The following is a 67,084-nucleotide window of genomic DNA, read 5'->3' as shown; positions in this document are numbered from 1 at the left end:
CAAAATGGAACCCAGGCCGCTGAGTAAGGGCCTCAGCCTGTATGGTACGGCCCCTCTCTGCCTCATTAACCCCCCCCCTCCCATCTCCTGCCTGCACCCCAATCTTTAACCCCATCCACTGCCTCTAGCCCCTCTCTAACTTCCCATCTGACACCCCCCAAATTTCACTAGTACTATAATAGTCATTGATATCACACCTTTTAGAAACAATACACAAATGAACCATAATACAGTTAGCGATTAACATCTTATCTAATTGAAATGTTACCAAACTGGTCATACACTATGCATTACTTTGTATTTTAAAATGTAAATATTCCTTTTATTAACAGTTAAATATTAATTTGTTTCAGCTTAATTCACTCTTACATGCCGTGAGTATAGTTTTCCAGCGCCGAGGGCCTGTGGTAGAAGGGTTGATATCACTGTTGCCTCTGCAAGGCGACCTCGGCCCTCTCTGGTTGCCGCCAGGGGTCAGAGGTCAGAACAGAATAGCCCTGAGCGCTGGCGGTGCGTGTGAAATTGGACACAACCAGCCACCATTTGTGTGTAATTACGTCAATTTCCTAGGGCAACTCTTGTCATTGCCTTTTTCTCACAAGCTTATATAAAAAATGGGAAATAGAGAATAAAGGATCAATATTAATTCTACAGTTTGGAAGTTTTGGGTTGTAAAAACATTAGACAAGTTTTCAGTGGATTCAGTGGGCAGACAAATATATATTTAGATTTGATCATAAAACTATACATAACTGGCTTTAGAGAACAACTGAGTTGATGCATGATGAGTTCTGCTCATTGATGCAAATGAGATAAATGAGATAAAAAAAAGTTGCCTGGGTCCTGTTCAAACCTAATATCTTTGATTAACTTAATATTGGTAGAAGTCAAATTACTGAAAAGACCACACATTTAGTATTGTATGTAGCTTTTTACCTCCTTCATAGTGAATCAGTCAGATGGCTAAGCGGTTAGGGAATCGGGCTATTAATCAGAAGGTTGCCAGTTCGATTCCTGGACGTTTAAAATGACGTTGTGTTCTTGGGCAAGGCACTTCACCCTACTTGCCTTGGGGGGAATGTCCCTGTAAGTCGCTCTGGATAAGAGCGTCTGCTAAATGACTAAATGTAAATATAAATCAGAATCAACGTATAAAGAGAACACACGCTAGCAATAAAAACCAAACCCATGACAATCCCATAATAATTGTATCTTTTGCAGCAATTCTGTACTGAGTGCTCCCTAATGGATGGCACCATTTTTGTTACTTTATTATTCAGTCTATTTTCTCCCTCCCTGGCAGCATATGGTTCTTTTAGTAGTTTCTTCTAGAACGTACTGAAGTAAAATGCAATTCAATTAGGTAGCAGCTTCCCCTCAGGCCCAGAGTGTTCCTGACCGCATTCAGCTACGGCCGTGGCTGCATCCCCGACTCCTGTCCTCGCTACCTTACGTAAGGAATGGGAGAACTCGTAGACCGTTATTTATATTGCACGCACGGTTACCGTATGCACACTTGAGTGGTCTCTGGGGGAAGTAGCCTAGCTGTGGCTGTTGGCATGTGCCTTGTATTCAGAGGCTTTGAAATGTGGTGCCAAACAACTATAAAGTATTGAGTGTAGCATACAACATTCAAATGTATCATAAATTCAGTTTTACTTGTGAGATTCTGGATAATCGGAGGCAAGTAGGGTGAAGTGCCTTGCCCAAGGACACAACGTCATTTGGCATGGCCAGGAATCAAACTGGCAGCCTGCAGACTACAAGCCCGATTACCTAACCGCTTAGCCATCTGACTTATTCTCAAATTGACTAACATATTTTGTCCTTGGGGTAAATTTGACCCCAGGTATTTTAAGTGTGTGTGGTCTTTTTTTAATTACCCTTATGAGTTCCAACAGTCTCCACAAGGATAGGTAACTACAAAAATATTTTCCTTGTGGAGACATTTTCTTAGATGCCACAACTTCCAAGTGCTATTTCTAGAAAGTTTTAGGGGTGTTAGGGGCATAAAATAACATTTAAGGGTTAAGGTTAGGGGTTAGAGATTGTAACATTTTGATCGGTCCTCAGTAGGATAGTAAAACAAACCTGTGTGTGTGTCAGGGCACCACACAGATGTCCGTTGCGGTGAGCCCTCTAATTGTCCTGGGACAGTCCTGTCCTGGTTACTCACAGTCAGACGTTTGTCAGCATGGTTGACAATCAAGGACTTCAGATCCCAGGTACCCACAGAGGTTGTAGATGAAGCTGGGATTGGCTGTAGGGAGACGAGGGTGAGAGATGTCCGCTTGGCTTATATCTTACTTTGGATAGGATGGAGGCATGCAGGAGTGCTCTTACCAAGGATCTGAACCATGCCTACAGCTTTCCCCCACTGTTAGTCTGTCTCATCCCAGCCCAGGCTCTCCCTTAGAACGAGGAGTGAGTCATTAGGCAATAGCAAAACACAACACATTACAGCGGATGCCAAGATACATGGCCATGTCCATCGTTTTTACAGCTTTTTTTTCTCTGCCTGGAGAAAAAGAAAGGAAGAAAGAAATGGGGAGAGAGTGTGTGTGAGAGAAACACTTTACAAGTGAACACTGAAGAGTGGAAGAGCAAACCCACCCTGAGGACTAAGGCTAGGGAACATCAGTGCGTTAGCTAACACAGCAACTTCACTTGTCATGTGCGCATATGTGAACGCACCGTTGCACACGACACACTAGAGTCAGCGATGAGGATGATGGTGCAATGGCTCTAAGTTGTTTCTTTAATCGCCCTGGAGTCACCACAGTGAGAGAATCAAATGGAATCCAGCTTTATGTTAGATCACATGATCTCATGATGGCAGCTTTAAAGCTAATGTTTACCAATGCTCAGCTGAGCTGGCAGGAGGCTTGTGTTATTTTTGTGTGTGATGTCTTAATGTAGTGCTACATAATGTTCTACTCTGTTAGTCACTTTGAAGTCCCATAAAAAAGGAAATTAGTTAGTTCTAGTATTAGATTTTTTTCTCCCAAAATAGACTTATAGGGTTGTCATCACAAATACGGAGCAAATCTATCAAGTGGAAAATCAGATTGTGGGTCTTAAAAATGTGCTAACAAAACCAAACTACATTGAACTCTCAAGATATTTTTTCACTTGAACTACACTAGCCCAGTCTAGAGAGGCACTTTAACTCTTTTGAACAAGCCCAGAATAGAGATGCAGTTGACCTCGACCCCGCACAATCTGTTGTGTCGAGCTGACGATTCGGGAGGGAGTCAGTTGCTGACGGGGTAGTCGAGTGGAGTCAACTCTCTGGAGATGTTCAGTTTGTCGCATCTAATTTGATTCTTGAGAGCTTCTAGGAGACGGCCGCTGCATATTGCTCAGTGGCGTCAAAGCGCTTTGTGCCCTTCAGTATGTATACAAAGAGATAGGTAGAGACAGATGGAGAAGATGAAACCAAGCATCTAAATCCAACTCATGGAGACCATAGCCGATGTTCATTTCCCTTCTGTCTGTCTGTCTATTATCCCTCTCTCGTAGCATGAATCTTTTCCTGCTGTCCCTCTTTCTCTTTGTCTGTATCTCTATCAAATGAGTACATTTTTGCTCAAGCATAATATCTCAGACAAAACCATAGACTGCATCAAACGTGTGTGTGTGGAGGATATGCTCATTGTCAGAGCGTATCACACTGCAGTAGAACGCTTAACCTGATGTGACATGACACAGTGCAGCTCAGCAAGTGGTGTCATGATTATAATTGATACCAAAAGCACCCAAACGCCCTGAGCGGTGAGAGGAATATCTATCAGTGCTGAGAGGAAGGAAAGGGTGAGAGGATGGAGAGAGTCAGATTGATGAAGTGAATGAGCCAGAGAGAGAATGAGAGAGGCTGAGGACAAGAGGCAGAGGAATTGCTAGAGAGATATGCTACAGACAGTGGAGGTTTAACAATTTGTGGAGGCTGTGGTAAGGTGGAGGGTCAATTGCTTACCCTTTGATAATGATATTAAACTCACGTGGGTTTCCCACCACCCTATGTTCCAATACACACATCTAAAGGATCAACCCATTGGATCTTGCTCTTGCAACATAACCCCCTAAGTGTTTAAACCCAAATCCCCTGCATATGACCCATAAGCTTGTATTAGGCAGAGGCTATAGTGATTTGCTGCTAGCTCAGTGCATTGAGCTAATTAGGTGATAAAGTTCCTCTCGCAAAGTTAAGTCAATCAGAAAGATGCTCCCTGGAGATAGGCTATGCAAGCTAATAGTTAGTGGAGTATTAGCCTAGCCTGGCTAGCTATGGGAAAAGTGCACTTTGTGGCTAATGATGATGCTAACACTAGCGGTATCAGGACAGGGGGCTTAGTCAAACTACAGACCTGTCACGGTGCATCACGACACGCTTCCCAGGGTCCCTTTGGTGTCGTAATCCAGGGTCTCCATGATTGGTGACCTCATGGTCCGGACTGGCGCTAGTTTTTCTTGTCCCAAGTGTTTTTCTTTTTCTTTCATTCCCCCTCTTTCTCCACTCCTATTTCCCCTCCCCCTACCTTTGATGGGTAAAAACACTTATGAACGTGTAAGGGCTCAGCTAAATAGGGGCATTATTAAAGAACACCAGAGGACTTTGAGACTGCATCAGAGATTTGCAAACGGCACAATGTGGGTTTGGCATTGTGAATGCCAAACTAACCCATTTTGTATTTTTTTTCCCCTTAGCAAGCAATTGGCAAAACAATTCTTATACTATAAGAATTGAGAAAGGTATACTTTGACGAAGAAACCATTTTGCTACTGCATTTACCACTTAACAACACCAAAGGATTTGCATATGTTTGCATTGCATACATCAGACAGCCTGTTGCCTAAACAGCATGTTTCATTTGCTTTAAACTTCCTTGATAGTGAACAGATACTCAGGCTGGAAAGGTTACCATTGTCTGTATGATCTCATGGGCAAAACAAATGTAAGAAAGGCGTGAGGAAATGTTGTCTACAGACATATAGGGTTAGGGTTATTTCTCTCTTCCGCACACATACACATCCTTTACCCACTTCATCAATTCTTCATAGGACCACCTTCCTTATCCATAGCTACCACCAAAACACGGGCAAGTCAACAACAACCTGGATACTGTACAGACCACCCTGTTGAACCGCTCCAAAGCAGTAGGACCTCAGGGTTACGATAACTCAACCCCTCCAGCCTTCTCACGTAGAGGGCTTTGGGGTTTTAGTGGGCTTTCACACACTGGGGGCTCTGGGTGCAGTTTGCCCGGCTGTCAGACACGGCCATCATCACATCTCCAGCCAGCCATGGACACCCGGGCCCATGAAGACCCAGGACTCACCGGCACCACCGAGGCCCAGTGAAGGCTCACTCTGCCTGGGGGAGGGGAGGACATAGGCTAGGGAGGGGGAGAGGAGGAATGGTAGAATAGGAAGAATGAGAATCTACGGATTTGTTGACATCCACATAGTATAACTGTTGTAGCAGGGAAAGCACTAATGTTTCTATATCCGTGTGTTGGATATCAGGTACTATGGTGGGTTTATGCCAGTATTTTCCTTAGTGTTAACAAAATGCAGAGCTCTGGACTCAGGTGTCCTTATTCAAGGGATGTCCTACATTAACTAATGTTGTTTATGTGACCTGTTGTGTGTGTGTGTGTGTGTGAGAGAGAGAGTGAGTGAGTGAGTTATGTGTGTGTGTGTGTGACAGAGAGTGAGTGAGTGAGTTATGTGTGTGTTTACTCTTGTGTTCTATGAATGCAGAGTGTGTGCGTGCATCTTTGCTTTCCTGCATGTGCATGTCTCCATGTGTGTGTCTGAGAACCAACCCTGCGGCCTTCCATCTGAGTTCACAGAGCCAATGTAGCGCTAGTCTAGCTTTACCTCCATCCCCAAAACAACAAAGCCTAATCCAGGAATGGGCTGTAATCAGCCATGAAATCGCTGAATGTGACCAGATAGAATAGAATAGGTACTGGGAGGACAAACCTGCAGTGACTGGCCCTTACTGACCCCGGCTTTGGTTTCCGGTTCCTAGAAGGCATCTTGGTCGGCTCTCCAACGGTACAGTCTCCTCTGAAATAAGGATGGGTTGAAGAGAAAGAAAGAGGAAGAATTGTGATTTAGGTTTTTCTGAGAGAGGTGTGCTGCATCTTTAGCACAGCAGTGAGGTGCTCGGCTTTTAATGACCTGTGGCTCTTCTGTCTAACCTTCACTAATGGAAAACACAGGAAGAGATGGATTGAGATGGAAAGATAAGAGAGAAGATGGAGTGTGCAAACAGATATATAAATGATATGTTCATGTCTGCTAAATGACTAAAATGTAAATGTTCTGAGTTGAGGTTCTTTTGCTCTTCCTCCCTCTCTCTCTCTCTCTCTCTCTCTCTCTCTCTCTCTCTCTCTCTCTCTCTCTCTCTCTCTCTCTCTCTCTCTCTCTCTCTCTCTCTCTCTCTCTCATTCCCTCTCTTTCTCTCATTCCCTCTCTCATTCCCTCTCTCTTTCTTTCTCTCATTCTCTCATACTATCGCCCTCAATCCCATCCTCACTTTCTTCCTCTCTTTCTCTGTCTCTCTCTCTCTCTCTCTCTCTCTCTCTCTGTTTCTCTCTCTCTCTCCCTCCCTCCCTCTCTCTCTCTCTCTCCCTCTTTCTCTCCCACCCCTCATGCCTCATTGCCTCCTCCCCAGCAGTAGAAAAGTTTAACCTAGCATTAAATATATAAAATTAGCATGAACTAGAACACATTTCTTTCTCCCTGCCTCCCCGGTTCTGTTCAGAGCGCCCGACAGCACAGATTCATGCATGCATATGATATGCATTTGGTCATCCCCATGGTAACGTGTGGGAGGGAGTTGGATGGAAAGGTGTAGCCGGTGAATGTGGATCAGGCTGTATATATTTTTTATTTAGTGAGTTGATTCAGGAAGTAAGCCATACCAATGCTTAGCTAATGTGACGAGGGGGATCTCTGTACCCTGTAGCAGACAACGCAGGCAGAGCAGTGCATTTTCAGACACCAGTTTGCTCTCTGGAAAGATGCCAGTGGGTGTTGTTTACATATCCATCTGTGTCATTTTGTGGACGATTGCGTAGGTTTTGTGGTAAAGTCATTTCAAGTCACCATTTTAAACTTTGGTGTACAACTCTGTTTCGTCAGTAAAAGGTATTGAGGCATCTATCTAAGTGAGTTGAAACTCACCATGTCGGTGACCCGCAATTCTAAGTACAAACACACAAACACACACACACAAACATACAGACACGACTTTTCAATGTTCCAATATTACACGTCCTCACAATTCCATGTCAGAAGGCCTTGGAAGTGAAATGGCAAATACAGCGCATTCAGACAGCTGCCCCTTGCTCCCCGACACCTAGCCCTGCTCTTCATACCCCAGCCTCCAACCCCCCCCCCCCCTGACACCTGGCCTTACCGTGCTGTAGAGGCTTTCACAGTCGTAGAGGGACAGTAACATGGTCCCACCTGGTTCCATTAGTGTGTCCCGGCACTCTTGGGCCCCCCAGCTGCTATTCTTTATCCTCGTGTTTTTCCCCCCTCCTTTCCCCCCCCCCCACATAGACTTCTTTGTTGTCATAGATGAGCAGGGCCATGTTGGATGTGTCATGGTGAGATATTCCTTAAGTCACCCGCAGCAAGCCGGCGAAAAGGTTCCCGGGAAAGAGAGGCATAGTGGAGGGTGTTCACCTTTTCAGGGAAGTGCATTGTCAACACACACACACACTCATTCAGAGAGATATACATGCACACCCAGGAGCACGCACACACACATTAGGATGTTTTGACATTTCAAATGAAGAGGGATTCTTTCCTGTGTTTCTTAATCAATACTGGGTTCAGAATTGGTGTTTTGCTGCTGTAGAACAGACATCAACCATCATAGCTATTGTTGAGGACACAGGTGTGTGTGTGTGTGTGTGTGCGCATTTGGAATAACCTGAAAGGTGCCACTTATGTTCAGGATCTGGTTGTAAAAAGTGTGTTTGCACATGATTGTGTTTGTGCTGCTAAAAGCTCCATGTTTTTATTTTCTCCACTGGCAAGTGAGAAAAAAACAACCCCCCCCCCGTCACTAGGCCTCGGCCCTCAGCCACCAAACTCTGGGAACCAGGCTGGGGTTATTACTGGCCTATTCATTAGGGTAATCATTTAGCATAGGATCTGCCCTGTGTCTACCCCCTTCCATGCCGCTACACTTCCCCTACTTTGAAGACGAGATTGAGAAAACGCCATCTGGTTCTGTGAGAGTTTCACATTGTAGTCGACTTGTACACTGTCAGCTCCTTCCTCCCCCCTGCTTCCTATTCTTTTCCCTTCTCATCTTAAACATTCCCTTTCTTCTAAAAACTTTCTCTGTCCCTCGTTTACTTATGTTCTCCTTACATGTGCACTCCTGGTTTCTATATTTGTTTTTCCCCTGTACAATCTGTCTCGTCCTTTCTTTTTTTGTCACTTTCTTCCTCCCTTCATTTCTCCTTCCCTGCGAAGACAAATGAAGGATAGCACTTCAGCCCTGGCTCGTCTCCGTTCTGATTCCAGGGTTGCCCTTTCCCTCCCCGGGCCCAAAGCTTAATCAATCATAACCACACAACACAAATTCATCCGTCCCCATCCACCTTGGATCCATTTGGGGGTGTCGGTTCAAGATCAAAAGGAGGCCGTGTCCAATAGGAAGTCCAGCTATGAGGGGTCGGCTAATTTATCTAACATGGGAGAAATTTGCCCCCTCTGCGGTGGGCAACGTGGTTTTTCTCTGTCAAGTCTGGTATCCGCAACAACGAGCTGGCTGGAGGGCAAGTCTGGCTCCGCTCCCTCCTCAGTCCTGTGGGCTCCCCCCCATCGCCCGCCAGTCCATTGATCAGTTTCTCGATGTTGACCTGTGTGCTTTACTGGCGTTAGTGTGAGAATGGAGCGTTGCACAATGGAGCAGTTTGTGTTACATCTCTTAACTAAAAACGCACAACACACTGTTTACATGTAATGTTAGATGACTGTCCTTTTTAATCATTGTGATTTAAAAAAATATACTAGCGGCTGTTTTTGAATAAAGCCCTCGAACCACTGTGGAATGTTCTTATCTCCTTTAAGAATGCAGTTGGTCCAATCATGCTTTTTCTCTATAGAAGGATCTGCTTAATAGGTCCTTGGTATGGTTAGATGGCTCATGACACTTTTAAAGAGAGCCAAGCCATCCTCACCCTGGGGTCAGGAAGGCCCTCTAATACCTCCTTCAACGTGTTTTTTCCAGTCTCCATCCACTCCTCCCCTCTATAGCTTTTTGTTGTCTCTAATTTAGTTGTGTTCAAGTCGATGTCCATCTCACTCTCTCTCACACACTCTCTCACTCTCTTTCCCTTTCTCTCAACAATTATGAATATTTGTGAGTCTGGATTGTCTCTGCTCTCCTGAGAGCTGGGGAGTTTGGGAGTTTGGGAGGTGGGCAGTCACCTCTGTGGCAGTCAGCACAAATACCCACACACATCTCGCATATCACACACGTACACACCTCAGACCTGGGGCTGGGGGGAGCTCCATCCGGAAGTGGCGGTTCTTTGAAGATGGCAATTCCGAGTGCGAACCACTTATTCTAGGTCTGACGGAGGGTCCATTGGGGCTCTTGTATTCGTTATGGGGGGAGGGAGAGAGGGGAGGTGAGAAAGGAAAGGAGAGGGAACAACTCTACCCTCCAGTCACCTAACCTTTGACCCTAGGATGTTATTCTGTTGGTTTTGGGTATTTAAGTGTTGGTCCCCCAAATAGTGTCAGATGATTATACACGCCTTGTGCATGTTGCGATTTCTGCAATCTAACCTAATTGAATTTCCTAATTTCAAAGCTTTTTTGAAGTTCCAAGTTCCTTTTACACCCAGCTAAAGGCAAAGGTCTTGGAATTGACCCTGCGAGACTATGCACCTTGAAAGAAAATGATCTTGCATTTATGGTTATTCAGAAGAAGAAAAAAGATTATTCACTGGCGCCTCCAGGGGAAGGAATTTACATTTTTCACATTTATGTTGGCTTAGCTTACTTTTGGCGCACTGGGGTACCTAGTTGTCATCGTACGAATAGCTTTAACACGCACATCCTGTTCATTCTCAGTTTACACCTGGGCAGTGCATGGGAGCACGCAACACTCTGTCTCACCACTGTCACGACTGCTTAGAAACACAACACACCAGATCAAACGCACTCACACACACATGCGCACACACACACATGCGCATACACACGCATGCCAAATCCCCCCAAGGACGATACTCAATAGCGTGAGGGGCAATGCGAATCATCCCAGCAAACAGCACCCTCGTCCAAACTCTTGTCATGCCCCAGTTTGCTGTTTAGTCTTAGCGTCCGAGCTGGTGGTGTGTGTTTCAGCCGACGGTGTGAGTTTCCGCCAGCAGGGGCCCCTAAACACACTCTGAGGTGAATGGAGGTGTCAGTTTAGACTAAGGTGATCGGCCCCCTTCGACCCGCCGGCCCCCGTTGTGGATCGGCGGTTGTTGGATGCCGTATCCCATAGCGTCTGTCTCCCGGCAACAGACGGGTAAATCAGTCACAGATTGGCACGAGGAGGAGTAGGGCGGGTCTGGCTGGCACCAGGAGAGAGAGAGAGCACAGGTAATCAAGGCCATGTATGTATAGGTTACACATGCAAACACACTTTCAAATACTGAAACCCACACACACACACACGTATGGATATAACCACATGAATAGCTACTAGTAGTATGGCTACGCTCATACCTCTTGGCTTGAATACCAAGTTAAGTCTCTTAGCTTTGATCAGTTTGTAAAATCGTAATATTATTGTACTATCGGTGAACACCATCTCTCTCCCCCTTTCCTTTATCCTTCTCTTTCTCTCTCTCTTTCTCACCCTCTCTTTGTCTTTGCTAGTGCCCTAAAGCCAGGGTCAGACTGGCCATCAGGAGAGTTGGGAGATTTCCCGAACAGCCGGTCAAACGGCCGCAGCATAATGCAAAAATATATATATATATATATATATATTTACACGATCGTGGGCCAGTCTGCGTTTCAAAAGCCCAACATTTTTCAGTCCCAGTCCAGACCTGCCTAAAGCCCTCAGGTTATGGACTCACTTTCAAAGTTTTGATCCTCAGCTGAAATCTATTTCAATCAGAAAGGAAGTGGGCACTGAGTCTGTGATATGAAACAGTTTGTCTGTGTGAGCCAGGTATCACATGGCATCCAGTTTCAGTCTGGGGGGAATTCATTTCTGCTTGTTTTTTTTCATTTCTGCTTTTTTTTTTTTATATAGCCTGCATATTTGTGATGAACATTCTTCAAATATCCATTTGGCCACAAAATCCACCATCATGGTTCTAAAATCCACCACCTAAAAGATAAATTGGTAGTTTACAAATGTTTTGAATCAACAGACATGTCCTTTGTCTAAATACAACCATAACCTTTTTTTTCAGAGCGTTGAAAGATGAAGAAGCAAGTATCTGTTGTTTAGCATTTACCTCCAAACAGACAGGCCCTGAACATTAGAGAAACAGACCTGCCCTTTGTCGGGCTAAGTCTCTCAGGGGCTATTTCAACTGTCATCCCCTTCTGCTGTCCTTGTTAGCTCATTAGCTAGATTATGGCCATTTAGTTTGTGTGTGTGTGTGTCTGTGTATGGTGTGTGTGTGTGTTATTCCAATCCCTGCTGGGTTTTAAGTATCCGCCCTGATCAGAGAGAACTGATAACATGAATATTGTTGTCGTCCCTCATCACCTTCTATGAGACATTCCTTGGTAATAGTGAAGGGGCCACAGTGGCTCCTATCCAGGGTTAGACTCAGACTAGGATTATCTGTCAATGATGATCCTGTTTAATAAGAAAAACAGACAAGTAAACTTGTGTTTGTAGAAAGGAAAAATTGGCCACGGTGCGACGAGCAGAATTCTCCTGGTGATTTTTTGAGGGTTTACGTTTACGTTTGAGGTGAGACACGGTGAGACTTTTTGGATGTATAACGTGAACTTTTGAAAAGATTGTTTCTTTGTTGAATGTGTGAGTGGTTTGTAGGTTACCCATGTGCTTCTCGTGGCTTGGTGATTGGGGTCTTTGTACTCCACTATGTGTGTGTGTTGGGGGAAGGAGGGGGGGTGCAGGCTACACATTTCCACAGTTGTTAACAACATTTAATCAAAGCCCAATCAAAATGGCCACTTTTATTCTGTCTGTCCCGGAGGTAGAGTATGTCTGTCGTTGCTGTCCGAGGTGAAATCTGTTGACAGACAAGCAAAGAGAAGTTTCTGGACCCTCTTATCTGAGATCTAACCTCAGATCTCCATGTTTGAAGAGTAGGAGCGAGTTCTGCAAGGGGCCTCTCGGATACAAATAGGCCGTCCGTAGTTTTTCGGACAGAACCCCCAGCACCTTGGAGCTTTGGGCTGCCTCTCTTTCTATATCATTTGTCGCCATTGTGTCACCAAAAATGTCACATAATGTTTTACACTTTCATCAGGTAATTCATTGGCACAAATACTAAATGCCTTCATCTGAGCCCAGCTAATGGTTTGCATATGGGAATAGTCAGTTGCAGGATAAACTTACAAATCCATATGCACACAACTCCAAAGTATCAATCATGACACCTAAAAGATCTATATTGATTACCAATACCCATCCATAAATCAGTATCCACGCACACACACCAATACTGTATTTCTCAGATCTATTGCATCTCCAAAACTAGATGAATCTTTCTAATAAATCTAGTGGACATGACGTGAGGAGGGATGAGAGAATGAAGTCACCCTTCTGCCTGTCTGAAACCTGATACGCATGTGGGACAGATTGATAGTGATGTAGCCACTGAAATAGTATACAACTAAGGCACGAAGGCACAAAGGCACACTCACTGAAGCCAATGGCAGTCGTTTTCTGTTTCTATTATGCCATAAAAGTCTGTATAGATGTTTGTTTTATTTGACTTAGTATATGATTGTAATTGTTTGAATCAGTTAATGGTCATGATGGTGATTATTGGGGATGCCCCAGATAATTTTATTTTAAGATTGCAAATAAACAGATACTTATCTAAAGATCAACACCCAGGACCTACCCGATTTTTACTGATTCCCTTAAATGCATTTTTTGTCTTTTGGAGACGCTGGTTCTACATTTCAGTAAATGGACACCGTGAGCAGGGGCCATGGCCAGAGGGCAGACATGAAAACAATGTACCAATAAGTGCATTTTGGGGTATATGTCTTCTTTATTTGATTTATTTATTCATTTATTTCTGAACTTCTTCTGCAATATTGATTAATCCGACAGGATGGGATTTTTTTTTTTTTAAAGCTTTTTACAATCGCAAAGGCGAGAGAAACACCTTGTGGTTCCTTCAGGTGAAATACGAAAAGGCTTTAGAGGGGGACCTCACTTGCGCACATACACATTTACTCTCTCACTCTTTAACCTTTTCTTTTTGCCTGTCTCGATTCCTCTCTCTTTCCTTTTCCTACCCTCTCTTTCTCTCTCTCTCTCTCTCTCTCTCTCTCTCTCTCTCTCTCTCTCTCTCTCTCATATATATCTAAAAACCCCTTGAGGCATGTCTGTACACACCGACAACACTGTTCTCAAACCATCAACACAACAAGGTCCGCACAATAAATGTATCACATCTAATATTTATCTGTCCCTCTCGACTCCAAAACTCCAGACTGCCAAATTCAACTGAGCACCACAATTTACTCTATTTAGATGGAGAATGTGTCCATCAACCATAATATTCCTATGGATTAACAGTAAAACTGGGTCTTGACTGCATGAGTGTTAAGTAAATGTCCAACCTCAGCCTTTGACATTCAATATGTTGCTTATCTTATGGCAAGCTGTTTAATTTATTTTTGAATGGGGTTTTTCATTACAGATATCTAAACTTCCATTGACAATATCCACAGTTAATTTATGACAGGTATCAGATATCTATCATAATTCTAGTTCAAGATCAATTGAATTCCCCTCAATTCAATATATCCACATTGTCCATTTAAAATATCTTAAATTAAGTTTGAACTTGTCCCTTGAACTAGAATGACATTGTAGATATCTTGTGAACTGGACTTTTGACCTGTTAATTGTACAGATAACATAAATTAGAGTTTTGACAAGGTGAAATTACATCACAGATATATGTAGTGTCAGACTCACCTATGTAAGCGTTTTTTGGATAAACATAAAGAAAAACGGTGTGAAAGTGCTTTTGCTCTTTCTGTTTCTCACTGCCTTTCTTTCTGTCTCTTTCAGTGTTTCACTCCTTCTTTCTACCTCTGCCCCCCCACCCCTCCCACATATGCGCTCTGCCCTGCATTGCTGCCTGATAATCACTCTCTTTAATAAGCAATAATTCATAGCTCACTCCTCGCCCTGTCACCACAGATGAAGGAAGCTTGGCAGAGCCCTTCCTCAGGCATGGAGGCCTAGTCTCATTAAATGTGCATTAAGACATAAAAAGACACACACAGACACACTGGCACCCACATTTAGAAAGTCACACTTGACACAAGGAGTCACAGACACACGGAAATGTATACATACACTCACACACAAACACGAAGGCTGTTAGCTCCTTTGAATATAGTTCTCTTAGCGTTTAATGAGTCACAGACTATAACAGACTGACACTCGCCTGGTTTCATTACAACCTGGTATATCAACCTGGTTCTCTCTCTCTTTCTCTCTTTCTCTCTCTCTCTCTCTCTCTCTCTCTCTCTCTCTCTCTCTCTCTCTCTCTCACTCTCTCTCTCTCTCTCTCTTTCTTTCCTTTTCCTTCAGACAGATCAGGTCCCTCACCACCTTGCTGTATGACTGCTTGTGGGTCTTTGGTGTGCAAACATGTGAGACCAACTATGCTTTGCAGCAACATCTGTTCTATGAAGTCTCATAGTCTTAGAGTTTCGTGTTTCATGTTATCTTCTCGTGTAATTGTCCCACAGCGGAAATGAAAGTGTGTTAAACATGCCAAGAGTATTGTGTAGAGTAGGGTAGTTTGCCATTACAGTAAGTGTTACACAAGCACTCGCTTTTTCGTTGGCATTCGCCAAAGCTGTGTTGTCTAAACATGCCACAAACTGAAACACCAGGGCACGAGACTGGGGGATCTAAGTCTTTATTCTAAATGGCACCATTTGAAATAGACTTTCACCTTCTGTACTGCATGAAAGTTTAATCTCACTTTACAAAAGAGAAAAATCATGAATAGTTAACAGGCATCAGGCCATAGATAATCCAGAGGTTGTAGAGAGCGTGGGAGAGGGGGTGAGATGGGGGTAGGGAGGAGACAAATAGAGAAAGGAGGAGGAGAAGGGTGGTATAAAAACATGGTCAAGGCAGACAGAACTGTTGCTCTGTAATGTCCAGTCAACCAAAGCACAGATGGAGATAGAGACCACCAAGGCCTACTACTGTATGCAAAAACTTCAGTACAATATAGATTAATCTGGTTTCTAAAAGTTATTTCTTGCTATATGAAATAGTGCTAATATCATAATTACACACTGTACATTTACAGTGCACCGCTTTTTTTAATGCTCTCCCCTCAAGAATAACATGCACTTACACATACGCACGCACTTGTACGTACGCACTGACACACATGTACGCATGCACTTACACATACATGTACGTATGCACACTGAAACCAAATCTGTCACACACACACTCAGTGTGCCGCAAAGCCAGTGATGGTGGAGACCTGCTGCAATCTCCCTGTTCTGGCTGGAGGCTCTGATCTGAGCAGAGCGGACAGGCGAGGGCGACCGGCCCCAGAGTCATGTAAAATGCAGAAGAATAGAGAGGTAGAGAGAGGGAACACACACATACACACACACACATCATACTCAGACACACAGTCGTCAACGCACAGCATACTCCCAAACTCCCACATCTCTATCTGCGTTCACAAGGAGAATCATTGCGAAGCCTAGAAATGCAATCAAGTTGGTACGTACAGTACAGCCTGTTGTGTAGTATTTTGGACTTCAGCTCACTGAAGTCTGTCCGTCAAAAGGTGATCACTTTCTATCGCTGCACTGTTATATTGTGGAACCCCCTGCCCCCCAACACACAAGCACACACAGTACGCACGCACACATCTACATGCACGCACACACACACACACAACCCCTCCATTCAGACTGGAGCACTTAAAGTAAAAGCTGCCCAACAAACTCAGAACAAAATATTGACTTGGAGGCAGGTATTGTGTGTGCGGCCAGAGCACCTTTCCTCCTCTCTAAGTAGGGAAAGCGCCAGCAGTGCAGCAATGCAGAGGTGCTGAGGCCACAGAGAACGCTCTAATAAGGAGCGTTCTTCTCTCACTGCTGGCGGGCGGAGAGGGATTGGGGTTAGGGAGGGAGGGGTGTGTGTGTGTGGGGGGGTCAGACTAGCATACTGTGTTCTTGTCAGTATAGCTATGTTCATGCCAGTTCTGTAGTTATTGTTTTATCTACGTTTCATTTGTGCCTCCTGCTCATTGGTCAGTTTAACAAACGTGTAGCTGCAGTGGTGGTTTTTAAATTCAGGATGATTCTCTGTGGATGCAGCATACTCCAGGGTTGTGGTGGAGGAATATATAATTTATGTATTCTTTTATTTGTACTTTTTTTCTACTGTGTTTTCGTTAGCACACTATAAAAGGATGTTCAATGATCAATGCAGCGCACACAATAATTCATATAGCCTACACCATCACAGAATTGTGCATGGTTCTTTTTGCATATTTGCAACACAAACACAGAGTATTGTATCTGATTTCTGGTAATGCCCCCCCCCCAAAAGGCAACTTTCAGAACTCTCCTTAGGCCATTTTACTACTCCTGGGAAGGCACTTGTCTGTTGTTCTTTTTTGACCTCCCCTCTCCTTCGCCCGCACTAAAACGCTTGTTCACCTAATGCTCCTTGTTTATTGGTCGATTGTTTTGTTTCTTCAGGAACAATGTGTTCTCTCTCTCTGTTGTTGTGTGGTTTTGGCTTTGCCCTCTATGAGACCACAACTGACTCAAATGGAAAATGTGTTCCATAGCATCCCAATACACCCTACTGAAGTGTACCAATGTGACATCACATTAGCCACAGCTCAGACATAAAGAGACAACAAAATATCAGTTCTAATTATTTCTCCTTCGATTCTTAGAAAAAAAGTTCAGCTTTGGATTGCGGAATGTTCTATGCAGTGGTTGAGTGGTTCTCAACCCTGTTCCTCAGGGACCCTCCACCCCCCCCCTCCCATCCAAATATCTAAAACTGAACCTTTTGAGCAATGACACAATGACACTTCCGTGTTTTGGGGTTGACATTTTTTTAAATGTCTTCCGTACGGCAACGTCCCACCCTTCGTTTCTCCAATGGGAATGTTGCTCAAAGCGTATCATAACACCACGACCAGTTATTCTTTTGTCAAAGGACTGCCGCAGCAGTTGTTCTGAGGGTCCAATATTGCCGCGGATGGGTTTACATTGGAGTTAGTGGAAGGCCTGATATGTCTCATACTGACGCCAAAGGTTACCTTGTGAGACCTGCATCAGACACACAGGGCCGTGACAAAGCACTCGGTACTTGGCGACTTGGGAAGGAGAACAGGTTGAAACTGTGCCTTTTTTAGAAGTTCTGAATGACATCACAATAAAGAACTTGGCTTTCATTTATGACCTCACAATCCTTTTGAAAACCACTTCAAAATGTCCCCCCAAATGAAGCATTTCCTTAACACTATTGGAAGTCCATTGGGGGTTCTACTTGCGTTGTAGTTCTGTTTGTCAGACCTCAGGAGACGTGGAATTTACCATGCAGTATTTAGCCTGCCCACCTCCCCAGCCAACCCCCACCCCACCACCACGGACCTTGCACCATAAATATTTCACCGCCTCAATCTATATTCATTATAAAACACATGCCACGATGCTTGGAGCGCGTCGCCGCGCAGATCCCGTGCCCGCCGTTATTTATTCATCTGATTTATTGATGCTTTCTTCTCTTTCCTGAGGGCGAGCGTCGGGGTCGCGCCGCAGCCCGGCCTGATTGCGAGGGCTATTAGTGAGCACTTAGAGGCTCTTCTGGCCCAGGGCCGGAGGGGAGCAGGGGCCCCCAGAGATCAGCCTGCTCCGGGGCTACACACACAGCAGCAGCAGCAAGAGAGCGAGATGGAGGGAAGAGGAGAGGAGAGGAGAGACGGAAGAGAAGTTGGTAAGTGATAGACAAAGAGGAAGGACAGAGAGGTGGACCAAAAGGGGAACGAGATATAAGAAAGAGAGGGAGATGAGGCAGACAGAAGAAGTTGACGGGAAAAGAGAAGGAAAAAGCTGATATGGAATGAGAGAGGAGAGAATGATGATGAGAGGATGTTAGCAGGTGGCTTCTCCTTTCAAGGTATTAAGCTGGTTGTGTTTGAGAGCTTGCTCATGTCTCTTTGCACCCTCTTACCAGCCTATGGCCAGGTGGCACTGCGAGTTTAAACCGTGACAGTGTAGTGTCCCAGGCCTCCCCAGGGTGCTGTCATGGACCATGTCACATTCAAATGTCTTCAGGTCACCTCTTCTGCCCACACAAGCTTCTCAAGGTGTATATGTCTGGTCGCTTGCATCATGAAACAGAAGACCATGGTGTGTGTGTGTGTGTGTCTGATATGTGTTCATCCTTGTTTGCTTTCCTGAGTGGCCTGGAGCATAAGGCCTTTATATGCCTAGACACAGTTGTTTTCCTTTGGTTTGTTCATTATACTCTGCATGTGTGTGTGTGTACCGTGAAGTATGATAGACAAGAGAAAATCAATGGAGGCCAAAAAGGACAGTAACATAAGACTAATGGGTAGAGAAACTGTGGACTAGACACACACACACACACACACACACACACACACAAAGAGACAGATAACTTTGCCCCAGAATACACACATCTTGAGAGAACAGGAGGAAAGGAAGGACGAATAGAGAGGGGAGAACGGATGGAAGAGGAGAGAGAGGAGATAAAAGGGGGAGTATTTCTGACAACTTATCTATCGTTAATGGACACGTATCGACGTGTCTGTGTGAAACCGCAGTGAATATTCCATGTCTGCCCACCTCCCCTCCCCTGCCACACACACTCACAGTGTGTATGTGTGTGTGTGTGGCATTGAGTCTGTGGTGTTACAGATAAGTGTTGCTGTCCCCTAGGCCATGATACTCTCACCCAAGTCCCTCTCTCCCTCTCTCTCTCCCTCTCTCTTTCCCTTCCACTCCCTATCCGTCCATCCCTAACCGTTGGTTGATCAATAATGTGTTTTCAGCCTGACATTAATGGCACATTATCTTGACGTGTGTAAGAGGGACAGGATGTATGGGACAAGCTGGAGAGGCAAGCCGTTTAATTGATACACACCTATTGGTGTGTGTGTGTGTGTGTGTGTGCATGCCTTTGCAGTGGTTTGTCATATACATCCAAAATCCCTGAAAAGCAGTCAATTTCTGGATATTTTATCAGGTAGATGTGTCTGACAAATTCTCTCAGACCCCTTTTATTTAGAACATTCCCCTCATCCAAAAAAGCTTTGTAGTTGGTAGTGTTACGATCAACGTAACAATAGTACCTGATCAATTATGTATGACAAGAACTGTGTTTATAAAGGGTTTCAGTGTGTTGCGTTCTAAAATGTGAGTGACTGTTGGTCATTTTTCAGTTCCATATTAATGGAATGGGTGAGGTCATGTTGATTTTGACAGCTCTGGCTAGACTGGATGAATTAATCAGACACTTGCACCACACACACACACTCACAAACACACACGTGCTGACACTCACACGCAGCCTTGAAATACACTCAACTCATTCTACACCTCAGAGTGCTATCTCACTCTCTCTCTTCAGCTTTCTCTCCTGTGACTCATGTCAAACACCACTTTAGCATATTCTTGTCCCGCTCGCGCCATCACTTCTCCATCCATCCTCATTGTCTCTCACTCTGGTTTTTCAGTGGGGGAGTGTGTGTGTGTGGGGGGGGGGGGTTATCCCCCCTGGCCTCCTTTCAATTTCCTCAAGCACCATGCATTATAGAGGGATGCACAGGTCCACTAAATGAGACAATCAATAGCCCATCAGCCTCTCTTTGGGGGTGTATCAGACACACACAAACACACATCCTATTATATTGAACAGGCCCAGTCGGTACCTTTTGTCTGTCTCTCTCTCTCGTATTTCAGCTCTAACTAATAGCCAAGTTGTTTACCTTGTAATGTGCTATGTCATGTAGTTCTGGTTTCAAATGTCCCTCGGGATAGGGTGATTCTTCTGGATATACACACTCCTACACAGGCACACACCACAAGGACAACCCCTAACTTTTTTTCCAATTCATAATAGTTTTGAAGTTGAACTTGTTCAGACTTGAAAACTTTCTATGCTTCAGACTCACCTAAATATCAGAGGTGAACGTATATTCCATTGTTAGGGATAATGACCTCTGTCAAGGGACTCGTTGGGGTCAACAGAGGTCAAATTAATGGAAGGGCTGGCTGAGGGGGGCCCCCCCCGTTCGGTCATGCAAAAAATAGTGTGTGCACACACACACACACTAACACATCATACTCCCTAGTTACTGTGATTCACTCTGACAGTCCCCTCTCTCAAACATATACACACAACATACAGGCAAACCATCCTTCTTTAAAACCCAAACACACACCCACACATTGTTTTGTTAGCAGTCTCTGGACATGCACACGTTGGTCCTCCCTGCCACTTACAGGCCAGACCTGCTCTATAGAGAAGCACTGCCCCGTGCAGAAACACAGACGTGGCACTGGGTATCCACATATAAACTGATTAGACTGAACACACACACACACTATGCTTCGACATCTCTCTATTACTCTCTCTGTGGATGTAGTGGGGCTTTTCTATGGAATGTAGCCATCTCTTGTCACACACACACACACACACACTTAAGCTTCAGTGCACGCACTCCTGTGATATGCTTTGACAGGGGGGTCAGTGCGGGGGGGGGGGGAACTGGAAAAGTTAGAAATTAACTGGATTGGAGGAATGGAAAGGTAGTAAGAGGTCTGGGACAGGGAACACCAAAGCTCGTAAGAATGTTAATGTAATTATTTAGCTAAATTACTCTGTGTATATTATCCTGTGTATTTTCTCCTGTTAAGCCGACAGTTACCAGTCGACTTACCTAAGACAGTATATATTTTATAGAATGAAAGTAGATAGAATATCAGTGGCCACACCTCTTCATCTCTGACCTGCCAATAGCATGCTCCATTTGGCTGCCCAACCCCAGGGCATTGTGGGTAGACAGTGTTGTTTTGGTCTTGCATGAGCTGTACTTGCAGAACTCTAGGAAACAAGACGGCATGGTAGCCATAACACCCTTTTTTCCTTGAAGATGTGTGCATATGTATATTTATATATGCATGTATATATGCATATAATCACACACACACTCACACAAACATACATAAATATGCACTATGCACACAAGGTGGACAAAAAGCAGGGATGGAAATAAATGATTAGGAGGTAGAAAAGAAGGCGGTAGAAGATGAAAAGAAGAGAGTGTGTTGAGGTTGTATGAGAGAGCAACTCAATCTATAACCTGTCGTCTAGTAGAGAGGCAAAGTGCACTTTGGGTCAAGTGGGAGCAAAGTAAGGAACAGGTTATATTACACACACACAAACACACACACAGGCACACACACACACACACACACAAGGCTAGAGTGAAATACCATTAAGCAACATAAGTCTTCTTTCAAAGTATTATAGTGGATCCTATGAGGCAGGTTTTGGAGAAGTACAAGTTAATTGCTTGAGGGAACATGACAGCACAGCAAGTGAGATGTGAAAGAAGAAAGGAGATCACAAAACTGAGGTTAAGCTGTGAGAATGTCTGGTGGTCAGTGCAACAAACAAGTATGTCATCAAGTCTGATGTCTCCACGTTCAATGGGGAATTTAGTTTAAACTGAATAACTTGGTTAGGCTTAATTGATATTGAACATTTCACAAATGTTATAAAACAAAAACGTTAAACCATGAAACTGAAATAAGCAGACGAGGTCCTTTTGGAGATCTGTGTCTTGTGGAAAGGTGCCTATATGCGCTGATGACCCTCGAGAGCCTTCGCTAGCGGCCACGGTTCTCCATCTGTTTGCTGTTTCTGCGCGTGGAGATTGGCAGGCCCTATGTAGGTCACGGTGCTAATGCTGGATGACGTGGCTAAAGGCGTTTGAATTACCCAATATAGATTTTGTGCTGAATAAAACGGATGCTCCTTTTTCTCGTTGACTACTGGATAAGGGTTAATTTTCTGTATTAAAGCTGTGCCCCTAATGGCCCACACTATCATATATACAGTACAGGATGTTGAAAAAACTGTAAATAGTCGTAAGTATAAGTGCAGAACTTTTTACAATAAGCCCCGTATTAATGCATTGTGTAATAAAAGTCGCAAGAATAGGCTCTCTGCCACCCTTTTGGTAATTCGTGCAAGCTGTCCTCCTACTCGCTTTGTTTAGGCCGAGGAACAGCTCCAACTCCCATTCCAAGTTTGTGATTTGTGCCCTTTCAAAGTGCTGTATTAAATGCAGCATGTGTACTTTTTTTGTGTGTCCCAAAACAAACGTGCACGCCATGACACACGGTCACCGGCGGAGCAGATTCACATTTTTTAGTTCATGAAGTTTTGGATTAGTGTTCACAGTATAAAAAAATTGTAGGCAATGTGTAGGCTACTATTTCATAATATTAAGAAACTGTTCCCTGTAAAGCAAATGGTCATTCTTTGTAGTAACTCGTAAGGAATCGTTTTTAATGTCAATTTCAGTAAATACTGTAAATAGTGTAACCCGGAAATTGGGTTAAATGAGAACGGTAGGCTATAGGCTATTAGCTTCTACTGGAAATAAAACCTTAAACATGCGTAAAACATACAATGAAATATCAATTACATTCATTGAAATACATAGCCTGTTAGTTAATTGAAAATGGTATATGACAGTAAATGCATGCAACTATAAATCTATCTTTGGCGGATTTGTATCTGCTTGAAATGTTGTATAATAATAATAATCGTAATAATATATTGTTCATATTCTTAAAATTATTTTAATACGGTAACTGTATAATAAGCCTTGGCCAATACTAAATAATCAGCTAAAATGATAGGCCTATCTCCATTGTGATTACCTATAAATATAGCCCATCAAGTTTAGTGTCGTATCAAAGTCGTTAATCAATAGATAATAAATAATAAATAATATCAGAATGTGTTTATGATTGTGATATGTAAGCTAGTTGGTCCTCTATTTCTTCTCGGGTTGTTCCAAGCCTAATTCGGTGGCATGGCTCCGAAAAATTAACACCAATAGCCTAATAAATGCTTAAATTGGCAAATTAATATCACGTTAAGTGTCCTCTTTCTTGACAAGCCGACGATCATACGTCGCCTTCGAAAAGGCTGAAGTACTTGCTGGCATTTGAGAAGCATAGGTAAGGCGTGCTACTCCCCGGGTAGACTATAGGTAGGGGCATTGGCAACAAGCACCGTCCCATGAGGTTATTCTCTTTGTACATGGCTGGGAGCTGCACCATTGGTTTCCCTGCGTCGGAGAAATCACTATTGGGTCCGTCAAGTTCCGTAGAAATCTGCCTTTTCAATTTATTCCTTCGGTTCTGAAACCAAATTTTTACCTGCGTCTCAGTGAGCTGGAGAGAGCTCGCGAGGCAGGCGCGTTCTGCGCTGCTCAGATACCGTTTCATATCGAACGTAGATTCCAACTGGAAGATTTGTCGCTTTGAGAAGATGGTGCGCGTTTTCTTTTTTGTGACAATTTTGTTCTTTTTGCCAGGCCCTTTGCGGACCGTCATGGTGAGACAATCGTCACAGCTGTCTCCGCTCTCGAAGCCGGTGTCTGTCATCTTCAACGTGTCTTCTTGGTTGCTGATGACGCCGTCTGTTGTTCCGTTGCAGTCGGGGACCGGCTCTGAAATGGGGAAATCCGCATTTCATCACGTCTGATTTGGTTGCTTTATAACAGCTATATTAATATTAAGCTAATGACAGCCATTTAACAAATATACACATGCATGCAGTCTGTTATCCCATTTATGTCACATGTGCTTGGTTATGCTGTTTATAATAGGCTGATGCCTACCGGCTTCATGCAGTCTCTTCTCGGGGTCTTGTATCCGTTGAACTCCACTCTCATCGTAGTGGTGATAAAAATAATCGTCTTTACGCACTCCCGTGTCATTTTGAAATCTGGCAGAGAGACAGTTGTCCAAGTTCCTGCCGCTTGTCTTGAGGTTAAGGATATGATCTATGGTGAATTTCAGTGAGGCAGCGGGTCGGCATGGTGAGTCCACTTTGTTCATATTCTTCAAGATGCGAGTTTTTTTTTCTTCCCAGTCTGGAATGTGAAATTTATGCCTCGCTGTAGATGTGAAAACTCTAGTAACGTCTTGGTACTCCAAACACCATTGCTCCACGAACTGGTGAGGCACTGCAAGCTCGTGACGCCTCTGCCTTGCGCTGATACTCCATGGACCGGATGGAACGTCGTTTGTCTTCATCCATTGGTCAAAAGCAGCTTGAGGGCCAATTACAGAAGGGGGTGGGGAGGATAGGATTTTTTTTTACCCTCATGCAGTTTGCAGATACATCTGGCCTTTTTTTAAACTTCGATTCGAAATTAAGAATTTAAATATTAATAGTTCACAGTGCATTTGAGGAATATGTTGCTCAAACACTTTTCAATTATTATTAATGTGTAGGCCTATATACATTTTATTCGTGCTTGCGGAGCCTACAATTCCACAAGCAGCAACAAAATAAGTTTGACCAAATGCGTCAATATGTTTAAGCTGTATGGCAATGGTCATTAATTCAATCTTATGCTCCTGGGGAAAATGACGCATTCACGTTGCTCTTAAAAAAAGTTATTATTTAATACATTAATTAAGTTGATAAAAGGCCTACTTTACTTTTATTAGCCTAAATCATTTTGGCCTAGCCTATATTAGGATATAATAAGTATTAACATGAAATTCTTAGATTGAAAGTTATATGAACCCATTTTACTCGGAACTTGCCTCATGGGCAATATTATTCATAGCCTACGCTGTACATAAAGTGCTGTGAGATCATTGAAATTGTGTGGGCCAAAAGGGCAGTATTATATCGGTTAATATAGCTGAAAGCGAAATGGTTTTAGGACTGTGTATTAACTAAGGCTCCCTTCTTTTCCGAAACATATACTTAGAAGTCAGATAGCCTAAGCCTAACCTATATGTTGTGACCTGAACGTTTCATTGTTGTAATGTTTACATGGCTGCCGAATTCTACATATTTACCATATTATTCACTATGTGAAGTCCGATTGACACATCGCAATTATTAGTTTGTAATATTCATACTTGACAAATTGATAACCATTTAGATTTCTTTAAGCGTTCTTTAAGCGTTTCATCAGAAAGCAATCTGCATAGGTTATAGGCCTGCATAGGCGGAAGTAGGCAAAATCACTTAAATGTCTAAATATAGGGGCTGCAAAATAAGCGTGTCATCAAACCTTATATTTAGTTAAATGTGACCACAGGGACAGTATGATGTTAGCATTATAAGCAATTCCTGCTGGCTCTGTCCCAATGAATCTATGATGCCTTAAGTTTTAAAATTGAAGCGTTAAAGAAGGCCTCTGTTGCACAAAGCCTAGGCCCTACTGTAAATACCTGAGGCTGAGCTTTTGCAGGTTGCAACACAATATTTTGCATTTGCAGACATACAAAAGGTTAACGTCAGTGTAGTAAATATGTGCTTATTAAGTCATTCTTAGATCTGCATGTTCAGAAACGTCATGCATTATAAGCTAAAACCTTATGAGATCTAGAATATGCAAGAAGTTTACAACCGATGTATCCTGATGTTGGACAATGCATGGTCGTATATGCTGGCCTATACAGAACGCAAGATGTCAAAATATTGGAGCATTTATACCTTTTGTATTGTTGAACATATGCTCTATTATTACTAAGCTCTAATTGTTCAAGCACACTGTTTTCTGCAACGAAGAAAACAGTAAAAAAAATATTCCGTTACAAGCTCAAGCAATTCTTGTATTTTTTTTACAAGTACTTTCGACACAATTTGACTTAATTTCAAGGGAGAGACAGTACACTCAATTTCTGTGATTGATTTTATTTGCCCATGTATGTGAAAAAAAGTGACAGCATTGGAAAATTGTGGCTTTGAATATAAAAGTCTTTGCAAAAATAAGTGTGTATTCAAACATATCGAAAATTGTTTGCCTTCACTGCCCCCCCACTGCCCCCCCCCCCCGGCCCCCCCGCATGCGTACAACACTATATATTCTGTACTATGACAAGTCAATTGGATACTTAACATACTTAAATAATCAGTTATTGTGATATCAAATGTAGTTTTTTCTTTGGGTGCAGTAGATATGTAGCCTACTTATTTACTGCGGCCATTTGAGTTATTGCACGATTCGATAATAGAATAATTATATGAACACAAATCTATGAACAAAAAAAGTCTCTAAAATTCATACGAAGCCGGTCATTTGGGACCGTAGCATACTCATTGAATGAGCGAAGGAGGACAGTGGGTAATTCATTGAATTTGAGAATCCCAAAAGAGGTGATGAGATCTGGGGCATGCTCACGTTGAAGCCCATAGTCGGAGGCGTGGAGCTTTCGTGGTAGAGAATTGGAACCCTGACAATCCGTTGTGTCGAATGGGAAGCATTTGCGGCTTCGAGGTCCGAAGCCAATTGTCTCTTCCACTTGTTCCGTCGGTTCTGGAACCATATTTTGACTTGTGTTTCCGTCAGGTGTAATGAGGTGGCAAGGCCTGCTCTCTCAGAGCTGCTGAGATACCGCTTCATGTCGAATGTGGACTCCAACTGAAAGACCTGACTTCGACTAAACACGGTCCTGGTCTTCTTTTTCCTTGCTGAATTTGGATCCAACGGGGTGTCTTGGTCCGACCTCTCATCATAACCATTTGGCGTCTCGTCGTTATCGTCGGTTAGGCTACTGTTGCCAATTCTACGGTCAGTTTCGTCGCTCCCATCTGTTGGTTCGGATACGGCCGGGGAATCTCTGTCGCTGGTTGATATGGAGCAACAATGGTCGTCTGAGCTCCTGGTCTCGTCTCTAGGACCTGGATGGAAATAAACACAGAAGCATAATAAGTTATGATATCTGTTTAAACGCATTGGTAGCATACGATTAATCGTATACTTTAACTGGAAGGTCAAATAATTGGTATCAGAGCCTTTGAAGAGGCCTCTTTGAGATTAGGAATGAAAGAGTAGGGAATGGCAAAGTATGGCGACCAATGAGTGCACCTGACATGCGTGAAGTGAGTGTTAACCAAATTTGGCAACAGTTTTGTGTCACACAACTGTAGTGTTATAACACAATTCAACGACATTATGTCTTGGACAAATTATTAATATGGTCTTAAATGCCCTTTCCGGCTGTATTGTCTTGTACAGGCTTGAGTTGTCCTAAACAGTATGACAGTCTTGTCTCCTCCAGAACCTTTTCATTTGTTTACCAGTCGAAGCCCTTGTCCCTTTCGCCCCCGCGGGGTTAACGAATCGGACAAACCAATTGCTCTCTTTAGCCTCCTAACGAGTTTAGAAAGCACACTGGTGGATGAGCAGAAAAGAAGGGGGTGGCGCCGCAGCTCCAGCACTCCTCGCTGCATTAGTTGGTTTTACTTAATGAAGCACGAATCTGAACTTGCCAGCGCGTAATTACATCCGTGGCTGTGACCGTAGTGCGAAGAAACGCTCAGTAGGCTAGTCCAACGAGAGAAATATCTACTTACAATATTGTGCGTACACAGTTTTTAATTACATCGACGTTAGGCGTTGATGTGCTATTGAATTCATCAGTGGCGTTTACATGGCTATTAATCAAAATAATCTTTGGTGTAAAGCATTTATTTAACACAACCTTGTTTTGTGCGGTTGTAAATCACGTCAAATACGGGTGGTGCTTCTGCTAATTCCGTTGTTTATTTGCATGGGATTAGATAAAGCACTGGTCAAACCGCTTGATCTTCTCAGACATGCAGTACTTACTTCTAGACCTTCCCAGAGGTTTCATCTTCAAAGCATCCGTTTCTTGACACCATTCCAACGAAGAGTCTTGAGGATCTGCGTGGTAGCCAGCGGGTGCTTGACCGCTCACCAGCCTACCGTGGTCGGCTATCACTTGGCTGGAGCATACCCTTGCGTCACCACTGTCTCCGACAATAGAATCCCTGCCGATGTTGGTAGACTCAGTTCTCGTCGAGCCAAGCAGATTTTCGATGAAAAAAGACGAACCTCTCGAGGCCGTTGCAGTCTTGTTATCTGTCGGCTTGTTATGCATAGTTTACTTTAGAAATAAGACAATGTCTCTAAAGCTTTCCAGATCCCTTGTCCGAAGTTCCTTCTGCAAACCTTGTTTACGCAGAACGAAAAAGTCCCCTTTTCCGTGCGTCCCGGCCAAAGCTCCGAAATGCCATTTCAAACAGGGTGGTTTTCCGTGATAAAAACTTAGGTCCAAAAGAGCTGGGAGCACCGTGGCACCGGGACAAAGCAGTCTAAAGAGAGACGCGAGTCCAGTTAAACGCTTAACAAGCCGAGGGCATCCAGTGATTGGACGAGCACAGCGGCAAATGGGTTTACTGAAGGAGAGGGGGAATTACTCTGAATCTCCTGTGACAGAGATTGAATGTGCGTACAGTATGTACGTGCACGCCAGAGAATATGAACGCGCGCGCCTCCAGGGCAAGAAGCAACCCCTGTCAGTGCTTCGCATTTATTTGGGTCAATTAGGGTGCAAATCAAAGTACAGATACGGCGGCGGCAAGCATCAGAGGGGTTGGGTTCCGCACTACAGCGAGAAAGGGAAGCGCTCACGGTGGACACACAATACACCACCGCCTATTGGCTAGCCAAGAGTGTGCTGTATGTGGCCCGTCATCCTGTTTCACGTGGGGGAGGGGGGGGGGCACTCAATAACATCAGTTCAGACGATAAAGTCATGTGTCCCCTTTTATGCACTCACTTTGCGCTCATCCATGGCCGGAAGAAAGTAAGATGTCATTGTTTTTTTCACCATTATATTTGTTTGTGATATAGCCTACTTGAAGTTTAACCGATGACCGTGGACCGTTATTAATAAGACAGGCCTAATTCAGTATGTTCAACAATTGAACCGTGAAATCTAGGTATTCCAGCTTGGGATAAAATAGATATGAGTATTTTAACTTTCCGTATAACCTAGGGGGTATAGGCCTACGTTTTTATGAACTTCTTGTTTATAATCACTGCCATGTGACATTTGTTGTCGTAGTTTTGGCCAAGTTGGCTGAGCGCTAATTAACAAAGCACATGCAATCGTTCTTTTTAGTAGGCCTACACAAAGTTATGCTTCTCAAAGCGCTTTTAAAAAGTGGATATTTGCAACTGAATGCTGCATATTGTGAAAATAGGCAATAGCAAAATAAGGGTTACAAAATAATTTATCAAATGCGTTACAGTGTCTACACGGTTTACCCATGGTTTGCATTCAATGTATTTGCAATAATATATAGGTATTTTTCACTATTTAAGATGAAATGGCAATTCTAGGCATTTATTACCTTTGAGTCAACGTATTTGACCTTTTTATACGTAGGTTTGCTACCGTTGCTCCCGTATATTCCCCGCGGTCAGACTTACCCTTTGACAAGGAATCAGGATAACATAATGGACAGGAACGAACGTTGAAGTGACCCTTTGACTGCAGAGGTCACGCACCTGTGTCCCACTCAATTGCGTAATTGTGCGTTTGGTAATTTGTTCACTTTTTGTTTGTTTATTCGCTTCAAAAGTACATTTTAATTGACATCAATATAAATATAGTAGACTGTATAAACCTGTAGGCCTATTTATGTGCATGCCTCTGAAACGGTAATTCTTGCACCCCTCAACAAATCTATGGCACGAATCAACATGCAGTAACGCAGTGGTTCTCAACACTGGTCCTCAAGTACCCCCTGTCCTGCATGTTTTAGATAGTTCCCTGTTCCAACACACCTGATTCAAATACATGGTCGTTAACAGGCTTCTGCATAACTAGATAAAGACCCATTCATTTGAATCAGGTGTGTTGGAGCAGGGAAACATCTAAAACATGCAGGACAGGGGGTACTTGAGGACCAGGGTTAAGAACCATTACATTAACGTATTATTTGAATTCATGAGATTTTCCATAAACGGCGTAATGATCTTAAATTCAGGCCAATAGCAGCCTAATATTCATGACTACAGATGGTGAATATTTGTTCACAAGACAATCTCTAAAACGTTTACGTTCAAATGATCCATAATTAAGTAATACATAGCTTTGATATCTCCTTGTACGTAGTTGTATGTTACAGCCAGGAGGAAATGTTGAAAATATTTAGCTCCTATTTTAATATTTCACCTAAATCAAATAACATCACAATTTAAGTCTTGTTGCTATATTGTTTTGTAAGTCCAGGTGTAGCATGAGCACGTGAGGGAAAAAACAAAATAAAAAAGTATATTTGGCATTAAAACGCCATAAACAAGTAAGCAAGTAGGCCTTGAAAATCTTAAAGCATAAGAATATCCAGCACTTTGTTTTATAATTGCTGATATTCATAACAGTTGAGTCAATCATAGAATGTTTGTCTATCTGAGGATGGTACACACAGGATGTATATCTGGTACTCTGAGTATGTGTGTGTATGTGTGTGTGTGTCTTATGCTGGAGTACTTGGCTCACATGTCTCTGTGTATGCAGGGTCTCGTCGATGTAGCACCCCTGGGCCAGCGGCCCTTGCTCCCAGGCCAGACAGGCAGGCCCCTGGAAGCCTCCTTCTCTCACCCCTGATCCTCATCCACACTGGCATGCCCTTTACAGGGACAGACACACTGATACGCCGGGGCCTCTTCGGCCTCTGTGGCTTCTAGTGACCCCCCCCCCCCTCCCTTTCTCAATTTTCCCACATCCAGGCCCTTAGACCACCCACACAACAGCTGGGCTATGGATGAGAGGCTGTGTTCATCTTTAAGCAGAGGCTACGGGGATAGATGAAATCTACAAGGATGGACACTATAGGGACCGGGGATAGGTAGAGGCCACGGCCAAGCCTCCCATGGGGATGGAGCTGGGGCATCGAGGGTCCTGGACGATTCCATCATGAAGAGATAGGGCGTGTGTGTATTCAGTCAATGGGAGACAGTTTGACCTAGTTCTCCCCAGAAACACTGTAGTCACTGCACATCGTCCTCAAATGACTTCACGCCTTTTTTCTATATTTCTCATTTATATTTATATCTCTGAGACAAAAAAGATAGTTGCACTTGGTCTCTGTAGTTGAAGGCCAAGTCTGATTTGAGTCTCAACATCTGGTGCATGCTTTGAAGTATTTATAAGATGGTGAGCATTCATGTTTGGCAGTATAGTTCTGCATCAGAAAGCTCTCTCTCTGAGTGTTGAGATGAATAGAATGTGATAAGTCTTATTTTCAAGATTTTAACACATTTTTATTAATACGCTTTGGGAACATGCAGATGTAATTATCTAATCGGTGGGTGCTCTACAGATCAGCGTACACATGTTTGACTCTTTTAGTTTCCATATGGGGGGAGATCTCTGTGTGCAGCTGTGACTGGTGTGTGTGTGTATAAACATGTGTTGGTAACTGGGGATAAACAACACTGTCTACACAGATGGGCTTCTTGAAGCTTTCACACAGATACTCAGAGATGTTTTGTGATTGCGCACCCTGTTGGTCAAAGGAGGGAATTCCAACATACCAGTCTGCTGACTGACAAAGCTCTACCCATCTCTCTTTCTCCTATCCCCTCTCTTTCTGTCTCTCACTGTCTCTCCCTCTCTCTAGTTGTCACACACACAAACACATGATTATCCTGCTTAGTTGTGTGCAATGAAACACACCTCCCTGGTCTGCACAGCCACAGACATATACTTAAGCCTTCTTGCTTAGCCTGTGTGCTTGTTTATGAATAATTCACTATGTACAGTAACTTTAATGCTACCACTCTCCTCGTATATAACATTAGCCAATGTTGGCATACTTGACCAGACTTTGTGACGCCGCCAGCAGACAAAGCATAAAAGTGGGCTTTAATTGCAGATAATTGTTGTCACTCTTGGAACGTTGACAGAACAGCCTGAGAGCAGATAAATATTTTGGGTTTCTGGGGTGCTTCATCATGGACATGAGCACAGACCTGAGTTGATGTTGCAAAATGTCCAGAATAAGAGCTGTGTAGAATGAGAACTCTGTCTAGAATAAAAAACTGAAGAATGAGAACTCTGTTAAGAATAAGACCTCACTTCAGAGCTCATGCTTCAGACTTTTGGAAAAGACCTCGGACGCCAGGAACAGTTCCAGACAGCCGAGTTAGCAGACTGCCGCTGTGTGTTCACAAGTGTGGGTTCGAACCCATAAGCAGAGTTGGGTATGGTTCTGAGAAGAGGCCTGAGCTGTCTGCACAGCACTCTGTGAACATGATGTATATTTGAAAAAAGGACTGATGTACAGTATTTGCTATATTTGCACATTATTTGGATTATAGTGAGTTTTTAAATAAATTACAAGTGTGTTTATGGTTCAAAAAATACAGATTGTAGTATTTGTATTGTTTAACAAATACTTGTTATCGACCTGAAGGGATTTCTTTGAAACGGATTCATAAATGTACATGATGCTATTCAGACAATGCCCCCTTAAATTAAGGATACATTTAAAATATGCATTTGTCGATTAATAATCTAATCATCTCTAGCAAATATATTTTAAATTTAAACAGTTGGTGTGTATTGATCAACATAAACCAGTATGTAAACTCTGGATCAAGTAGGCCTAATCAGCTGTACATTTAGCTTACGATTCCGAAACTTTTATACTAATATAAAAAAAAGACACAAACGTTTTCGTTGCAGCGCATTTTTTTTTATACATGGAATTACTTTTCCTCGTCTATATATGTCGGAGTTAGTTTTTTTTTTATTCGAATGTCCGTTTGTTTAACCTCTTTGCGGTACGTTAACCCCTGTCAAGGCAGGCTCGTCAGCGGAACACAAAGGGGTAAGAAAAGGGAGACCCCCGCCCTTCACAGTCCCGTGTCCCAAATTTGAGTCTCGCTAAGAAAACTTTCTAACTCCACAGGCTTTTCGACCCCAAGCTAAGCACTGCACCAAAATGCATTTAGGCTGTTGAGCTATTTAGCATCGTCAGGGTTTGGGAGAAAGAGTGAGTTTGTCAACATTCTCATTTAAAGCTGATAAGATGTTTACACGTGTAGGCTGTAGACCACAGATTCATTTATTTGAAATGTATGTTCAATTTGAATGGATATTAATAACTTTTTTATTTGTGGACACCCGATTGGTTAGATATTTGGGTTATTTTTTCACCCGCCAGAAAGTGATTGATAAAATAGTCTCAGTATTGTGTATCTATTGACTGAAAAGGCCCAGGACCTATTTCACTACATTATGTTCGCCTACAACAAAATGATCATCTTAACTGGAATTTGAATGAACCGGGTCTTGAAGAAACTATGCTAATATCGGAAACTACCTAAACATGGCTTTCCGAAATCTCCCATAATAGTTGAAAGCACATGGTAGAGCATTTCCCGGTTCACCCGGAGTATGGGGCCCTGATGCTGAAGCCATGAGCTGCATGTTCTTTTGGATTAGGCTACCGCAAAACGAACATTAATAGGCTTACCGCAAATTAGATCGATGTGCTTAAGATCCCCAGACGTGCATACCTTTCAATGCCATTAAAGTTATGCTTTGAAATCAGGAATTCGTGTCAAACGGGAATATTATAAGATATGAGATTTATAAACGTTCTTATTTCAGTGCTGTATGCCAGTAAATAACTGGCTGTAAGTGTTTAGGCTACATTTAACCTTGTACAAGTAGCATTCTTTTTCTTTGTACATTTTGTTACTGAACCATAAAGTTGTCTTATTTCAATATGACATAGGCCTACGTTACATCCTGAGCCATGAGGCTAAGGTGTTATGAGGATAAGTAATTTCCTTCAAATACATTAATAGTTTTCAACGCATAAACCGATATTGTGAAATAAACATCTTTATCGGGAAGAAATAGCTGCACGTGTGTTTGAAATAGTTTGCTTTGATCCACAAACGAAAAAGAACAGTCCGTAATTGGTAAGTCGTATTAGTCGAATAATCAAACGTTTAATGCGCTTATGTTATTTACACAAAAAAATCCGATCAAGCAACAGCAGTAGCCTAGGCCTAATTGCTTATAAAGTCTTCACAGAATCACAGCTTTGCGCAACTGGAAGAAAACAGCTTTCACTCAAAGTAAGACATCATGTGATTGTTGCTCTTGGTCCAGACGATTATTTTTTTAAAGTCCTGTTCATAGCTTTTTTGCTTTGTTGCTCATGATCTGACAATTCATTGGTATACCTACGGGGGTGGGTTAATATGTGTTTGTCGTCCAATGTCTCTTATACGCTCAGATGCGCTCCTATCGAATTAAGCGATCGCGTGAGAAAGAAGAAGGGCAAGAGAAGCGCACTGAAAGGGATGGCGTCTCGGGCACGCGCGAAGCCGCTCGATGCCCAGAGGTTAAAGCTATTGTGCATGCGCGCAGCTAATTAAACACCCGCTTTCCAATTTGCTGAAATAACTTCTCGTTCCGACTCTCAACATGACATCAATTGGACCCTGGGTTACTTTAAGCACTTCTCATGCTGTATTTAAATAGCCTGCACTTACGGCATCGGGATCTGTTTGGGCTTCCCATCCAAGTGGACGAATTAGTCAGGGACGAGGTAAATACATTTAACCTAGCAAATAAACTCAATAGCAGATCTTGGGTATAGGGTAGCAATGGGTGAAATAACCGTGATCCTCGCATAGAGAAGTTGGAGATAATTTAAAAGGGGGATCAAGTGGGGGATGGGATGGAATAGGATACAGAATAATATGGAGAGAATGGGGCTAGTAGCATATAAAAAGAATGAGGAGTCATACAAATGAACATAGACATAGTCCAAGAGACATGTAGAGAGAATGCAGGGTGAGTGAGTTAACCTGTAGTGACATAAGAGTATAGTTGTGGTTGTTTTGTGTGCGTGTGTGTGTGTGTGTTAGTGTATCTGTGTGAAGAACGCAGGCTTGTCCACAGTGTTCTGTTTTCCTCAGCTTTGTCACGCAACGTTCGTCTATGGCCCCACCCCTCCCTGAATACCCTTAGCAAGCCTATCTCTTACATATACCAATGTCCCCGACATACCCCACCCTACACACACACACACCAATGTCCCCTACATACCCAACCCTACACACACTAATGTCCCATTACAAACCTATTTAGTACACACACACACACATAGACAAACTTGTAAGTGTAAGTGCACTTTTTGGGGACTGTGACCAGAAAAACTCAAACGCACCTTAAGGTGTGCACAGATGAGTTAAGGAACAGACTTTGGGGGTATATTTCAGTTTGATCATCTGCTCTTCAGGTACATCTCCACAAAGGGCAGGCATGACCAGTGATGTCATGTTTGTGTTAAGTGAGCAGAAAGTATAGAACATATTTTCTACTAATAAACATTCACACACTTGTGCATACACAACGGTGTTTTATTTATAATAGTGAATGGCTTAAAATCAAATGTATGTGAAAATATATTCATATACTCAGAGTAAAACACTAAGGCTAAATACATTGCAGATGATCAGAGATTAGATGTTCTGTATTAGTATGTGTTAAATGCAAATAAAATAAAAATAAAAACACGTTTGTGTATTTAATAATATTTATATAAACCTTTGGGAGTATGTTTTATTTTAAAATCGTATTAAAAATACGATTCATATTATGTTCATTTCATGACAAACTACAATTACAATTCAGTGACTTATTAGGTGTCTAATTATGTTGTTTGTTACAACAGACCGATCGGGCTTTAATGTAAATATTAATAATTGTAGTATGGTAAAGCTATGGATTGTTTGCTATGATGTTTTCTATAAATGAAGCAAAACTGTGTTTCTTATTTAAAAAAAAGTTTTATTTATAAAATCGAAATTGTGTTGGTACATCACATTTGGACAGTTTCTAAATATTTTTTTTATGACATTATTTCTTATTACATTATTAGAAAATCTATTGATAATTTTAAAGAAAAATCATATGAAAACATGTTCTCATTTGACTAATGCTTGGATGAATTTAAATACATGTAATAAAGAGTTTTAGGTATTTTCAATAAATAAATAATAAATACCTAAAAACTTATTCCTAACCCTGTGAAACCTGATGATCACGAGAATATCTTTTGTATTTAAAAAATATTTGAACACACTAATACTGTATATATGTGTGTGTATGTGATATAGTGTGCATTATATACTGTGTACACATGTAAACATAGCTACAGAATAAATATGTGTATATATATATATTTTTTTATCTATCTATTTGGCCACAAGCACTGAGAAGCGTATTTATCGATTGCAATTACCTTTTACTTGTGCTGCTTGCTTCTCTCCTCCAGTGAAAAGGACACTAAACTATGGTTGCACATTCTCTTCACTGTGCCTTAACACATTTAACCTGGATCAGAAAGTGTTCTAAAACTGGATGCATTCTGTTGCTATGGGTGACATTGTTGGGTCATAAAGGCATGATCATGATTAGATACATGGCGGACGACCGCTGGGCTGTGTCCTGTGTGTCTGTTTTCTGATTGGATGAGCAAATGCAGTTTCCTCTCTCACTGCGGGTTAACTGGCCCTTGTCGAGGCTCTGATTGTCAAGACCCATTTGCACCCCCTCCCTTCTCACACACACACACACACACACACACACACACACACACACACACACACACGCGCACACACACACACACACACACACCATTCTTGAGGAGGGTCAATAAGTTCTTCCGTCCCTGACAGTTCAACTGAAATTGTTTTTCTATTATGGGCTGCTTTAAAGGTTTGTGCATCATAACTAATATTATACAACAATACTTTTTTTCATAATTTGTTTTACACATACATACATACATACATACATACATACATACATACATACATACATACATACATACATACATACATACATACTTATACACACACACACACGCAATGCACACACACACACTCACACTATAGGAGTGTGTTATACTTTTTCCCCAGCAGATGACATCAAAGGCACATAGTTTACTTCACGGAACCATGGATCGTTCTGAAAATAGTTTAACAGTGTGTTGCATTGACCACAAGGTGGCACTCATTTCAAGGTAATGCTTGTAGAAAGTTACCTTGTACTGTACCTTGACGTTGGCATGGTAACACTATGCCGATAATTCTTAAGTGAAGTTGATACAATGTTTCAGGGTGCTGTCTAGATATCGGTTCAACTCTTATGTCAACTCTTATGTATATCTCAAATGTTTCAAGTTTCTCAGGTTTTCTCGTAGGCTTTTTAATTACTCAACAGTCCCCTATGAATAATTTGTATGGTCTAATTGGCTTTACTAAGAATAGATTTTTAGAGTTTTGTTTTATTGCTTGATTTATCCTGATGACTCCAGAACATTTTACTGTGACATGCCTACTTGTCTCAGACTTCTTTGAAAAAATTTATTATTTAGCATTGCTTTTTCCCCCACTAAGCTTGATATTTATGTAGAATGGATTTTGTTATCTATTTTCTGTGATTTCGTTTCATGGTGTCAGTCCGACTTTGATGGTATGGGCTGAAACAGAAGTGCTAAATATTCAGAGTATTGACACTGCATAGTATGTGATGTTCAGAGACATGGTGCGACTTCTCAGCGTGTGGTGTGTGTTAGTGTGTGTGTTAGTGTGTGTGTTTGTGTGTGTGTAATGTGTCCCTGAAGATAACCCTAACCAAATCATTTGTGTCTCTCATACTGTTATAGACCTTGACATGCAACAGTTCCTCCACTGCACCACAGAGAAGAGATCTGTCCCGCGTAGTATCCTTACAGAAGATGAAGCAAATGTTCAACCATAGACACAGTCATCCACAAAGTCAGCAGACGGGCCCAGAGTCGTTTGTCAAACTCGTTCTGCATCACCGGTTGCAACTGGAACTACATTATTAGTCTGAAACTGGGCTGGATTCAATTCCAGTGTGGTGCATCGTCAGGTCATTAAAAACTCAACTGACTGATTTCAAGTGAGAGATCTGAGCCAACGTCATAGATAAACCAGAATCGTACAGCATCTTCTGGAGCAACGCAGAGAGATGGAGACGTGGGGGTGGAATGACATCGCAATTTATGATTATTTAAGAGACGTCAGCAAGACAGATATTGCTAGGGATGTATGATTAAAATGAATGATTAGAGAGATCAAAGGAAAAGGGGGATAGGAAGGGGAGAGGGAGGAGAGGAGATATCTAATTTATCACCATATCCTGTTAGGTGTAGATCAAATGATACCTGTAGACAGATGTATAGCCCAGCCAATCCCAGTTTGGTCCTCGTCAATCAATTCTTGGTGTGGTTACATAGTTAAGAACAAATCAAAGAGACCTGGGAGAGATGGGGTAAAAAGAAAGATAGAGAGTCATGCTAGAGTTCCAAAATACAAAGGTGGGTTTCACAAAAGTCAAAGGCGTTGCAAAAGGCAAATATTTTATTAACAGTAATCTATTATGAAGTGTCTTTCTTTTTGTTCTGCTTTTGAAGCTGTTTTACTCCTAAACTGGGTGGCAGGGAGAAGAGGTGACGTGTCTGCTGTGAAAACAAACCTGCCCCTGAGCCCAAGGCAAGTAGATGCAGGAAGTCGGCAACACTTCTGAGAAAAACATGTTTAGAGAACAACAGAACAGCTGTCATAGAGGCAGGAATGTGTGAGAGAAAACAAGAGAAAAATAGATACCTTAACCGCCCCCTCCGTTCTTAAAAAAATGTAATCTATAAAAATCCAGTTCCACTTCGCAGAAACTGTCATTATCTCTAAGTTACAGCTTTATTGCCCCCCCAATGAGAAGGGGATTATGGGTAGCTATGTAGCAGATCTCAGAGGATCGTCACAATATTAGTTTTATCACTGGTGGATGTAACTTCTGACCTGGTCTACAAATTATGGCTGGGAAAGATTGTGTCAAAGAATAGGGGATGTTATTGGCTTGTGTCTACTGAAGACTGTAGGGATTTGTAGTGGGAGTGTTTGGGCTCTGAAGTGAGTACATGGGTGTATATTACATTCACATTTACATTTAGTCATTTGGCAGGCGCTCTTATCCAGAGCAACTTACAGTAAGTAAGGGGCATTCCCCCAAGGCAAGTAGGGTGAAGTGCCTTGCCCAAGGACACAACGTCATTTTGCACGGCCGGGAATCGATCCGGCAACCTTTTTGATTACTAGTCCGATTCCCTAACGACTCAGCCACCTGACTCCCTATATTCAGTGTTCTAATGTAGAATGCTGTGATGGATGTATGGAGTATGGATGTATCTGTGTGCTTTTGTGTGTGTGTGTCTGTCTTCCCTGTTAAGTACCCTCACTGATTTGCAGATTTTCTGTGTACATGGGTCTTCGTGAGGTCAAGAGGTCATACAGCGAGGCCCCTTACTGAGCGAATATAGACATGGAATGCACTCTGTCCAGACTCTTAGGAGACAGTAAGTCATCCCACTGTGGGATGGATTCACTTGTGTTAATAACTTCTAGCTGTTTAAGTGGCACATGAAATAAGCAATGCATCAGTAGGGCTCTGCTTATGTGCCTATAATCCATTTAAAAAGTTTCCTGTTCTCAGTTTAAGATACTGTTACCACCTAGTGTTTAAATAGCTTTAGGTCTGAGTTTTGCCACACAGCTATTTTCATCCGTTTTGATATACAGTTTGTCTTGCACGTGTATCACTCACTCACACGCACACACATTCAACCACACAAATAAATGTACAGTACACAAATGCCCGCGCACACACACAACCTTCAATGTTCACTTCTACAGACACACCCACTGCCACACACCCACGTTCCAGCTCTCACCTCTGGCTTTCTCTCCCCATGGAGAGTTGCCGTGGAGATTGGACAGAAGACAGCAGCTTTGGCGTTAATTAGGTTGCCAGGGCGTTACCGTCAGTGGGGAGCCAGCAAATGGGACGAGGACGCTGGCACCGTGAGGGGAATTAAAGCTGCCGTTCTCATCCCCTCCTGTCCACATATGACAGGATGTGGCACCAGATATGACAGCCATACTTCTGATACAACTGCTGTCTTCAGTGCTATGTTCAACCCCCCCCCCCCCCCCGTCAACACCCCCCCCCACACACACACCCTCTTAGAAAGAATGTTTGGATGTTAAGCGAATCCTTGTATTTGGCGCGTGCTAAATTTGCAAAGCCAAAACAGTGATCAGTTGATTTAGTTGTGGCTAAATGGAGTGACTGTGAGTGAAGGACAAGTGCCTGAAGCCATAGAAACTGTGTATGTGACAGTGCTGCTGTCACAGTGCCAGGTGTGTGGGGCGCACAAATGAACTGTGCTTGCCTTAGATCAATACAATGTGTCTTTCTCTGCCTGTCACCGCATCACTCTCTTCCTGTCAATCACAGAGCTCCGTGCCACTGAGGAGGAAGGCCCAGCACAAGGACACATGTGCACACACACGTACACACACACACCCCGAGTATTGAATCCTCTGTCACTATTAAATAATTTATCAAGGTGCCCAACTTCCCCTGAGAATATGTTTTGTGTTTGTGTCCAAGCAGACTTCTGAAAGGTAAGTGAATATGCAAGTACGGTCGTACTAGAGTAAGGGGGCGAGCACAAAATATATCAACTTGGATATTTACAGTGATGTTTAAAAAAGGTGTACACATGCACACCATTTCCCTCTCCCTATCTAAAAAGGTTTGAGTTATTTTACCTTTGCCTCACTTTTCAGTCGTCAGGAAACGTCACCATAGGCCCTCTGTTGTCATGGCTACAACATGAGTGGCACCTTCAGATTCCAGATGTGACCATCCGTAAAATGTCAACTAAGTCTAGTCTAGTCCACAAGCTATATGGACGCTGGATCACAGAGTAGGACCCTGGCTGAGTTAATGAAAGACGTGGGGGGGGGGGGATACCTTGTCCACTATGTCACTTCAACATGTCCCTCACACACTCTCACAGCAACATCGACAACAACAACAATGTGAAGCGGCAATCGCTGTGACATTGACGTGACCTTGGTAGTCACACCCTGTCGATGTGGCCGCAGAGGACACCAAGGGGTGGTGGCAGATTGGATCCAGTCCAAGCGGGGGTATTGAGTCCACGCAGCATGGGGAAGAGAGAGAGAGAGGGATGAGAGAGGGAGCGCGTGTTGACAGACAGATGGCTGAATAGCAACCAGATCCGTCCTTTTGAGGGAAATGGAAAAGAGATGAGAAGGAGCAGAGTGGGATGAGGAGGAGAGGAGATGAGAAAAAGCAGAATGGGAAGAAGAGGAGAGGAAAAGAGCAGAGTGGGGAGGAGAGGAGAGGAGAAAGAGCAGAGTGGGGAGGAGAGGAGAGGAGAAAGAGCAGAGTGGGGAGGAGAGGAGAGGAGAGGAGAAAGAGCAGAGTGGGGTAAGGAGGAGAGGAGAGGAGAAAGAGCAGAGTGGGGAGGAAAGGAAAGGAGAAAGAGCAGAGTGGGGTAAGGAGGAGAGGAGAGGAGAAAGAGCAGAGTGGGGTAAGGAGGAAAGGAGAGGAGAAAGAGCAGAGTGGGGTAAGGAGGAGAGGAGAGGAGAAAGAGCAGAGTGGGGTAAGGAGGAGAGGAGAGGGGAGGCCAGACGAGTAGAGGGATGGGAGAGGGAGGGATGGAAGAGGTGGGATAGGTAAGATAAGAAGCTGAAATGAATAGAGTATGTCACCCTACAGGGGACATACAAAAGACTATTTCCCCACTAAAATAGGCTGTCCAGGGAACACTGACCACATACTTTACAAAATGATAGGGCTATGTCATGTTATGCACACTGCCAGTCACTGTCATCATCAGCCCCTTCCATCCCTGTCCTCGCCATTGTCCTCGTCATCCTCACTGTCTTCATCCATCTTCTTCATTGTTGATCTTTGTTTAATAACCCCATCATCACTATCACCAACATTATCCCCATCATCACTATCACCACCATTATCCCCATCATCACTATCACCACCATTATCCCCATCATCACTATCACCACCATTATCCCCATCATCACTATCACCAACATTATCCCCATCATCACTATCACCAACATTATCCCCATCATCACTATCACCAACATTATCCCCATCATCACTATCACCAACATTATCCCCATCATCACTATCACCAACATTATCCCCATCATCACTATCACCAACATTATACCCATCATCACTATCACCAACATTATCCCCATCATCACTATCACCAACATTATCCCCATCATCACTATCACCAACATTATCCCCATCATCACTATCACCAACATTATCCCCATCATCACTATCACCAACATTATCCCCATCATCACTATTAGCACCTTCATCACATCAACACAATCAGCACTGTCGTCACTATCGTCACTATAATCACCATTGTCACTGTCATCATGGTCACTATTTACATAATTGTCTTCATGTCATTACAGATAATACTTCTTTATCTAGTAGTCTTCTTCAAGTTGGCACAATGTAGATAATAAGGGAAGTCCAGCAGTTATTGTTATACTGTTGGTGTCTGTGGACGAGAGGTTCTCCGTGTGTCTGAGTGGAATGCAGGACTTGCTGTTAAGGATCAATACCTGCCTGTCTCTACTCCTCACCATGTCCAAGGCTGGCTAATGGGCCAGAGCTCTGTGTGTGCGTGCATGTGTGTGTTGCTCAGACTCCACTTTGCCCAGTGAGGTCACAGGGGAGCTACTGCCGTTCTCTCTTAACAAGGAAACCTCTCATTTGTAAGGGTCGACCTTGGGCACCGTCCTTGTTGTGTTCATTCTTCGCCCAGTGTGTGAACTGGGCTCCATCGCCATGGCTACCAGCGAAAGATTAACAGTAGTGCTACCATAATAGCAGCTCAGGCCATCAGCTCAGGCCAAAGATGGGAGTGTCAAGCCCTCAAATCCTTATCGTTTTTTATAGTTTATAGTATAGTTTTACATAAACTCCCTTTCACTCATACTCTCGCACCTCTCTCTCTATCTCTCTCACTCACTCACTTCCCCTCCACAGTTGCAGCTACAGTGTAGATGAATGTGTCATTTATTTAATTAAAACTCCTCTTCCTTTCCTCCCAGCAGTGTAATTAAGGACTTGTTCCAAACAGCCCTCCGTAAATGGGTCAGCTGCACCTGCAGAGGTTCTAGCTGTGCTCCCAGGACACACCTTTAGACGGAGACGGCTGTGATGTGTGTGCCCATGTTCGCCAGTCTCCAGGGACATGCATCTCTTCTTTCTCCATCACATTCCTGCTTCGGAGGATAGCTTAAGGAGCCTACTTTCAGAAACATAACACCGCATCCTGCCACGCGCACACAAACACACACACACACGTACACCCCCCCACACACACACACACACAGCAAAGCACAACATTGACATTATGGCTATTTCCACCCTCTGTGGGATTCAACACATTTCAAAAGTGTGAGAATGTTCCCCCGGCCCACCCGGCTGAAATGGTTCAAAAGATAAAACATCCCATCTCCTTTTCTTTGTCTGAACACACTGTGGAGGAGCTCAGTTCTGTTCGGTACCAGAGTGGAAGGCAGAGAAGATAAACAGAATAAAAGCAGAGATCAAGTGTTTCACTTTCAATAAAAGTCCATTATTTATGGGAAAGTGTCAAACTGTAACAGCGTGAGGCAGTGCATGTTACAGAGGCGGCATAGACTGTTGGGCGATGGACATCAGTATAGATTACTGCCTCTTTCCTGTCTCAACGGTGTTCAATGTTTCATAGCTTAAAATCGGGAGCAAATGTTAAGACGGCAGTAGATAAACCTTGAGACTACTTTATACACTTGGAAATAACCCTTCAATATCTTTTCATTTCTACTAACAGCCTCCGTACTTGATAACTGACATTGTGAACTGGCCTTGCTTAAACGGCATAGATGTATTAAGTATCCTTCTATGCTGTCTATATCATTTCTACACAAGTCATTCAATGGAGGGTTTCTTTTTATTCTTATGCTAAGCTGTGTTCATTTGGAGAGTCAGTGCCTTTCCCTTGTATTCAGTGGGGTTTCCAGGTAGCTAAGTTAGTCATTGGTATTCAGCAGAGAGGCTAGCTTTGGCAGGGAACCCTTTATACACACAGCATGCCAGAGCATTCTAATTAATTTCTGGGTGGGAACTTAAGAACTGTCTTAAGAAATGATGGAGAGACACACACTACCGTGCCTAAGCATGCAAGTGTGTGTGTGTCAAGGGGGGTCCAAAACAGTGGGTGTGCATTTCTCCTTTATCTGTAGAGACATTTCTGTACCTTTAAGTCTGGTTGAGTTTCCAGCAGATATGGTGATGGAGGGGTTCATCTTGTTCAGCACACATTGTCTGGCTGGGTGTGCTGTTTGAGTTGTGTAACGAAGAGAGATGACAAAGTGGACTGTGTGATTCTGTTCAAGACGCGTTGGTCGGTTGTTGCCGCTTCTGCTGTGTAGAAACATCAAAGGGACTCTCCACCGGACTGTGTGTGTGTGTGTGTGTATGCACACGGGGAACTACAGGCAAAGACTCGCTATTTCCATTCTACTGACTCTTTTGGTACCTTTTACTCAACTGCACAGCAGGATCTGTCTTTGTGTGTGTGTGCGTAGGTGTGTGTTTGTTTATGGACATTGTTTGGACGTGTGTGTGTGTGTGTGGACGTATAACTGTAGGATGGCTGACATCAAACATAACTGACAGTCTGTTGTTGTGCTTACTTGAATACAGGTCCTGGTGGGGCTGGCTATGGCATATACCATGCAGACTGGCACCAACTGCCTCCTCCATGATGTCATCTGTTTAGTTTGGTGGGTGGGTGTCACAGTTCGTGCATAATGTACTCTAAAGGCTCTATTTTGTGTGTGTGTCTGTTACGATCTGTGTTCCATAATGTATTCAGTGATTGTGTGCTTGCGTGCATGTATTTAAATGGTCTGAATTTCTCCACACAAGCGCCTTACTGGCATGATAGATGCCTTAGGACTTTCTGCTGATAAATGAAGAGTCAGTGGGTGTGTGTGTGTGTGTGCATGTGTGTGCATGTGTGTGCACGTGTGTGCATGTGTGTGCACGTGTGTGGGTGTGCCTGTTTGTGTGCATGCTAAGCTTCATCATCCAGGCAGGTTAATTGTGCTCTTGTGGGACAAGCAAAAAGTGATCCGCTTCAGAGCTTTTTAATTAACAGATTCTCATGATCCTTATCTACTGCACACACACCCGCACACACCCACACACACAGACACACACAGACATATTCCTACCTGCAAGTATTGTAGCTACGTGCCTGCACACACACACAGCTGTCTCCAGATGTTCTCTTCCTGATACTCATGGTGATGATCTGTGGAGCAACATTTGTATCACAGCTTTAACGCTACAGTGATCTGAAATTACACAGTGAGTGATAACACCTGCTGGCTGCTCTTTTGTCTCAGGGATTCAGGGATTCCCCCCCCCCCCCCTTGCACACACACACTCACACTCTCTCTTACACACACACACACACACACATCCACCACACACATACACCTCTCTGATTGAATTAGGATTGGGTCTTACATTACCCTTTTATGAATCAATTTGAAAATTGTCATGGGCGATTACTGTGCTGTCTTTCCATTATCGTACTTCGACCATAATGCATCTGCTTGTAAACACTGGCTAATTCCTATCTACACACTTAACAGTGTCGACGCCATTTCGGCATTGTGCGACTGATATTTGCCATTGATGAACTTTCGAAGAAGGTTCAGTCAGTCAAATTTCATAATGAAGTGAATAATGGAAGTGCATAGAATACAACACAACACAGGCTGAACACAGGCTTGGCCCTGAACACGGGCTCAACCGATACGAAGCGATCCAAGCACTCCACCGAGCCCAGCCTTCCACGAGCCAATCTCAGAGGACCAAGGGATATGGGACGTACATGCCGGATGGGCCCCATAAAGATAAACTATCGATCTCAGAGCTGCATCAGTTGTGCTGACACAATGGGGGAGAGGAACAAGGACGTTTCAGGGTAGCAGGACCACTAACGATGTCTCCTGAGTGACATTGACAGGACGAAGACAACGGAGACGGAATGTAAAGAGAGGAGGAGGAGAGAGGAGGAGTAGTGAGGTGGGGAGAGTGGGGGGAGTCATATTTTTATGATTGGCACTAAAAGGCCCAAACTTGACAATGACCTTGGATTTAACGTCTCATCAAGAGAGAGCTAAGGAAAGAGAGGCCCTGCCTGTGAAGATCACTGAACCAAGCCCTGCTTTCAGAGCACATGGGAAGGGATGGAAAGAGAGTAGAAACACTGGTTTATTTACGATCAGGCTTTGGAGATGGAGATGGCTGCACCTAAAAGAGAGTCCATCATCTGCCCTTGTCCATCACTTACGCTATACCACAAGACCAATCCATCCACTGGTCTTTCATTTCCCTTTTATTTTAGAAGCCGCCAGAAATCATTTTCACATTGCGGTGGAGGGATTGTATTTGTGTGTGTGTGTGTGTGGTGGAGGGGGTGCGTGAAAGGGGGAGGAGGAAGACAATAGGTTGATGCAGGAAAATGCTTTCAAAAAAATTGTTAATAGTTTTTCTGTGTGTGTGTCAGAGAAACAGATTTATGTTCTCCTCAATCCCTTTTTCATGACATCATTTGAACCTGTTGTGGGGCGCACGGCGAGCGTCATGTTGAGGGGCCCTGGCGCTGCCGCCCTCGGGTCACGGTAGCTTATTTGATCAGTTTATGGGTTCAAACCCAGCCACGGCAGCTATAGTGCCATCCTCATCCCAAAGGCAAACACCAGGATGCCTGTCTGGGTCATGTGTGCGCTGAAGGTGTTAACCATCCTCCGCCACTGATACTGATGAGAAAATGGAACCCCACAGTCTGTCCATCCCCTGTCTTTTCTTCATCCCTTCATACAGCATGACCCTAAGGACACAAAATGGCCCCTTTAGTTTCCTCTGGATACATGGGATATCTGACTGGACTTGTCTCGCTGAAACATAATGGCCGCCATTATCCTGTAACTAGTCCACCGAAAGCAGTATCCGCCAAGGCAGAGTCACGTGGGCTCCTCCTGGACGTCAGGCTTCCTGCAGAGGTAATGGATAGTCCTGCAGCTGTTAGGCTGGTGTGTGTGCGTGCGTGCGTGCGTGCGTGCGTGTGTGTGTGTGTGTGTGTGTGCGTGTGCATGTGTGTGTGTGTGTGTGTGTGTGGAAAGGCACGGGGGTTAAAGTTTAGGTCTCTATAATAAAAGCTGTCAGTTGTCTTTGCCTGCTATCCATCAGTCTCACATAGCCAGTCCATGTTTGAGATGGAAACAAAAGAAAAAATAAATTTTATGGAGGTATTGCAGTGGGCCTGTAGACAAACTAGTATGGATGGATGGATGGATGGATGGATGGATGGAAAGCGTGGATAGATACATTCAACCGAGAAGTTTATTCTTTTTGGATGCAGGTGTAGAGAGGACAAAGGAGGCAGGCGTGGAGGGGGACAAAGGAGAAATCGAACCCAGTGACCCACGGGTTTCCTTCTTCTGTTTGGTTTCTTTGAGGCACTTGGTTTGCAATATATGGTTGCTCTTGTTTCCTGGTGATCGATGCAATGACGAACTGTAGATCACACAGAACACAGTGACACACAGATGCAGCAACAGGCACGCACAGTGACCCACAGATCACTGAAAAGTAATCACAGTAATAATACACTGGACACTGCACAGACATAACTCTTCTCTAATGTAACGACCTGCTGACCCAACCAGCTCTCCAGACAAGATGGGTGCTGACCTCAGACCTCAGGGGGGGGACCCCTCCTATCTGGAGATCAATACCGGAAAGACCCAGAAGGACCATTTGGCAAAAGTCTCTAGGCAATGGATCCCCGTGGCAACTGGTATCTTTGACGACCAAACAAATCAGATACTCTAAGCCATCACCGGAGAGGTGTGGGGACGGCGGAAATAGTCACTTTAACCTTGATTCAGGGTGTACATAAAATGACATATGGCTCTGATCATGAAGATTGGTTTGTTCGCAAGTGGTCATTGTCCAGTACTATAGTCTAGCTGCTGAGTTTAGTGTTTAGGCTCGTGGGCACGGTGCTTGTGTTCATGTGTGGCTTGTGTTAGGTTTCCTTTTCAAATACCTACTAATTATGTCTGTCACCTAAAAGACAACTTGAAAAGGAAAAATAGCCACATTATGGTTATTCTATGTTTGCCTTCAGTCTATACAGGTTATTTTGAGGTGTATGGTGTCTACAGATTAGCAGATAGCTGACACTTATAGGAAAATCACTGACCATAACATGTATTCACGCATCGTATTACCAGTAAAACATTCCGGTTTAATGTCTTAATTGCATTCCATTGCCCCGCCCCCTCCAACACACACACACAACCTGGCTGTTCACCTCTTCTTGTTTCATGTTTTTAATCCCTTGTCACAATGTAATATTGGAAACATTGAAGTAGACTGGTATCAAGACAGTAGGTGAAAAATTGATATCTATTCATGATATTCCTACTTTATATGCTAATGATTTGCATACACCATATTTTTGCCTGCCAAAACCTTGGTGATGTGTGGGTGTGCGTGCGTGCGTGTGTGCATGCATGCATGCGTGTGTATTCATGCCCCTTTGTCCTCGCCTACTGCACTCGCTCTCAAAAGGAGATGATCCTGTTGAATCCTTGACCACAGTATAATGATGGCACTGTACAGCACAACGCCTCATTGCGTTCCACTGATACGGGAGGGTTAAAGATCTGGTCAATACCAGAGGCCCTCCCTCCGTCGGCAGGAACAAGAGTGGGAGCCGTCTCCCACTGTAAGACTTAGTCCTCTGAGATCCTTGAAACTTAAAGTGCATGGTAGGGGTTAGGCTGTTTCTTTATTCACTATAAACACAACAACAACATGGATTTAATTTTTAATTTTAGGGAGTCAGATGGCTGAGCGGTGAGGGAGTCGGGCTGGTAATCAGAAGGTTGCCGGATCTATTCCCCACTGTGCCAAATGACGTTGTGTCCTTGGGCAAGGCACTTCACCCTACTCGCCTCGAGGGGAATGTCCCCTGTACTTACTGTAAGTCACTCTGGATAAGAGTGTCTGCTAAATGACTAAATTTAATTTCTGTCATAAATGTCTCACAGAAGCCCTTAGCATGGGTAAGGGTGTACATGACTGTGAGATGCATTCCCGTACAAGTCCAGCAGGGCCTCACCTAAACCTCTCCAGGGTTTTATTGTAGGCCAAATAGACCACGGTTGGGAAAAACTCTCCCTTTCTTTATATCTTATTTAATTCATTCTCTCTCTTTCTCTTTGACATATCCCAGTAGCTCAGAGGTAAACCACATTAGAACAGTGCTTGCACATCCCACTCCCCTGAGACACAGATACCACACACACACACACACACACACACACACACACACCACTTACACACAACGAGGACGGCAGAGACTCTATCTCAAGGCACAGGGCAGGAGCAGTTTCTGAAAATGGATGGGTGCTGTCAGAGAGAAAGAAGAAAGAGAGCAAAGGATAGGGAGTGGGGAGAGGGGAGGGGGACAAAAGCACAAGGGCAGGATCTAATACAACAGAGAAAGGATATAGCATGGCTGCTGTGTGACTGCTAGACACCTGCCCCTTCAAAGCTACATATATCCATCTACTTCAGTCTTTCTCAGTCCTGGTGGTTGGGACCCCGTCCCTGCATGTTTTAGATGTTTCCCTCTTCCATCACACCTGGTTTATATGAATGGGTACGTTTACATTTAGACATTTAGCAGACGCTCTTATCCAGAGCGACTTACAGTAAGTACAGGGACATTCCCCCGAGGCAAGCAGGGTGAGGTGCCAAATGTCATTTTGCACAGCCGGGAATTGAACTGGAAACCTTCAGATTACTAGCCCGATTCCCTAACCGCTCAGCCACCTGACTCCCGGGTAGCTCAGTGAAGCCCGGAAACATCTCAAACATGCAGTGCAGTGGGTCCCGAGCACCAGGAATGAGAATGTTGACTTGGAAACAGCCAGGAGTCCTGTCATCGTGTTGTTATTCCACCTAATTACCATATGGTGTGATTGGTTTTATATGAATGAAGGAATGCCTATATTATCCTTACACATTGGATGTCCAATGAAATGTGTTGATATTGGGAGTAGGTGGGGAACAGAATGCAGCAATGTTTCTTTGCGGCTTGCAATGGGGGGGACATCGCATTTTTTGCTGATGCAAGGTTGTGCTGTGAGCAATTCAGGTAATCTCCCCACATAGGTAGACTAAGGAGGACTAAGAGAGAGGAGGGTTGAATTTCTACAGGGTATCAGTTAATGAATAATCAGGGGTTAAAACTCAGTCTGTGTGTTTGTCGCTTTAATTCTCCCTCTCTCTGTTTCTATATGTGTCCCCCTCCTATCTGTAATCTTGTTTAAAGTTCTGGATGGATAAACTCAGAACGAGAGGCGAGGGAAGGGGAGAGGAAAACGGAGCTTGTGAAGGTGGGATGGAGGACAGAGTTGGAGGGAGGAGGGAAGGAGGACCGGGGAGGAGGCAGGGATGGAAAAGGCAGGAGGGGACGAAAGTAGTCATTTATTTTTTATTTTCATTTTGTAAACCTCACAAAGTTTAGTCTTGACAAGGAATAATTCAATCCCTCTCTAAGATATCGTGACACGAGGGCTTTTGCAATCACAATGACTCCCTCTAAAGTGCATTTCCAATGAGCCAAATTCAGAAAAAATCAATTCGGAAATATTTTCACCAGCCTTGATACATGGAACAACATGGCCAATTCATGGTCAGGAAACTGTCACTCACATCTCCAAGACAGATAATCTCTTAAAGGTATTTACTCTCCACAAACACCCTCGCGCTTGAAAGTTTTCCTTCCCCAAAATTCCTGGCCAAATCGGCTGCTCATCCTTCTCCACTCTAATTGGTTCTGGCACACCATGCAGAGAGGAGGAAGGGAGGGAAAGGGGTCACGGAGAGTTGAGCTGATCATTGCTAGCATTGTGTTTGGTTCTTCGTGGCGGGGGGTCTTGAAGCGTGGAGCTTGAGGAGTATTCGGCTGGTGATGTAAAACCCAGCACCTCTCGTCCCTTCTTATAAGATAATCCCTCAGCCGAGCGTCTCTTTTCCCTCTCTCTTGCCTCCTTTTTTCGCTCCATCATCTTTAGAACCACCTTCTGCTCCCCTCGGTATCCCTTTCTTCTACAGCTCACTGCAGTAATGTCTGCCCAGCCAGCCAAGTAGAAATGTTAAGGTAATTTAAAGGTCAAAACAGGATCGTAAACTGTAGGACAGATTTCTTTCCACTTCCAGCTCGTTGCATTTCCCAGTGTGTTACTTCTCACCTTTCCAGTTCAAGGAATCCCCTTTAAAGGCCATTTCTCTGTCTCCTCTGTCTGGTTTTCCCTCTCTTCTTTTAGTGTAAGTTTTTCCCTGTCTGTCTTGTTCTCTCTCTTTCACTCCTTTTACTCCGTCTTTTTTTTCTCTCTTTTCCTCGTTGTCTTTCTCTCCTTCTGTGCGTCTCTGGTGGGGGCCAGGAAGTGAAAGAGTCAGAGAGAGTTCAAAGGGTTTTGTTTCATCAGCTCTGTGAAAGGCCAGAGAAGCCTGGTTGGTGAGTTAAACAGTCATTGCAGAAAGATACATTTGTGTGTGTGTGTGTGTGGAGGGTTAGCAGTCTTACTGGATAAATAAATAAGCACGATAGGGAGGCAAGCATTTCTCGGTCAAAAATGAAATCCTCGTACAAGCTTCAACAGACTTTCTACGATTCTTCTGATCCCTGTTGAAATGTGTCACGATGGAGACAGCGAGAGTAGACTATTAGAGTCAGCATCACATTCAACTTTCACTGTAATTCTGACCTAGAGTCGGTGCTTTGTTTTTTATGCAAGGCCTCTTTGTAAGGAACAAACATAACAAACTATAATACTGTCCTCTTTACAGCTAGAAATGGACACTGTGCAAAATTTAATCTGGTAATTGTGTCAGGTAAATGTATTATATAAGTAAAAACTACACTGTATGCTAAAAGACGGTGGGTGAGTCTTTGCTAGATTAATTAGGATTAGGTTTTGCAGTCACTGCGGGCTTTGGAGTACACACTGGGGAAGTGTCTGATGGCCGCAGTCTGTCATCAATACCTAAGGTTTGTTTCCTTTTACTGGATTTTTACCACAAATCCAGTCAGAAGCACAGATTCTGATCAAAGGGACATTTTAAGTCTCGAGGGCTCAATGACTCACAGATATTTAGAAAATAAACATTCTGAATCACAACGTCCACGGGTTAGTACAACCTCACGGGTCAGCGGCACTACAACAAACAAAATAAACAAGTAATAATATTTAAGAATCAGTCGGAAGCAATCAATCAAGGATGCTCTGGGTCTCTGGGTCATTTCTTTATTGGATCATCGAGAATGTGCTTGATGTGAACATTGTAAAGTAAGACAGTCCTTGTTGTGTTGTTTGTGAAGTATTATCAAGTGTTTAGTTATAAAAGAGGCCGACTGTTAAGAGAAACCAGTTCTGAATACAAAACAAAGACTCATCGTCATACCAACAAGCATGATTACAGAGGCTCACGCTATAGGACTGTGCTGAACCTATGGACATGGGAAACAAGCACAATCACACAGCATTTCTTGAAAAATAAAGAAATATCAATAAGTATATGTATATATATATTTGTATAAAGCATATGTTTTTACTCTGAGTGTGTGGGGGGGGAGGACGGTGGTGTGAGAGATTGAGAGGGCAGGGGGGACAAGGAGTGAAAATGGGGGAAGGGATAGAGAAGAGAGTTACAGAGAGAGTGTTTGATGGAAATAGACAAATTGAGATGCTGCCATACAGAGTGAAAGTAGTTTGGACTGCGTCTGATACAGAACCCTTCCCCAGAGAGAGGCAGTTCTCAGAAACAGCAGGCTATCTCTCACACACACACACATACACACACGTACACACACTTTCGACAGCTGGTGAAGAACAAGACACTCGCACTTACACACACATGCACGCACACGCACACAACATCTATCTAAATGCACATGCACGTTCCACATACACATGCACGCACTCATAAAAGCTGGAAAAAGCTCTCCCTCTCTCCGTTACATAGGCACGCATACACGTTGAAAGCCTTTAGCATCCCCATCTGTGCGCCGGAATAGAGAGCTTCCTACCCCAATTTGGTCTTTCATAGCAGGGGAAGGAGAATCAGCGTCAGTACTTGTCTTTGGGAGGGAACATGGTGTATGACCACCCTCAGAACACCCAGGGCAAAAGCCACATGTGCAAAGTCATCATAAAAACGTCTCTAGCTGTACAGAGGCGCTCGAGGCTTCAACAAACATGATCCTCTGTTATTCTGCTGCAATTTTCAACCCCTGATCATTCATTAGCAGGAAGGTGATTTGATTCATATGTTCCATTTGTTCACCATGGAAACACTGTGTTTTGCTTCTGTCAGATCAGCAAGCAAGAGCCCCTTCGTCCCATTGGTCATCACAGTGGTGACTTTAAAAAAAAAAATTGGGAGAAAAATCCCCTGATAAACCTAAATCAATACTGTTATCTAAGGTCATCGTTGAATCATTATTCAGAGATTGTCAAGGCCAGAACACTGTTATCAGTCAAATAGAAGGGTTGTGCTGTCAGTGAAGTACCCTCCTGTCTTTTGCAGTCAATTGCGCAGAGCACATATCTTTTATGTCTGTATTCGTCTGTCTAAAGACATTGTATAAATGTTCCCAGGACAATGTCATCTTTATAAGGCCACCCACCATAGTAGACGGGTTGACGGTGGAGAAAGGATGATGTCACCGCTATGGTAACTATAGAAACCCCTGGCAATGTGACCTCAAACCTCTCACACCAGCCCATACCAAAGAAAATACCAGAGAAAATATGATGAGGAAGAGGGGAGAGTGAAAAAGAGGACAAACGAGAGATGTAGAAAAAGAAATGAAGAAAGAGAAGACATCTCAGAAGTTTCTCTTCCAAGTTTTGCACAGAATCTTCTGGAAGGCCCGTCGGAAGTCCTGGTTGAAGATGGTATAGATGACAGGATTGAGAGAGCTGTTGCAGTAACCAATCCAGAAGAAGAACTTGAAGAGCGTCTCCGGGATCTCGCATGGCGCCCGGCAGATTCCGTACAGGCTGTAGGAGAAGAAGAACGGGAACCAGCACAGCACGAACACGCCCATGACCACCGCCAGGACGAACGTGAAGCGCTTTTCCCTCGCTGCCGAGATCTTCTTCCGCGAGACGGTGCTCCGGCGTTTCCTCCGCGATGAGAAAAGCTCGATGGACTTGGCGCTGGCCCGAGACTTCCTGCTGGAGTGCTTGGAGGCGGAGCTGGACTTCCGGCTTGACTTCCTGTCCTTCTTGTCGTCGTGGTGATGACGAGCGTGGCCGTGGGCGGGGTGCTTCTTGGTGTTCTTGTCGTCTGACGAGCTGCTCTCCTCAAAGTCGCCGTCGTCCTCGTGGTCCGTCGCCGGCGTCCTGCTGGACTCATTGGGTAATGAGGGCACCGTAGGGTGGCAGTGGCCGTTCTCTCCGTCACCGCCGTTAACCTTCCCGGAGCCGCCGCCGCCCCCTCCCTCGGCCCGCACCAGCCCGTTCCCCTCTGGGCCGGCTCCGTCCACCTCCCTCTTCTTCTCTGACATGGTCCTGGTTCTGGTCTTTGCCACCTGGTAGATCCGGATGTAGACCAGGATCATGATGACGCAAGGCGCAAAGAAGGACCCGATGCTGGAGTACAAGATGTACCAGGTCTCGTCATTGAGCTCACACTGAGGGCTGATGTCACTGTTGTTCCTGTCCATTGATATCAATGGGGGGAAAGATATGACTGCAGATATCAGCCACACCACCACGATCATCCCTTTAACGCGTTTTGGAGTCCTCTTCAAGTTGTACTCGACAGCTTGCGTCACCGACCAGTACCTATCCAAACTGATCGCGCACAGGTGGACGATGGAGGACGTGCAGAACAGAACGTCTAGAGCCAAGTAGATGTCGCACCAAACTTTGCCGAAAAACCAGAAACCCATGAGTTCGTTTGCAAGGGAAAAGGGCATGACAAGGGTGGCCACGAGAATATCGGCGCTAGCTAGAGACACAAGGAAAAGGTTCTGGGGAGGTTTTAGAGCTCGACTGGTTAACACAGCTATAACAACCAATACGTTCCCCACAATGGTAAACAGGATAAGAAAGCTGACAAGTCCAGCGACTCCCACGATTGAAACCAGCGAGGTTTTTAGACTGCCCGTGGTGGAATTAGGATATATCTCAGCCTCCTCGTCCGCCCAAATGGTGGTATTCAAAAAATCCATTTTTGATTTATCGAGGCGAGTTAAAAATTAAAATATAAAATATAGCCTTTCTAATTTGCGAGTTTAAACTCGCGCGCTTACTATTTCAAATCACATCTCTTAATTTATTTTCTTTAAACAGTATGTTTGTATTGTCCCCTCACCTGTCAGTCATCTTCAGGGTTTGCATGTTCCGTCTTTTAACCCAGAGAAGGACTAAATAATATTCGTTTCAATAGATATACATTGTCCCGAGTGAGAACCAAACAGTTCATTAAAGAATTTCCATAAATCCATGCGTCCTCTGCGTAAGCTACTGTATATGTCCTACTCCATCTACACTGCGCCTGCATCCGTCCTTCTCGCGCTCCCCCGCTGTTCCACCAAGTACCCAGCTCAAGAGGTTTGTAACATCCACGTGCTATTCACATTGAAAATCACAGGGACCCGCTCCGCCCCAGAGAAGGGAGGAGAATGAGAGGAGATGAGAGAAGCGGAAAGGAGAGAGGGCGGACGGAGGAGCGCGTGCAGGCAATTTACTGGCGGAGTACTGTATTAACCGTGGTAATTGATTCAATGTTTTAATAGCCCTCTTATCAACAAGTCGTTTTAATTTAATCAATATGTAAACAGAGATATCAGTATCGATTGATTGGAATCATAAGGTACATCATTCGTTACATTTTTTGTCGTGCGCCATGCATTGCGCGTCTTGTAAAGTTGGGCTAGGGGAAATGGAAAGTCATTCTTAAAAACTAGAATTGTCAACACATTCAACTTCTAGCTACTTGACAACCACCAGTACCCTAAAAAACGCATAATACAATTAGGCTTATGTACGCTATTAAAATGAATAGACTTGTGAGCCGCTGTTCATTCCCAAACAGAATACAGAGCCTGCTTACGCATGGCCGTACTTGGGCTCGGTTTGCTCGCTGGAGGTCACTATTGTAACAGCTACACCCATAGGGGGAGGCCCGAGAATACATTTCACGTCTTAGTTTATACTTAAACCGAATAGGACTATACCTTGAGACAGGCCAGTAAATTAGATAAGACTCGTAGTAGAGCATATAGGCTATTGATTAAACTTACTTATCTAGTCTTGTGAAAATTTCCCAGACCCTTGCATCACTTTACTCGCCATTTGTTCATTATTGAATTATTCATAACATGAGGATACATCTGACCTTGCCGAAGATATTATCTGAGTAGCCTTCCTGTCCTCGCTTTTATGACAGGTGAGCTTGTTGCGGAGATGACCGGCTCTGAGACCGGATAACAATCACAAATATAACTGCAAGCAGTAATGGCGGATTCCTCCAAACACTGCAAACCATTGAACAATGTTTATTCTTGACAAATTGTAACTGTATAGAAGAATGTATGCTGCAGAATTACCAATGGCATACCAAATCTGAAATGCAATACCATCAAGATCCACAAGGGCCTTTATTTCAAGCCAGTAAGTGAAGGAAGGGGGCTTGGTGAGCTTATCCATTCCAGAAAGCCTTGTATCTTTATGCATTAAGGCGTGGCCTGTAGCGCCACCTATGGGTAATGGTGGGCCATTTGTGGTGTGGTAGTTACTCTTGGCCTATACTATCAATGTTTCAGGATGTTTTTAACTTTTTACCATTGCATACAAAATCGGAAATGCAATACCAACAAGATCCACATGGGCTTTTGTTAAAGTGTTGTTGTTACTCTTGGCCTTTACTATCAATGTTTCAGGATTTGGATAACTTTTTACCATGGCAAACAAAATCTGAAATGCAATACCATCAAGATCCACATGGCCTTTGCAAAAGACCAAGGAACACTCTCCTGAAATGTTGCGTGTGCGTCTTGCCAAGCCCGCGCGTGTGTCAAGGGAAGACCTATGGGTAATAGTGGGCCATTTGTGGTGTGGTAGTTACTCTTGGTCTATACTATCAATGTTTCAGGATTTTTATAACTTTTTACCATTGTATACAAAATCGGAAAAGCAATACCAACAAGATCCACATGGGCTTTTTGTTAAAGTGTTTCTTTGCCTATACTATCTATGTTTCAGGATTTTGAGACCTTTTTACCATTGCATACAAAATCGGAAATGCAATACCATCAAGAGCCACATGGGCCTTTTTTTCAAGCCAATAAGTGAAGGGAGGGGGCTTGGTGAGCCTATCCATTCCAGAAAGCCTTGTATATTTGTGCTTTTTGGCGTGGCCTGTAGCGCCACCTATGGGTAATGGTGGGCCATTTGTGGTGTGGTAGTTACTCTTGGTCTATACTATCAATGTTTCAGGATTTTTATAACTTTTTACCATTGCATACAAAATCGGAAATGCAATACCAACAAGATCCACATGGGCTTTTGTTAAAGTGTTTCTCGGCCTACACTATCAATGTTTCAGGATTTGAGACCTTTTTACCATTGCATACAAAATCGGAAATGCAATACCATCAAGAGCCACATGGGCCTTTGCTAAAGACCAAGGAATGAGTGGGGGCTTGGTCAGCCCACACTCTCCTGAAATGTTGCGTGTGCGTCTTGGCCGCGCGTGTGTCAAGGGAAGGCTGAGTGTGTGTGAGATTTTGGAGCACGCGCGGGGAGGAGCAAGGGAGACATTCATTGGAAATTTGCCTAGAAATTAGCCAAGCAAGCATGTTTCAAATATTCACAAAAAAATCGACCTTTCATCTTACAGTCAACTTTTTCACAGATTTGTGTTATGAACATTCTCAAGAGTTTTCATATGAACTTGTGATTGAATCAGAGTATCAGTTTTTGAATGGCTGATGTGTAAAGCATAATTTTAGCGTTAGCGATAAGTTCAATTTGCTTTATATCAATCATTTTTTGAGATATGAATTTGCCTTTGCACATGGTAACATGTTGTAGTGTCTTCCTCCGATCTACCAAGTTTAGTGTTGATATCTCAAAGATTTGCTGAGACATGACTTCACATCCTGTTTTGCGGCTTTTCTGATGAATTTGATTGGCTGTACCGGACAGACGGTTATGAGGATCAAAATTCCTTTGATAACTTTTGTGAGGCTTGGTCTGAAGATCATCTCTGGTGATTTTGAAGAAGATATGACAAAAATTGTAGGAGGAGTAGGCTTTCAAAGGTTTTTGATAAAACCGGAAATGGCGGGAAATCTATATAACCGGAAATTAACGCCATGGTGTGCGTTGAACTCGGCTTGATCCAGGGAATCCAATGGTACCTCATTTTAGAAAATGAGTCATACGGTTCAAAAGTTGCGTGTGTAAACACAAGTCCAACTTTGACCCATTGGTGGCGCTAGAGTGGTCTAATGGGAGACATGAAACTTGGTGTAGGTATAGAAGAAACTGTCCTTAATGAGTGTGCCAAATTTCACAAAAAGTTGTCGATGGGGTCTAGGGGCTGCCATTGACTCCCATGGTACAAGAATTACAAAATATAACTGCAAGCAGTAATGGCGGATTCCTCCAAACACTGCAAACCATTGAACAATGTTTATTCTTGACAAATTGTAACTGTATAGAAGAATGTATGCTGCAGAATTACCAATGGCATACCAAATCTGAAATGCAATACCATCAAGATCCACAAGGGCCTTTATTTCAAGCCAGTAAGTGAAGGAAGGGGGCTTGGTGAGCTTATCCATTCCAGAAAGCCTTGTATCTTTATGCATTAAGGCGTGGCCTGTAGCGCCACCTATGGGTAATGGTGGGCCATTTGTGGTGTGGTAGTTACTCTTGGCCTATACTATTAATGTTTCAGGATTTTAAAAACTTTTTACCACTGCATATAAAATCGAAAATGCAATACCAACAGGATCCACATGGGCTTTGGGTAAAGTGTGGTAGTTACTCTTGGCCTGTACTGTCAATGTGTCAGGATTTGGAGACCTTTTTACTATTGCATACAAAGTAGGAAATGCAATGACACCAAGGTCCTCAAGGGCCTATGCTGATATTCAAGGAATGAGTTGGGGCTTGGTCAGCCCACACAGTCCTGATATGTTGCGTGTATGTCTTGCCGCGCGTGTCAAGGGAAGAATGAGTGTGTGAGAATTTGGAGCATGCGCGGGGAGGAGCAGGGGACACATTTCATTGTAAATTTCCCTAGAAATTAGCCAAGCATGCATGTTTCAAAGATTCACCAAAAATCGACCTTTCATCTTAGAGTCAACTTTTTCTCAGATTTGTGTACTAAACATTCTCAAGAGTCTTCATATGAACTTGTTTGACTGGCTTACATGTAAAGCATTGCGAACCATTGAAAAATGTATATTCTTGACAAATTGTAACTGTATAGAAAAATCAATGCTGCAGAATTTCCAATGGGATACCAAATCTGAAATGCAATAACATCAAGATCCACAAGGGCCTTTATTTCAAGCCAAGAAGTGAAGTGCTTTAATCTTCACAAGAAGTGAAGTGCTTTGTGCTTTAAGGCGTGGCCTGTAGCGACACCTATTGGTAATGGTGGGCCATTTGTGGTGTGGTAGTTACTCTTGGCCTATACTATCAATGTTTCAGGATGTTTTTAACTTTTTACCATTGCATACAAAATCGGAAAAATATACCAACAATATCCACATGGGCTTTTGTTAAAGTGTTGTTGTTACTGTTGGCCTTTACTATCAATGTTTCAGGATTTGGAGAACTTTTTACCATGGCAAACAAAATCTGAAATGCAATACCATCAAGATCCACAAGGCCTTTGCAAAAGACCAAGGAATGAGTGGGGGCTTGGTAAGCCCACACTCTCCTGAAATGTTGCGTGTGCGTCTTGCCAAGCCCGCGCGTGTGTCAAGGGAAGACCTATGGGTAATAGTGGGCCATTTGTGGTGTGGTAGTTACTCTTGGTCTATACTATCAATGTTTCAGGATTTTTATAACTTTTTACCATTGTATACAAAATCGGAAAAGCAATACCAACAAGATCCACATGGGCTTTTTGTTAAACTGTTTCTTTGCCTATACTATCTATGTTTCAGGATTTTGAGACCTTTTTACCATTGCATACAAAATCGGAAATGCAATACCATCAAGATCCACATGGGCCTTTTTTCAAGCCAATACGTGAAGGGAGGGGGCTTGGTGAACCTATCCATTCCAGAAAGCCTTGTATCTTTGTGCTTTTGGGCGTGGCCTATAGCGCCACCTATGGGTAATGGTGGGCCATTTGAGGTGTGGTATTTACTCTTGGTCTATACTATCAATGTTTCAGGATTTGAGACCTTTTTACCATTGCATACAAAATCGGAAATGCAATACCATCAAGAGCCACATGGGCCTTTGCTAAAGACCAAGGAATGAGTGGGGGCTTGGTCAGCCCACACTCTCCTGAAATGTTGCGTGTGCGTCTTGGCCGCGCGTGTGTCAAGGGAAGGCTGAGTGTGTGTGAGATTTTGGAGCACGCGCGGGGAGGAGCAGGGGAGACATTCATTGGAAATTTGCCTAGAAATTAGCCAAGCAAGCATGTTTCAAATATTCACCAAAAATCGACCTTTCATCTTACAGTCAACTTTTTCACAGATTTGTGTTATGAACATTCTCAAGAGTCTTCATATGAACTTGTGATTGAATCAGAGTATCAGTTTTTGAATGGCTGATGTGTAAAGCATTATTTTAGCGTTAGCGATAAGTTCAATTTGCTTTATATCAATCATTTTTTGAGATATGAATTTGCCTTTGCACATGGTAACATGTTGTAGTGTCTTCCTTCGATCTACCAAGTTTAGTGTTGATATCTCAAAGATTTGCTGAGACATGACTTCACATCCTGTTTTGCGGCTTTTCTGATGAATTTGATTGGCTGTACCGGACAGACGGTTATGAGGATCAAAATTCCTTTGATAACTTTTGTGAGGCTTGGTCTGAAGATCATCTCTGGTGATTTTGAAGAAGATATGACAAAAATTGTAGGAGGAGTAGGCTTTCAAAGGTTTTTGATAAAACCGGAAATGGCGGGAAATCTATATAACCGGAAATTAACGCCATGGTGTGCGTTGAACTCGGCTTGATCCAGGGAATCCAATGGTACCTCATTTTTGAAAATGAGTCATACGGTTCAAAAGTTGCGTGTGTAAACACAAGTCCAACTTTGACCCATTGGTGGCGCTAGAGTGGTCTAATGGGAGACATGAAACTTGGTGTAGGTATAGAAGAAACTGTCCTTAATGAGTGTGCCAAATTTCACAAAAAGTTGTCGATGGGGTCTAGGGGCTGCCATTGACTCCCATGGTACAAGAATTACAAAATATAACTGCAAGCAGTAATGGCGGATTCCTCCAAACACTGCGAACCATTGAAAAATGTTTATTCTTGACTAATTTTAACTGTATAGAAAAATGTATGCTGCAGAATTGCATACCAAATCTGAAATGCAATACCATCAAGATCCACAAGGGCCTTTATTTCAAGCCAGTAAGTGAAGGAAGGGGGCTTGGTGAGCTTATCCATTCCAGAAAGCCTTATATCTTTATGCATTAAGGCGTGGCCTGTAGCGCCACCTATGGGTAATGGTGGGCCATTTGTGGTGTGGTAGTTACTCTTGGCCTATACTATTAATATTTCAGGATTTTAAAAACTTTTTACCATTGCATATAAAATCGGAAATGCAATACCAACAGCCTGTACTGCCTGTACTGTCAATGTGTCAGGATTTGGAGACCTTTTTACTATTGCATACAAAGTAGGAAATGCAATGACACCAAGGTCCTCAAGGGCCTATGCTGATATTCAAGGAATGAGTGTGGGCTTGGTAAGCCCACACAGTCCTGATATGTTACGTGTGTGTCTTGCCAAGCCCGCGCGTGTCAAGGGAAGAATGAGTGTGTGAGAATTTGGAGCATGCGCGGGGAGGAGCAGGGGACACATTTCATTGTAAATTTCCTTAGAAATTAGCCAAGCATGCATGTTTCAAAGATTCACCAAAAATCTACCTTTTATCTTAGAGTCAACTTTTTCTCAGATTTGTGTACTAAACATTCTCAAGAGTCTTCATATGAACTTGTTTGACTGGCTTACGTGTAAAGCATTGCGAACCATTCAAAAATGTATATTCTTGACAAATTGTAACTGTATAAAAAAATAAATGCTGCAGAATTTCCAATGGGATACCAAATCTGAAATGCAATAACATCAAGATCCACAAGGGCCTTTATTTTAAGCCAAGAAGTTAAGTGCTTTAATCTTCACAAGAAGTGAAGTGCTTTGTGCTTTAGGGCGTGGCCTGTAGCGCCACCTATGGGTAATGGTGGGCCATTTGTGGTGTGGTAGTTACTCTTGGCCTATACTATCAATGTTTCAGGATGTTTTTAACTTTTTACCATTGCATACAAAATCGGAAATGCAATACCAACAAGATCCACATGGGCTTTTGTTAAAGTGTTGTTGTTACTGTTGGCCTTTACTATCAATGTTTCAGGATTTGGAGAACTTTTTACCATGGCAAACAAAATCTGAAATGCAATACCATCAAGATCCACAAGGCCTTTGCAAAAGACCAAGGAATGAGTGGGGGCTTGGTAAGCCCACACTCTCCTGAAATGTTGCGTGTGCGTCTTGCCAAGTCCGCGCGTGTGTCAAGGGAAGACCTATGGGTAATAGTGGGCCATTTGTGGTGTGGTAGTTACTCTTGGTCTATACTATCAATGTTTCAGGATTTTTATAACTTTTTACCATTGCATACAAAATCGGAAATGCAATACCAACAAGATCCACATGGGCTTTTGTTAAAGTGTTTCTCGGCCTACACTATCATTGTTTCAGGATTTGAGACCTTTTTACCATTGCATACAAAATCGGAAATGCAATACCATCAAGAGCCACATGGGCCTTTGCTAAAGACCAAGGAATGAGTGGGGGCTTGGTCAGCCCACACTCTCCTGAAATGTTGCGTGTGCGTCTTGGCCGCGCGTGTGTCAAGGGAAGGCTGAGTGTGTGTGAGATTTTGGAGCACGCGCGGGGAGGAGCAGGGGAGACATTCATTGGAAATTTGCCTAGAAATTAGCCAAGCAAGCATGCTTCAAATATTCACCAAAAATCGACCTTTCATCTTACAGTCAACTTTTTCGCAGATTTGTGTTATGAACATTCTCAAGAGTCTTCATATGAACTTGTGATTGAATCAGAGTATCAGTTTTTGACAGGCTGATGTGTATAGCATTATTTTAGCGGTAGCGATAAGTTCAATTTGCTTTATATCAATCATTTTTAGAGATATGAATTTGCCTTTGCACATGGTAACATGTTGTAGTGTCTTCCTCCGATCTACCAAGTTTAGTGTTGATATCTCAAAGATTTGCTGAGACATGACTTCACATCCTGTTTGGCGGCTTTTCTGATTAATTTGATTGGCTGTACCGGACAGACGGTTATGAGGATCAAAATTCCTTTGATAACTTTTGTGAGGCTTGGTCTGAAGATCATCTCTGGTGATTTTGAAGAAGATATGACAAAAATTGTAGGAGGAGTAGGCTTTCAAAGGTTTTTGATAAAACCGGAAATGGCGGGAAATCTATATAACCGGAAATTAACGCCATGGTGTGCGTTGAACTCGGCTTGATCCAGGGAATCCAATGGTACCTCATTTTTGAAAATGAGTCATACGGTTCAAAAGTTGCGTGTGTAAACACAAGTCCAACTTTGACCCATTGGTGGCGCTAGAGTGGTCTAATGAGAGACATGAAACTTGGTGTAGGTATAGAAGAAACTGTCCTTAATGAGTGTGCCAAATTTCACAAAAAGTTGTCGATGGGGTCTAGGGGCTGCCATTGACTCCCATGGTACAAGAATTACAAATAATAAAACCACCAATAACAATAGGTTTCCTCCTTACGGAGGAATCCTAATAATAAAACCACCAATAACAATAGGTTTCCTCCTTACGGAGGAATCCTAATAATAAAACCACCAATAACAATAGGTTTCCTCCTTACGGAGGAATCCTAAATATGGTTATTTCATCTAGTAAGAGGCCCATCGTTGTGATATGTATATACCCTATACATCTTTATCTTGACGCACGCTTTTGTAGTGTCACCAATAGGAAGGCCTCTTTCGTCAAAAAGCTGAATGGATTTGACTTTTAGCACTGTGGGTGATATAACGAATTGAAGAGCCACTAAGTAGGATTGCACCACTGCGTAGCGTGTTTTCATCTGAAGGCGTACCGTGATATTAAGTTGTTGTCCAGTCAAGACCTAGTCCATGGACTGGTCTTTTATTGACCGTGTTTTCTCGAAGCTAAGTATTCTCATTTATCATCGTGCAGTCTTGCATTGTAATCACCATCGATTAAACTTTAGTACAATCGAACAGAGAAAGACAAAGCCAGTCTATGAGGACCGTTATGTGGACGGCTTTGCGTGCAGTCCGTTAGTGGACAGATCACGCGTGTAGTTAGTATTCCAGCCCTTGGTCCCTGTCGCATCACAGCAAACGGATGAGGCGTATGTAGCATGCCCGCCAAATGAGCTGGTGTTGCGGCCCCGGGACGCGCTTGCCTTTCTTCAGCTGATTTTAATGGTCAGACACGGTTTATTATTATGGTCATTCATGTTCTGCTCGGAGCCCCGGGCAGTGACTTTGTCCGCTTAATTGAAGCTATAGTAAACGATGTTCATCATTACTAGGCCTTTCTTCTTTAGGCTAGCAAATGTTTTTCCCCATTGCTGCTTCAGTAATGACTTGAAAGGGGTGACGTGGTTACACTGTGCATAAGAAGTAGGCAGTGTATCAAACTTTGAGTTGAGAACAAAACTATGTTCCTGTAGCCTGGTGGCTGATTCACACCATCCGAGTGCACCAACTGCAGTTTAGTTAGTGAGGAAATCGTGCTAACGTGCTCTGAGGTAACAGCTGGTTTTCTACTGGGGGACTGCCTGTGGAGTCCTCGATGGAGTCCTTAAGAAAAAACTTCAGAATTTGCGTACAACAGTAGCGTACATTAACCCACTACCTTATGTTAAACGGGGTCAATAATTCCCTGAGCAATTACTGCTGTCAAGAGTTGTGGAGGATCGAATGTATTTCTCCTATACTCTGGTGTTTCTGGTTTCTTGTCCTATCAGCAATGTGTGTGTCTGTGTGTGTATGAACTTTACAGAAAAAAGCGGTTCTATAGAGACCAGTTAGCGACAGTGACAGATCACTGGGGAAGCTCAGTCCAATGCAAAAAAACAGGAACATTCTCTTTTTCCTCAACCCCCCTTGGATCACTACTAGACCTGTCTTGTTTCAAATCTGATCTGGTGCTTTTTATATGAATAATACACACTATAGGCCCACATAGGCCTACTGTATATACACTGAATTGTTAAGTTCAGTGTTGGTCGATTTGGTTAATTAAAGTGTAGGATTATCAATCAGAATGATGAAAGACATTTTGGCAGTTTTGGAAACATATCATAGCTTTGTTCATGGAATACAAGTGTGTGTTAGTTGCATGTGCATCTATGTATGCATACGTGTTTATCATCAAGCCTTGTATGGTGTCTAATTTACAGTAGAACTCTAAACCTTCATCCCCTAGTCCTCCTCCTACTGATTGCACCTCGGTCTATCACACTCCTCCATCCTGGCTCATAATTGGTCACCATCTGTGACAACTTGGCCTGACTCATGGGAAGGGAATGACTGACCACCCAGAGGAATTTGAAATGTCTCTCTGTCTCTCAGTCTCTCTGTGTGTGTAGACAGACCCATATCTTTGTCCCCAGAGCGCCTGTCACAGTTAGCCTGTTTAACAGCTCTGTTGACCTTGCTCTCGAAGCCCCTCGTGGAGCCCATCAGGAGAGATCCAGGGAAGGATGTGAACACATTTTTGAGGGTGCAGAATTCGATTGGAAGACAGGTTGAGGTAATGGGCCATGTCTTGATTATCTTCGGTGGCTCCTTCTTTCGCCATGCAGATCGCTCCGGGGGCTGATATCCTCTTCTTTTGCAGGTGTTTTTTTTTTGCTAAGGACAATTTAGTGGCAGCAGCAATTGTCATTTTCAGCCTAGAGCTGTGTATAGTCCAGCAAGATTGCAGGACGGTTATGGGTACCAAGTGTTTATATCAAGGTTGATGGCAACAACAATTCTTACACAAACAAATAATACAGCATTTTGTCTCATTGTCTAATAGTGTGAAAACATTTCAAACCTCAGTGTTCTCGCTGACACATTGAGTAGGTATTGATATGGTTACATACAGGCATAAGTAAAACAGAATAGAATATAACATTCTCCATCCATAGGTGGGGACTAGTCTGGTTCGTGTTATTGGCTAGTCTGGGGACACCACCCCGTCCCCCCGGCCCCTCCCTCCTTCACACAAGGCGGGGGAGGAGTGGCACGATCTGTGTCACCCCCACCCCCGCCGCTGAAGCGAGAAAAACGACCCGTCTTGGCGAGGCGCCGGCCCAGGGAAAAGGTCACTGATTGGCCGGTGGAAACGGATTAACAGTCTAAGAGGTCGGAGA

General features: G+C 43.4%; 3 protein-coding genes across 4 annotated transcripts; all 3 read right to left on the bottom strand.

Moving 5' to 3' along the window:
* Window positions 1-22,837: 22,837 nt before the first annotated feature.
* hmx4 (H6 family homeobox 4) lies at window positions 22,838-24,509 on the bottom strand. The gene is made up of 2 exons (XM_084687447.1): window positions 24,174-24,509; window positions 22,838-24,002 (listed from the first exon to the last, which is right to left on the bottom strand). Exons 1-2 carry the CDS (start codon window positions 24,391-24,393, stop codon window positions 23,455-23,457), a joined length of 768 nt encoding a protein of 255 aa, XP_084543573.1. The 5' UTR covers window positions 24,394-24,509; the 3' UTR covers window positions 22,838-23,454.
* Window positions 24,510-26,368: 1,859 nt separating this feature from the next.
* hmx1 (H6 family homeobox 1) lies at window positions 26,369-36,700 on the bottom strand. 2 transcript variants are annotated; one of them, XM_084687332.1, is made up of 2 exons: window positions 28,134-28,425; window positions 26,369-27,202 (listed from the first exon to the last, which is right to left on the bottom strand). In XM_084687332.1, the coding sequence occupies exons 1-2, from the start codon at window positions 28,423-28,425 to the stop codon at window positions 26,583-26,585; spliced, it is 912 nt and encodes a 303-aa protein (XP_084543458.1). In that variant the 3' UTR covers window positions 26,369-26,582. The 2 variants fall into 2 exon arrangements, 1 of the variants encoding a protein (XP_084543458.1); XR_014740967.1 differs by lacking the exon at window positions 28,134-28,425 and adding an exon at window positions 36,608-36,700 and having other exon boundaries at window positions 27,079-27,202.
* Window positions 36,701-54,295: 17,595 nt separating this feature from the next.
* On the bottom strand, window positions 54,296-55,648 carry adra2c (adrenoceptor alpha 2C). The gene has a single exon (XM_084687209.1). It carries the CDS (start codon window positions 55,646-55,648, stop codon window positions 54,296-54,298), a length of 1,353 nt encoding a protein of 450 aa, XP_084543335.1.
* Between the last annotated feature and the right edge of the window lie 11,436 nt (window positions 55,649-67,084).

This window comes from Hypomesus nipponensis, chromosome 22 (assembly GCF_054491055.1).
Source record: "Hypomesus nipponensis isolate SF chromosome 22, ASM5449105v1, whole genome shotgun sequence".
Lineage (NCBI taxonomy): Eukaryota > Metazoa > Chordata > Actinopteri > Osmeriformes > Osmeridae > Hypomesus > Hypomesus nipponensis.
Note: the sequence above shows the minus strand (reverse complement) of the source record. Positions and strands in the feature narration are given on the sequence as shown.

Coding starts and splice junctions, on each gene's coding strand:
- hmx4 (XM_084687447.1), bottom strand. CDS start 24,393: ATGAACAAAGTGGACTCACCATGCCGACCCGCTGCCTCACTGAAATTC. Junction 24,003..24,173: donor GAAGAGACTGCATGAAGCCG/GTAGGCATCAGC, acceptor TCCCCATTTCAG/AGCCGGTCCCCGACTGCAAC.
- hmx1 (XM_084687332.1), bottom strand. CDS start 28,425: ATGCATAACAAGCCGACAGATAACAAGACTGCAACGGCCTCGAGAGGT. Junction 27,203..28,133: donor ACCTCTGGGAAGGTCTAGAA/GTAAGTACTGCA, acceptor ATTTCCATCCAG/GTCCTAGAGACGAGACCAGG.
- adra2c (XM_084687209.1), bottom strand. CDS start 55,648: ATGGATTTTTTGAATACCACCATTTGGGCGGACGAGGAGGCTGAGATA.